The sequence below is a fragment of the Scardinius erythrophthalmus genome, assembly GCF_964197995.2.
Source record: "Scardinius erythrophthalmus genome assembly, chromosome: 16".
NCBI classification, from domain to species: domain Eukaryota; kingdom Metazoa; phylum Chordata; class Actinopteri; order Cypriniformes; family Leuciscidae; genus Scardinius; species Scardinius erythrophthalmus.
Genome location: NC_138236.1, coordinates 17,817,409 through 17,878,356, shown reverse-complemented (window position 1 = coordinate 17,878,356; position 60,948 = coordinate 17,817,409). Strand labels below are relative to the sequence as shown.

Below are 60,948 nucleotides of genomic sequence, written 5' to 3'. Positions count from 1 at the left end.
ACTCTCTCCTGCACATGCACATACTATTAAACACCACTGTTCTTTTTTTCTTAGCTCGTCTCTCATCAGGTCTTCTTTTAACGCACCGCTTTAAGAGCATCTAGTATTTCTGTTTCTCCCAACGGGTGGAGAAACCGGCTCAATGCGGCTCTCTCGCTCTCTCTCTCTCTCTCTCTCAGCTGTGTCTCACACACTGAGATAGCCTGTTTCTCATTGAGAGGCCCTTTTTTTACTTGTAACACACGAGTCTTGCTCTCTTTACGGTGCAGGTTTCCCTCCCCCTTCCCTCTTCTCTACACTTATCCGTAAAGAAAGGAAGGAAGCGGAAGAGAGTGGTGTCTGTGAGGAGGAATGATGAAAAGGCAGAGAGAGAGAGAGAGAGAGAGAGAGAGAGAGAGAGAGAGAGAGAGAGAGAGAGAAGGAAGGAGGGGGTAAACGAAGAGAGCAGGACTGAGGAGAGTGGACTGGCAGAAACGTGAAATACGAGAGGGAGAAGAGTAAAGTAGGAGAGGAACCTGTAAGAGGAGAAATGAGGGATGGCTGACCTGGAAGTGGGCAAAATCGGGGGAAAGGAAGCTACCGTTCTTTTCCAACACTTGCTGGTATTTTGCTTTTCACTTTTCACTTTTGCCTTCATTTTTCATTCTGCTTCTTCTAATTTATCTAAAATCTTCTTCTAAAATCATTTGTTTTCCCATGCTAATATGTTCCAATATCTTTCCCGGGTGTTTTGTTAGCTTATAACTGCCCTTTCTGCTTCTTTGTGTGCAAAATTAACCATGTGTTTGTTTGGAGACTTTAAGTACTTTTCCTTCCCCTTCCATCACATTTTCATCCCTGCAGCGATCATGTTCACTCTGTTTTCTCGTGCGACACGTATTAGCTTTGGTTGTGTATGTCTGTTCGAGACTTTATTGTTAGCATCATAGACTAATATCCATGACTTCTCCAAAAGGCTAAAATGAGGCCCGGTCAAGTTGATCGCATAAAAGGTTTAGTACTCACAGTTTGCATCAGTTAAATTAGTTCTGCACTGATGCACTTGTAGAGAGTGCGATCTTTATGCAAAGTCAATCCTGGCCTTCTCGGTTTGTGGCACTTTTGTTTCATCTGAATCGGTTTGAAATGTAGCGTAATCCCTTTATTGGGGAGTCCCCTCTTCTCTCTCCGTACCACGCTCCTCCCATCACCCCTCATCCCCGCTGTCTGTCTTCCTCCGTCTGCGCCCTTTGCGAGAAGGTTTACCGCTGTAATGCTTGTTTATCAAACCAATGAATACAAAAGTGAACAGTTTCTCTCTTTCTTTGTAAATCCTCTGCTTTTATAATTTTGTAACAGCGCTATCCTATCTTCTGTCTGTCCAATGTGTTTTATATCTCATGTCTGCATACCTGTCTCCACGGTGATTATCCTCTACTGCCCTTAACCTGATGGTTCCTGCTAACCCACCGACAAATAAAAGCGTAATGGCAGTTTAGCAGTCAAAAACAGCCCTAAAATGATGTTTGCTTTCAACATTTATGGAGATGAATTTAAGAGCTTTTTTCATTTTGGCACTCTTATTTTTAGTTCCCTGTCCAGTGACTTTTTTTGTTTGTTTTATGTTCTTAAAAATTGTGTATTTTTGTAAGTACTATGAGATTTTCTTTAACTTTTTACAGTGTATCATTTAATCGCAAATGTGCATTGCTTTTACTGCATTAAAGCTTTAAAATCACAGATGACAATTCGGTTTAGTGATAGAGGTAGAAAATAATGGGAAAGATGCTTAAACAGATGCTTACATTTTATTCCTCAATCTGCACCATAAATCCATGTAAGAAATGAGAGAATGTAAAAAACTTTCTGAGTGAACAAAGTCCAATTGTCTACTAGGGGTCCAGGGCCCACTAGGGGGCCTCAGCAACCTTCTAGGGGAGCCTCAAGATAAGTTATAAGGATAAATTAAAATAAGAATATACAAATAAAAAACAAGTTATTTCTTATTTTAATTCAATCTTTGTCTTTGAAGAACCAGGATTCTAATGGTTATGGAAAAGCTGAATATATGAGGAAGCCTCATTTTAAAAGTGTGATTTCTAGACCTGGAAAATGTAAAGGAATAAAATCAGCCATTTTTAAATTGAATATGCATTTTTTTTTCTATTTATGCTAAGCTCTAAAATATTTTAAAATGTCCTTATCCTTAATCCATCATGAACAACTGGAAGACAACTGGCCTTTGAAAAATGTTGAGTCAAAAATGTTGAGAACCACTGGTCAAATGTTTGTCAGTTATGTACAGCATCACAAAGGGAGTTAGTTAGGCACCAGTAAGGAGGGAAATTGACATTTAGGGGTATTTGTTCAACTGTCTGTTATAGGTTATAGTTTCATACCGAATATGGATTATATTTGACCATCCCTGATTCACTCTCATGCTCTGAGTCAAGCAAACCTCAAAGGAATGAATGTTCCAATTTGGGAATATATATATACATATGTATACTAACTCTCTTCCATTACTTAGTTACTTTTTATGGACTTATATATACTGTATATATATTTTGTATATACAAGTCCATAAAAAGTAACTAAGTAATGGGAGAGAGTTTGTTTTTTGTTTCATTTTTTTGTTTAAATTGTTAATGTACTGTAGCCTGTTTTATTTCTTTTTTATTTTGTGTTTTGAAATCTCTATTCCATCTCTGTTTTCCTTATTTTTCTTGAATGTTGGCTCTCAGTTGAAATTGCATTCTTCATTGGCCCACAACTGCATTTATACACTACATATACACTTGAGCCTCCAGTCTTGAATACCACTACCAGTACAAAACAGTATAATGGCCATTGACTCTCCATATGTTCAAGTGTCTCAGATTGCTTGAGCCTGCCCTTACTGAAGTGCTCAGGAAATCAATAGGCTGAACATCAGCGCTGCCTCCTCTCTTACAATTTCTGGCTGTGGAATAGAATGTGGAAAATTAATTTAGCTCTGAATACAAAAAAACAATACTAACAGAGACATAGTGGACCTCCACTGCTCATGTTTTCATGACTGATATATTACCATGTGCATTTGTTATTGTGAAGAAAAAACTATATTCCTCTCTGTATAAATATATCATGTCTACATAATGGAACATAAATGACAATTTGCCTCGTTCTTCTGGTATCAAATGTGTCTGCAAACACTTCTAATTGGCCTAAATTGTAGTGGTGACTAGATATTGTGTACACATTTTAGGGAACCTTATGTGACTCATATCTAAATAGCTCTTTCATCAAATCTCAACCCACTTCACCATCCAAATTAGGCTGAATTAAGACATTTGTTGGAGAGCTGATGCTTTTTTTAAATGACAGGTGGATGTGCAGTAAGTTAAATTGAGCAAAAAATGCATCTATATAACATTTCTGAAATATTATCCGGTCTAACGTTCAGTTGTTTTAAAGAGAGTCTGGCAAGCAAACATTTGTATTCTTGCTTGGAAAAAAGTATTCAATGCTTCTGCTCTCATCTAATTAATTTGATTCCTGAGATGCTGATCATAACTGCAAACCCTAATTCAGTATATATTTATTTCAGTTTAGTGTTTCAGTCACTTCATTATATCAAATGTAATCCTAAATTTTAATGGATAGGTTACCATAAAAATCAAAATTTTGTCATCTAACTATTAAATCATATAACTATTAAAAGTATGTAATAAAGGTAATTGAAATAAAGCTAATAATTGTATTATTAATGAATTCATTTGATATAATTTAGTATTGGATGAAAAACTTAACTAACTGAAATAAATCAATTTCAGTTGAAGTACTAAAATGTATTAAAAAATATAATACTAAAATGTAATAATAATAATGTAATAAAAGTGACAAAATTACTAAAACTTTACAACAATTTAAATGAAGATTGAAAAATTAATCAATACTATAATAAATAATACTCATTCCAATCTGTATGACTTCCTTTAAGAACGTTTTAGCTATTTTTGCTAATACAATGAAAGTAAATGGGGTCCAAAACAAAACATTGGACAATTTTCAAAATATCTTCTTTTGAGGATGAGTAAAAGATGACAGTTTTAGTTTTTTTGTTGTTTTTTTTTTGTTTTTTTGTGAGAACTATCCCTTTAAGAATAATATATATTTGATTTCAGAGGCAGTATTTCCTGTGGAGCTGTTTTTCATGTGATATTCTGCACCTGCATAATCAAATGTGCTGACAGTATGGGGCTAATTAACAGTTGCCTGACTGCTGTAATACTGTGTTTTTACCTGGAGTGCTGACTTACAAATTGCTGGAGAAGAAATGGTACCGTGGCTATTGTGTGTTCAGTGTGTGTGCGCTATGCTGGTTTACTCAAGGTGACATAGAAGTGTTAATATGCATGACCAAGTGACAATTATATTAAGTCTTGAGTGACTGTATAATTGCATGTGAGGTTTGCTAGTGTGTGTAAAGCGATGGCGGGTGTGTGTGCGTAGAGTGGTCGCGTGGGGGTTAATATCTGCAGTCCAGAGGAATGTGTTTCGGGTCAGCAATGAGAATTCCTCAGTTCTGCATTAGTAGGTCACAGCGCTGCTGCTTGCCTCAGCAAACTCCCTCACTGGCAGACTTCTCTCTTGTTTTCTCACCTTCTCCACTTCCCTTCTTTTCCTTTAGCTAGGTCTGATTTTCATTTTTCAACCTTCACTTTTCCGACATGAAATTGTTTCGCATCCTCTCATTCTTTCTTTGTTTCCCCTCTCTCCTGCTAAGACGACTGAGGTGTAGGGGGTTGGGTGAAAATGAGGAAAAGCTGTATGTGTGTGTTTGTGTTATATAAATCTAGCCACATGCACTATTCACTCTTGCCGTCTGGTGCTTGTGTTTGTGTAGGATTTATGTTGAAGATCTTTCTTATTACCAGATGCCCATTTCACTCAGCTCTGATAAAGTAAAGAGGGAGTACCTATACATTACCATTTGAGGTCAGTAAGATTTATTATTTTATTCAGCAAGGATGTGTCCGTAAACACAGTTATAAACTGATAAATGCTGCTCCTTAAACTTTTTATTCATCAAAGAACGCTGACAATTTTTTATCATGGTTTCAATAGCTTAAATATTAAGTGGCACAACTGTTTTCAACATTGACAATAAGAAATGTTTCTTGATCACCAAATCACATACTAAAATGATTTCTGAAGGATCATGTGACACTGAAGATTGGCATAATGATGATGAAAATTCAGCTTTGCATCACAGGAATAAATTACATTTTAAAATATATTCAGATAGAAAATAGTTATTTTAAATTGTAACAATATTTCACAATATTACTGTTTACACTGTATTTTTGATCAAATACATGCATCCTTTGTAGGCGTTGTTTCAAAAACATTAAACATCTTATCGACCCCAAATGTGCTCTGCTCATTCAAAAGTGCCTAGCACCCAAAAATGAAAAATGTACTCACTCGTCATTATGTCTTTTTAAAAACTTTATGATTGTTTTTTTTGAGTGAACTATTCTCTTAGGATTTCTTAAGTAAAATAGGAAAACATAACCCAGGCGGCAACGATATAAGCCACGCACAACATGTGCACTCATTAACGCTCACAGGTATCAACGTGCACTGATTCAAAAGCGTGCAAATATACAAACTGGGGTATTATGTACACATTCACCAGCGAAAGCAGGGCGATATTTGGTTTTAACTTTAGAAATTCAGTTGAACATATGGCCTGCAGCTTCAGGGTCGACCCGCTTTTCAATTGTACCTTTGTTCCTGTGTCCTCGGTGCTCTTTTATTTGTGTTATATTCCTGTCTTTCTTGTGGAGATACCTTTCTCTTTTCTGCCTCTCTCTCCCATCTGTGTCTGCTCCTTGTTCATGTCTGCATCCCTATCTCCTGCCTGTCTCTGCTATCTTATTCTCTAATCCTACACTGTCCAGGCTGTTATCCTGCTCTTATTCCTTGTTGTGTGTGTGTGTGTGTGTGTGTGTGTGTGTGTGTGTGTGTGTCTGTGTGTGTGTGTGTGTGTGTGTGTGTGTGCGCGCGCGTGCTCCCAGAAAATTGTATTTATGTCACACTCTGTCCCCAAAGCTCAATATGTGTCTTTATGCTCTTCTCGGAATCAGGGAAAAGAGAGGCAGAGTTTTAAAGGATTTGAATGATATTTTAGTCCATTTAGAAAAAATTAAACAAATGAGAAACTAGGTTTATTTTGACATCTGAATTAATGATAAATTGTTATATTTAGATTTGTCTTATCAACTACATTGCATTTATTGCTGCAATATGAAAATCTAGGACTGAAGATTTGAGCTTAATTACATGAGAAGACACTCTTAACAGTTTCCTTAATGATTTTAAAATGTTTGAAATTATTGAGATTTATGCTGTTTCCTTCTTGGATAACTTACAGCTTAGACAGCTAGTGCAATACATTTCATTCTTGTAAAACCAAGTTTTTTTTTTGTTTTTTTTTTTTTAATTAAGCAAACAATACAATACATATAAATACATAAAGAAAGCAACAGCAAAAAATAAGTATAGACAAATATAAATGCGGAGAAAAACAAGTGTCGGACCAATAAGCTTGTTAATGACAAACCAGAAAGAAGTGCATAATGCAAAGGAAAACAAATGATATTTTTTTGGTTTAAAACCAAGTTTTATTAGACCTTCATATTGTCATAAGTTAATTTGTAATCGCTCGTGTCTTCCATCTTGGGGTTATTAGACATTTTTGTTTGCTGTTAACATAGCAAATGGACTGCATGAGTGTTTTTTTTAAATGAGATGGAATAAATTATAAAAGAGGGTCTCAAGTATTTTTCTTATTTCACAGTACTGTTAAAAAGTTTGGGATTGGTAAAAAAAAAACAGTAAAACAATAATATTCTGAAATATTATTACTAATATTTAAAATGTAATATATTCCAGCGATGGCATAGCTGGCATAGTCTTTACTGCTCATTGTTGAACATTTTAATGCATCCTTGCTAAGTATTAAAAGTATTTCTTTACAAAAAAAAAAAAAGTTAGAAAAACCTTTGAGGGACCGTAATTGAGGGGTTTGCATTTGTCTTTTAATGGAGGAATAGATAAGGAAAATGACTATTTTTGACTGGTCCAGTGGCAAAAAAAGAGATGGTTGGTGAAAAAGCAGCTGTGGCTTTTGAGCACATGGAGTGTTGAGGAACTACACTTTAAGATGAAAGCCGTAACCATGGTTCCCCTCCTCAAGATGTTTGCTTTTAGCAAAGAGAGGTCAGGAAACAGATCAAGCGCAAACACTTGTGCATTGTTCAAGTTCAAGGAGAAGTTTAATAGAAAACATGGTAGTAAAAATTGTATAAGATGAGTAGATTTGCGCTGTAGCATGATGTATTCAGTTTCACTGTTTGGTTTAGTCACAGTGAGAGCTTGTTTGGCTCTTAAATCATTTTCAATTGCACTTCAGCTGTAGTATTTCCTAATTAATATGATGAAATTTTTGTGCATTAATGACTTGAATACTGGAAAAAGAGTTAGCTTTAGCTCTTAGCTTTTTGGCTGAACTTAGCTTTTTGGCTTTATACCAAGCTGTAGATTTCAGCCTGACCCTTTCTGCCAGTGGATTCGAATGGTTATGTAAAGTTAACCGGTTAATGTTGACATGATTGATGTTTATCAGAAAAACAGAGAACAATACATTTATTTGTGTAGCGCTTTTCATACATATTGTTTCAAAGCAGCTTTACAGAAGAATGCATGTTTCTACATTATAATTTAGAGTGATCTGTTATCAGAGGTGACTCTGTCAAAGTAATGTCCATATGTCAAAAATGTACAGATCTTAGATAATACAAATCATGCAGTTAGCTAATATATATTAATTTAGGCAGAAAAAATGATCTCATTAAAGCAATTATTACAAGTTGTGATCATCCTGATTACAATATATAGAAAATTTGGCACGGGTGCATGTTGATTCAGAGTTGGCATCATCTGAAATCCTCACAGGGGTTGCCGTCTTCACTTCACAGGTGGTGGGGCATCTGAAATCTTTGTAAGAGGCTGGATTCAAACTGGAGCTGGCGTACTCTCTAGTTACCTTGGCATCCTGAGGTAGAAACAGGAAAGCAAGTGGAAAATAATTGCTACTGTTAATAACATTTCAAGCAAAAGATTTCATCTGATATAACTGGAGTACAATGTTATGAGGAGCATTATGTTAATACTTGGCTAAAGAGATGTGTCTTTAATCTAGATTTAAACTGGTAGAGTGTGTCTGAGCCTCGAACATTATCAGGAAGTCTATTCAGGAGTTTAGGAGCCAAATGCGAAAACGCTCTTCCTCCTTTAGTGGACTTAGATATTCAGTTTCACTTTATTTTGGTGGTCTGTGTAACACATTCTATTGACTAGGGCCTATAAGTAACGTTGCACCTACTGTACATGTCTACTAACTTTCATTAGAGTGTTAGTAGAGTATTAGTAGACTGGTAGGGTTAGGGTTAGAATAAGTTGACATGTACCTGCAAAGTTACTTATAGTCAGTAGAATGTCTTTTGGAGGACCAACACAATAAAGTGTTAGCAGATATTAAGCAGACAGTCTACTAATACTTCAATGAGAGTTAGCTCACATGTAGTTGCTAAGTTACTTATAGTGAACAGAATGTACAAAAGGGACCATCAAAATAAAGTGTTACCAGATATTCTAGGTACTACCAAAAGTCCAGAGTTTTTTTACCTTGAGCATGATGGATTGTAGGGCAGTAGAAGATTGGTTAAATACACAGTAGCTAAACCATTTAGGCCTCAATCGATACAAAACTTAATAGGTAGCCAATGTAGAGATTATAAAATTGGAGTTATATGATCATATTTTCTTGACCTGGTAAGAAGTCTAGCAGCTGCATTTTGGACTAACTGTAGTTTGTTTATTGAGGGTGCATGCAGTTCAACCACCTAGAGCATTGCACTAATCCAGTCTAGAGGTCATGAATGCATGAACTGTCTTTTCTGCATCAGAAACCGATAGCATTTTCCATAGCTTTAATAGCACTGTTTTTTAGGTGGAAGAAGGCTGTTTTTGTAACATTTGAAATATGATTAATGAAAGTTGCTGTCTAATAAAATGGCGCTTCTCCATTACCAGTACCAGCTCGACTCGACTTGACTCGGCTCGCTTTTCGCTCCGTTTTCCATAGAGAGCCTAAGTCCCGCCCCTCCGCTTCCGGCTCATGGGACCTTACTTCGGAAAAAATATGTATGGAAGTCAATGGCGAGAGATAACTTATCTTTTTATTCCGTCTGAACTGTGCCCTGAATTACACATATGATGTTTGTCAATTTAAAAGGTAATTATGAAAGTCAAGAAAGTCGCAGTTTGTCATAAAACAGAAGAGTAACGTTTAGTTTTATGTGAAAATCGCTCAATGAACTACATCTCTCGTCTCGCACTATGTACGTCACAAGATCCGTTGCTCGTATGTGTGTATTCTGGCTCAAAACACTCAGGCATGACGGCGTTGCGTTACGATTATAAGGTAAGACTATAGAAAAAATGACAGACGTTAGCTTCAGTAAAGTTAGCTTCATTCATTGAGAGAAAAGGCATGACGTCGCATGCGCGCCTTCTGGGTTTGTAGTCTTTCTAATTACGTATTTTCACAGTCTTATACCTCAGCAGTTTTACATCAAGCTGCGACTTTCTTGACTTTAAAATGTATCTTTTAAATTGATAAACATCATATGTGTAAATCAGGGCACAATTCAAACGAGATCAAAATATTTGTTGTCTCTCGCCATTGACTACCATACAATATTTTTCCGAAATAAGGTCCCATGGTGGTCGACCGGAAGGGGAGGGACTTAGGCTCTCTATTGCAGATAGTACCTCCACAATAGTTCCTGGTCGTCATAGCGACGCCGCAGGAAACTGCCGTGACTTAATCTTCTACGCGAGACCTTTATTTTACTGTCCATGCGCGAGACACACCCGCTACCCACACACACAGGACATTGGAGGAAATCGAGTGTATGCTGTTTTTGGATGTTTTTGTTTTTGCTGTTTTTTTTTATTCAGGATACTCCGTCTGGCGCGTGCAATGATGACGCAGTGAATAGTGACGATTCTCTCTGACCAATCAGCAGTCTGCCGTGTTTTCAAGTCACATTTTAGTATCGCCTCAGCTCGCTTAGAACCTCGCCGGAGGTGGTACAGAAAAAAGTACCAGTACAGGTACAACTTTTACACAGTGGAAAACCAAACAAAGCCGAGTCGAGGCGAGCCGAGCCGAGGCGAGCTGGTACTGTGTAGTGGAAAAGCGCCATAACACCCAGGTCTTTAACTGTATAGAATGAAGTAACAGGACATCCTTAGATGCAAAATGTATTTTAAGAGATTCTGTGTAGAGGTTTTTGGTCCAATAAATATCTCAGTCCAAATTTAACAGAAGAAAATTACTGGTCATCCACTATTTTATATCACACTCAACTTGGATAGTTATATATTTCATCACGACTAGATGAAATCTCTAAATTGAGTATCATCGGCATAACAGTGGAAACTCATTCCATGTTTTATAATAATATTACAGAGGCAGTATGTATATTGAAAATAGCAGAGGGCCTAGAACAGACCCTTGCGGCACTCCAGAATTTACAGATTTTAACTCGGATGATTCCACGTTTGACTAAACAAAATGGTAACGTCAGATAGGTAAGATTTTTACCATCCTAATGCCTGTCCCTGAATACCGGTGTAATTTTGCAATCGATATAAGAGTATGTCATGATCCATAGTATCAATAGTGTCAAACGCATCACTAAGATCAAGTAAAACTAGTATTGAGCCAGAAGTTAGAAGTAATTCAATTGTAATTTTAACTTTTTCATAGATATCTTTTTTTTGTGCTCAGCTGTGCTCCGTCTGCCCTTTCAGACAGTGTTCAAGGTCACAGCCGGAAGGTCAGATGTCAAAGCCAGGGAAATGTGACACGTCCCTTCCCCCCAACTCTTGACCGACGACCTCCTGTGTTGTGTCTGGTAGGCTGATATGTGTCTGTATTTAACCCCTCATGGGATGCCCATTATCATGTGCTGTTAACACACAAACTCTTCATCCTGTGTGAAAAACCATTCAGACACCTTCCAAAATATCACATAAAAATTACATTATTTGTGGGGAAATTAATTATATATTTTATTTATATATTTATGGTTTTTTTTTTAAATGAACATAAAAATGATATATACACACTACCATTCACATGTTTTTTTAAAGAAGTTAATAGTTCTATTCAGCAAGGAGTCAGAGTGAAGACATTTATAATATTACAACAACAAAAAATCAAATAAATGCTCTTCCTTTTTCATTTTCAGCAAAGAATCCTGAAAAAATATAATAGTTCCACAAAAAAAAAGAAGTAATAATGCATCACAAATGTTCTCAAAATTGATAATAATAAGAAATGTTTCTTGAACAGCAAATCAGTGGTTAGTTCACTGGAGTTTGGTGGTATCTTTAGGGATCAGACGGCAGATCGCAGTTGCACTGTCAAAATAAACCACTGAGACGAGATGGTCTGTAATCACGTTTCCTGCCTTTTGATTGGTGGAATATTATTCTGTTTTTCTCTATTAAAACTTTACCAAAACTGAAATCTACTAAAAATTACAACTACCTTCTAAAACTAGAAATAGTATCCACTGATCAATGCTTTACTCATCTGCCACAATAATTCAATGTCTTTAAATTATCTTCATTTGCAGGCTTTTCTCAACAAATACTGATATGCACTTAAAAATAATTAATAATTCAGCATATATAATGTTTATATTATTTTTAAAATAGACTATCATTTGAAAGTCTTACTTTAATTCAGAAAGGATGCATTGATTTGATCAAAAGTGACTGTTAAGACATTATTTATAATATTACAAAATATTTTACAAATATTTATATTTCCAATAATAAATGCTTTTGAACTTTCAATTCATCAAAAATTCTTGGAATTTCTTTTTATCAATGTGTCCACAAATATTAAGCAGCACAACTGTTTTCAATATTGATAATAATAAAATAAAAAAAAATCTTGAGCAGCACATCAGCATATTAAAATGATTTCTGAAGGATCATGTGATCATATTATTGGAATAAATTACATATTATAATATAAAAGTTATTTTAAATTGTAATAATATTTCCCAATATTACTGTACAAAATCTTACCGACCCTAAACTTTTGATGGTAGTTTGTGTGTATATACTGTATATTATTTACTATATGTATGCATATTTTTTTCTGAGGGTATCCTTAAAGGTTTCATCAGATTTCGCACACTGCAAACAAATTTGTACTTAAAGTATTGGAAAGTAAACACACACACAAACACACACACACACACACACACACACACACACACACGCATTCACATAAATTCGGTTCTGACTCACCCCTTTAACAGAAAGTCAATAACAGCACAGGAATGATTAATCAGTGGCTCCATTGTCCAATTCCACCAATTCCCCCTCCTCTCTCACACACTCATGGGCCCCTCTCATGGCATAGTATTGATCTGAATGCATTTGCCTTCCATTTATCCACTGAACACAAAGAACTGTGAACTCACCCGGTACTGTGCCCAAATCCATCTAGGGAGGGATCACTTGCTTGCCATAGACATGCATAAATAGGTTTAGGGTAAGCGTTAGTCAATGGAAATGTACTCCGCAACAGCTTTAGCCTGTTTTTCTTTCTTCCTGCTTTTTTCCCCCGAATTAATTGACAACATCTCGCATCCTGTTGGTCACGTGTTGTGAGGTCACATTATTTGGCAGCATGATACAAAATTACAAATTGCTGCACACCAGCAGAGAAACATAAATTAGATCATAAAAGTCAATATTCAAGCATAAGATATTAACATTCAGGAAATGGGAAATCTGTATATCATGCAGTGGTGAGTGTGAGAGAGAAAAAATTAATTAAATGATGCAATTGGCTGTGTGAGTTAAAGGAGCCACATGCACAATATTTGATGATGGAAAAATGGTATTCCAAACAAACATATACTGAAAATCTGACCGTTTTGCACTTTCTTTACATAAAGTGAAATGAGCTGATATTATTTTCAGAAATCTGTGCATTGTGACTAACTTTTATACTTTCGATGTATGATGGTTGTATGATTTTTAAATATTATATTTACTATATTTATTTTGTTTATTTAGAGTCTTCATTCTCTTTACTCTTAATGCTTTAAAAAATGCTTGTCAATCATCACACTTTACTGTTTGTGTGTGGCTGTTTGTCTGTGTGTTCCTATCTGAAAACCAGCAGAGGGATTTGAGAATAATTTGACGGACAGCCTGTTCAAAGCCCTCCCTGCCTACCCTATCATTCTGGTTGCCGAGAGTCAGGTTGCCATGACACCAGACTGTTTTGTCTGCCCTTTGACCCCTCTAAGAGGTGCTTTGGTCAATCAGGCATTACCCGTGAGGGGCCAACCGAGGGGGGAAAGATAGAGCGACATTTCCTCTCTAAAAATGAGGTACAAAAGGTTCTATACATCCGTTGTATGCTGGGGTACCGGCACAGTTATGGGAAGGCACAGGCGCACACACACAAACAAAAGGCACAGATGAATGTATCCGTGGCACAGTTCTGCCTTGGAAAAAAAATGAAAGGATCTATGAGGTCCCTTGTGTATACGGGGCTTGTGCTCGTGATAAGAGCAGCTACCAGCAGATTTTCAGATGAATGCTTAGTGGAAAGAATAGAACTGCACAATTTGATTATAAGAATAGTCGCTTAAAAATGGGCTTTTTGAGAAAATTAAAGCACTTTATTTTACTTGGCTTTAAATTAATGATGCTAATTGATTCAAATGTAATTGGATAAAAAATTTTTTTATTTTATTTAATAAAAAAATCATTTAAAAAAATACCATTGAAAAAATTCTATTTTAATGTATTTTAAAATGTAATTTACTCCTGTGATCAAAGCTGAATTTTAAGCATCATTTCTCCAGTCTTCAGTGTCACATGATCCTTCAGAAATCATTCTAATGCTGATTTGCTGCTCAAGAAACATTTATTATCAATGTTGAAAACATTTGTGCTGCTTAATATTTTCGTTGATGCATTGATACATTTTTTTTCATTTGAAAGTTCAAAAGAAAAGCATTTATTATTGGAAATATAAGTCTTTTGTAATATTATAAATGTCTTTGCTGTCACTTTTGATCAATTTAATGCATCCTTTTTGAATTAAAGTATAAAAACTTTAATGACAGTCTATAAGAATATAAACATTTTTAAGTGCATATCAGTATTTGTTGAGAAAAGCCTGCAAATGAAGACAATTTAAAGACATTGAATTATTGTGGCAGATGAGTAAAGCATTGATCAATGGATACTATTTCTAGTTTTAGAAGGTAGTTTTCAGTTTTGTTAAAGTTTTAATAATAGAGAAAAACAGAATAATATTCCACCAATCAAAAGGCAGGAAAAGTGATTACAGACCATCTCGTCTCAGTGGTTTATTTTGACAGTGCAACTGCGATCTGCCGTCTGATCCCTAAAGATACCACCGAATATTTTAACATAATCATATAAATATGTGTATAGAAGGACCACTTTGGCAATCATGGTTAGTAAAAGGACTATCAAGCATAACATAAGTCCTATTTTCACTTGACTCCAGTGAACTAAGGCCTGACAAGCCTTTGAAATTAATCCTTTCTAGCCAGAACTGCAGCATGATTCCTCCTCTCCTCGGAGAATTGTTGTGACTCGCTGTGAGTCCTCGTCAGGACTGATAAGATTAGCGTGGGTTCTGTTCTCACCCTAGGACACACAGTATGTGGAACAGAATAACAGCTCATGGGAATTTATGTTGCTCTGTTTAATGGCGTTAGATACGTTATGCTTCAGACTATGAAATTGGCCTGGAACAGAGAATTTGTTTGGTTTTCTCTCCCTGATAGCCGCATAAATGAAGATAATGGGTGATGAAAACGAACTTACTTTGGTTTCTGACGGCTCCTTTCATTTCAGTTTATTTCCGTCGTGAGCATTGACCTGTATGTGACCTGTTTAATATGCTGTGTGCAGATAAGATTATTGCCAGGCGGAAGGGTTCATTTTTTTTCTCATGCAGATGAACACTGAAGCCTGTCAAAACAGACATAAAATATGAATTACATACCAGAGATCTGGGGCTGGAGTTTGTCTATATTTAAACACTTATGTGCATTCTTGGCATGATGTCACAATTATCTGGGTAAGATGATGCGTCAGGGGAAAACCCTGGGTGTCTGGATAAAAATGAAAAATGAGAACACATGCGTGCAAGCAAAAGAGCAGAAAATAATTTCAAGCTGATTTTGTTGCATAAGAATTATTTATTTAATCATTCAAATTTACTGTGGTTCCAAAATTAATTTGGATGGACAGACCACATGTAAAAAATATATATATATATGAATGCCTTTGAATTATAAAACAAAGGTGGATTGTTTTTAAAGAAAGACAAAACTTTCCACAAAAAAAAATTACATGTGATTTTACTTTATAACTTATTTATGTGATGCAAAGCTGAATTTTCAGCATCATTACTCCAGTCTTCAATGTCACATGGTCCTTCAGAAATCATTCTAATATGCTGATTTGCTGCTCAAGAAACATTTCTTTTCAACTTCAACATTTCTTCAACTTTTTGTCTAAACCGAGACTTTTTTTCAGGATTTTTTGGTGAATGGATCAAGTTCAAAGGAACAGCATTTATTTTATATAGAAATCTTTTGTAACCTTATAAATGTACTTTTGACCAATTTATTGCTTCCTTACTGAATAAAAGTATTAATTTCTTTCTTTTTTTATTCTCTCTATTAACTAACTGTTAACTATGACTTTTGCCTCAATAAACTCCTAATTACTGATTATTAATAGTATATTGGATATAATTGGATATAGTTGGGTAGGATTAAGGGATGTAGAATATGGTCATGCAGAATGAGGCATTAATATGTGCTTTATAAGTACTAATAAACAACCAATATCCTGGCAATATACATACTAATAAGCAACTAGTTAATAGTGAGAGTTGGACCCTAAACTGAAGTGTTACCAAAATTTGAGTGACCCCTAGCTTCTGAATGGTTGTGTAGTTCTGAGAAAAAAGTTATGAAAATGAACAGTTGGTTTGTTGTTTTGAAATCGAATGCAACATTTTTGAGTTTTATCCAAAAGTGTTCAAACAGTTTCTGTGGCCACTGTATGTACAATGCTATTAATTTGTGTATTTGTTATATCTTTTGAACCTTCGCTCAATTGTCTTTTCAGAAGCAGGGAGGCATCACCTGAGATCCGCTCTGGTCCTCCTCAGGGACTTCAGGTGTTCACTCCTCATGCGACATATACAGCTCAAAGCAGACCAGCTGGTCAGAGATCAGGTAACCACACTTTTCTCTCCGCCCTTGTCATCTAAACCTACAGTGCTGTTCTCAGCCTTTTGTGTGGCGGCTCCAAATAGTTCTTTTTGTTATTGTTTATTATCAGTTCCTTTATGACTATTGCATGTTCCTCTGCATATCTCTCATATTTCTGCCATGGATTGTAGGTCTCTTTATGAGACAGCTTTTATCATAGAAATATTTTTTGAACCACCTCACATTCGTCTTTTGCTTCTCGCTCGTTTCTTACATTGTCGGGCGAAGCAGCTTCATTTGACTTCAAGTTGCTCTGAATATTTCTGATTGTTCCTGAATGTCATTGGCATTCCATTGTGCACTTACAATGCCAGCTGACCTTCAATATTTTGCAGCTGACCAAAGCTGCGTGTGTATATCTCTCTGTTTTCTCAGTCCCACCAACATGCCTGGCATACACACTAACCCCTCTGACGTGATTGACAACTCTGCCCTAGCAACCGTTGCCGGGCTGCCCAGGGTTGCCAGGGAATGTGTTCCCATAGCAACACGTTTAACCACTTTATTTGCCACCTTGAAATGTAGCGAAGGTTTTGCTAAGAGGCAGAAAGGGATTACTGCTGAAATTTGCCGTGGAAGAAAATGTGTGGAAAGGTGATATGATTTTTGAGAATTGTATTTAATTTTTATATTTGTTTTTAAAGTTTTTGTGGAGCTGCGCTGCTAGTGCCAAAGAATTTGTTGTTGTTGTTTTTGTAAGACTAAGTAGATTTAACTAAATCTAATTTTGCCTTTATGGTGGAGAAAGAGCCCATTACTGGCTTACATTTAGTCGAACAGTGCATACAAGAGTATAAAAAACTGATTTAAAATCAGAGATCAATATTAAACTCCCAGCTTTAATATCCCTGTTAATTTCATGGTTTATCATTTAGTTTATCAAGTTCAAATTCATACATATGCGTTTGAGTCGCACAGTTACACATTAACACTCAGAGACTTCAGAGAACACAAATGTGTTCAGGTTTACTGCATCCAGTTTTATATGGAAAGTGTCCGTAAGGGTTCTGGAAAGCATGAAGTGAGAGTGCAGGGAAAGAAGGAAGGAAGGAAAAGATGGATGGGGAGAGATGATTTTAAAAAATACAAACTGGAAGAGGGGATGTTATTAAAGCAGGAACGCATCTTGAGAGGAGGATGCTGAATTTTTGACGTTTTGATTTGAAAGAGAACAAGGGGGTGCAGAGGTCAACAGAGGAAGGGAAAATAAAGCGATTGGATGAATGAAGAAAGGCAGGGTGTTAAGAATGAGAACCGGATAGGTGGTCTGAAAGTAGTGGGACAGAAAGAGGGACATTCGGCTAGGGGAGGAAATAGGGAGAGAACTTGATGACATTCATGGTGGTGTGAGAGGAAAGTTAAAAAGGGCAGGAGTCTGGAGACGAAAAGGACAGGACCAAATAATCTACCTGGCAACACGCTAAAGGAGGCCCAGGTATTGCCATGGTAACTTGTCACAGGTTTTTGACGTGCCGCTCATCTTTTTCTATTCTGTGCAAAAATACATAATCGCAAGAGGTACATGCAGGTGTTGACAAATTATGGATTTTTTTATGTGGAGCTTGTGTAGTTGTACCTGCTCTCTGTGAAACACACACACAAAAAGATATTTTAAAGAATGTTGGACAAAATATGGACAAAATATTCGGAATATATTATTTTATGTTCCATGAAAGACAGAGTCATAGAGGTTTTGTGACGACATGAGGATGATAACAGAATTTTTATGTTTGAGTGAACTATCCCTTTAAATTACTTCCTCCTAAACCTCCTTAATATGCAGAGCAACCAGCTGATTATTATCCAATGGCAGACAGGGAGATTATTCAGGGATATTGGTTTGAAACCGCCACAGAAGCTTTCACACCAATATATAACACAGTTGACAGCAGATTAATCACAGGTTTTTGTTGTTGTTGTTTTTTTTAATTACTATGAACATGTTCCACAAATATAAAACAACCAGAAAATATATACATATGTAGTTTTATAATTTAAAACCTAACAAAATTATTTTTGCAAAATTTAGCTGGAAATGTTTTGCTTTCTTTAAAAACAATCGCACCTGGGTTATTATTGTTAACTAAAACTAAAACCATTAAAAACAACATTTTCATTACTTGAAATAAAATAAACATTAACTGAAAAAAATTATGTATAAACATTTTTTATTGTTTATTGTTATTTTTATAGCTAGCTGAAGTACAAAAATAAATAAACTAAAAACTAAAACACATTTAAAAAAAGAAAAATTAATATAAAAAAATAAGAATAAAGAACAAAATTAATTAAATTTTAACAAAATGTAAAAAGAAAACAAAATATAAAAATAAAATCTATCGCAAAATATTAACAAAACTAAAATAGTATATCAATGGTACCCGTTTTGTAACGCTAGTGGTGCAGAAATGACACATTTCAGCTTTAAACCACACAAACTAACACATTCACATATAACACAGAGAGAGACCCACACATACATTTTCTAAAATAAAATCATTTCTTGCTTCTAATGAAAGAGCAAAGAAATCGTGCTAGGCCTGGTTTTTCAACCGGAATTCATATCTGTAACCACACAGAAAGTCGTAAAATCATTAGCAGAACCTATACACTCATTAAGCTAAAACCTCTTGGATGAATTCACACCACTGTAAACAAATGTGGAGAACAAACACAAAGAAGCCAGGCTGTAGACAGAGCAGCTTATGCTAGTGTAGATAAACACATTTGCATTCCTTTGCATGTATGCCATCTGTGAGACGTCGGCATGCAAAGTGATACGGCTTTAACCTATGGCTCTCGTAGTCCTTTGGTGTCTGTGTGTGAAAATGAGAGGTCTCAGAGGAGCGCTACACCACTGCTTTCCTGCTGAATAAGCACTAGCTTCTCTGTTAGCAGACAGACTCCTGCCTCTATATTGCCAGGACTGCAGAATCAGTCTAGACTGATGGAATACGAGCGTGATTTACCCAGCACTCTTCACACATACACACACACACACACACACACACACACACACACACACATCACTAATTTAGTGATTTTGTAGCATTTCATTGTCATTAAATAAAAATTAAATAAAATTAATAAGTAGATTTTTCTTGAACAGTGTGTGTGTGTGTGTGTGTGTGTGTGTGTGTGTGTGTGTGTGTGTGTGTGTGTGCGCACGAGAGAAATTAGTTTATGAGGGGTTGATGATGATAAAAGAAAACATATTATCAGGGCAGCATAAATATTTTAGTAGTTGCAGAGAGTGGGTGGTTTCACCAAGGAGGTCAGACTATGTGCGTGTGTGCGTGTGTGCGTGTGTGCGTGTGTGTGTGTGTGTGTGTGTGTGTGTGTGTGTGTGTGTGTGTGTGTGTGTGTGTGTGTGTGTGTGTGTGTGTGTGTGTGTGTGTGTGTGTGTGTGTGTGTGTGTGTTTGCTGCGTGAGTTCGTGTGTATTATATGTGAAGCCACTAATGAGCAGAGACAATGCAGGAGGCAGGGCTGAGTCGGTTCAGTGCGCAATATCACCAGCAGAGGGCAACAATGCCACAACAATGATTGGCAAAGTGCTTTAGATGAGGGTTTCCTGCTTATAGAGTTTGCTAAATATGCTAGAGAGTTGATGTTGATGGTGCTTTTGGTGTTTGTGTTATCTGCCTGTATGTATTGTGTACCCAAACATTATTATTAAATAGAGAATTTTAGGTTAGGTGTAAAGTGTGACCATTATAGTGGTTTTGAATAGAATAGTGAACATATATTAGGAGAAAACTAGAAAATTCCAATGAATTCAAGAGGTTTTACGAAAAAACCCTATACTAAATCGAGCCTCTTTTGTTTTTGTTCAAAATTGTAAAAAAAATCATGTCAATGCGTCATAATAAATCCCTTTTCCAAAACGTGTTTTTGTCTTAGCCTGATTCATTATGTAAGCCTATTATAAGCGTTTATATTTTAGACCTGACGGGATGGTTTTTGCGTGAAATCACATATACGTCACTCAACCGTGTGTCTCGTTATATCTGTAAATGGGGAAAAGTTTGACGCGTGTATTTGTGGGAGTGAAATAGAGTGGTGCAGTTATGAAGTCCCTGTGTGGGCCAACCGGCAGTTAGCATCACACTGGTTCCCTCGACAAAAACCCAATAGGATTTTCCTATAGGCTTTTGGATTATCGCAAAAAACAAGCTCTGAGATTAACAAAAGGTTATGATACTTTTACGCTTTGTCCATCAAGATCATTTTCACAGATGAACACTACTTTTATGAATTTTGAAGACTAAATGCAGTCACCAGAAGTAAAAAGTTAACGGTAGGCTTTACTACTACACCACGGTCCCGCGATTTTAACATCGATTTTAAGCTTCCGACAACTTTCAGTTTTTATCTAAAGACTCTTTCCCAGAACATTCGAATTAGAATAGTATATAAGAGCACAATTGTAAGCATAACGATGCTGTAAACGCAGACTGAGTTTACCTGTTCGGCGCGATGACGTTTAATCTCCTCGACAGCCTCTGTGGTCCCATTTAGCCACTTGTTAGCAACCGCCTTTTTCAAGACAAGTAACAGTTTTAAAAAAATCACGAGTGGGGCAATACCGATGTATTTTATGTTGTAGAATAAATCGTGAAAGTGTCTTAAGCTTGCTCGGCACCGACCTTATTTCAAAATCCCTTCGGGACAAGGGAACCGGAAGTGCTAAAATGCTAACTCGTTTCTGCGTTTTGGCCTACAAAGTGATGTCATATCTGCACCACTCTATAGGTTAGCAGTCACAACAAGCGAGAAAGGTTGACATGGAGCACGCTAAATCTCAAACCTCCAGGGAATCACCAGTTTTAAAGGGGTCATATAATGGTACATGCACTTTTACAAGTTGATTGTACTGAAATGTGTGTTGGCAGTGCCTGTACACAACCATCATAAAATGATAAAAATCCATCCAGTGTTTTTTTTTTTAATCTTCTTATATGTTTCCTCCTGTCTCAAATCAAGCTGTTCGATTTTGTGACGTCACAATATCGACGCCCCTCCCACGATGGTTGATTGACAGCAGCGTTTCAACACAGACCCGCCCTCGCGCCCTCGTGAGCGAGCTGTCAATCATAGCACGCGCCGACGCGCGTTCATTGTTGATAGCTGGAGTGCTGAGTAGAATGGCGTCTAAGAGATTGTGGTGTTCTGTTCTTGGGTGTAATATCGAACACAGCAGTCATGTTGATGATGTTTCTAAAACCGCTGAAGACGCAGTGGCTGAGTTTGTTTTCGAAGGGAATATTCCCCACGATCAACGTCAATGCTGTCATGTTTGCGTGAATCATTTCACACACCAGACTGCTTTACAAACGAGGGTCAGTATAAAGCTGGATTTGCTAAGAAGCTGCTCCTGAAAAAAGGATCAGTACCAACTATTTGTGTTCCTGCTGAACCTCCAGAAGAACAAGTGAGTGTAACGTTTTATTGACCTTTATATTAATCTTTAATCTTTGCAAATAGCTTGCACGCTTCACGATGAATGTGGCTATTTTTACACTCAGGGTACATTATGGCATGTTTTCTATGTACGACGTTTTCAATATAATTCATAATCCCACGTTTATAATGAACGAAGCGTTATTGTGTTACAAACGGTGTACGCACAGAACAGAGGGGCGGGGTGAGCAAAGCTCATTATCATTTAAAGACACATGCACTGAAACGGCGTGCTGAAAACAGAGCTGTTTTTGACCAGGTAAAATGAGTGTTTTCTTACAATACTAATGAGAATTTTTAATTAAAGTATATTACAAACTTTTAATTTAGACCCTAAAGAATCATATTAGCTTGTACAAAAATGACATTATATGACCCCTTTAAAACGCTGAACAGAGGAGTGTCAGCTGACAAAAAGAGATTGCGACAGAGCTCGTAATAAAACCAGAATCAACATTGGATTTGCTTTTTGGGAAATGGAATGAACTGAAGTATTTGAATGAGGTGAGTAGGCTATTTTACTGAACCGATAAATTGCCATATGTAACCGAGTTGATTGCAAAGCATTATTGTCTATTGTGAAGGATCAAATTCATCCACACAGTCATGCAAAGCCTATAAGAACAACCACAACAATGTTTGCGGAAGAATTTTTTATACTAGTGTACCTTTAAAATCTGATTTTTTTATTTTTAGTCTTTTTATCTTTAACCGCTTGAATACCTTTTGAATTTTTATTTATTTATAAGTTTTACCTCTCATGTTTCCAATTAGCACCACTGGTCATACATACTGCATACTCTGGCAGAACCCATTTTGAGGATTGTTATGCATATAAATGCCTTGGAAACATCGAAATTGAAGAGATGACTGTGGGGGGGAAAATTGGTAATTGTAAAGATGGTAACAGAAAAAGATGCTCCAGTTTATCTGGCAACGGAGTAATAAGGTCCTCTGCAATCTCTACTGGGCTTTTCGTGGAGAAGTATGTGGCCCTGCATGTGCGTTGCGGTGTGAGGTAGTTGGTTGTATGGTTTCGCATAATAAACAGCCCGGAGATAACTGTACAACCTTCTAGCTTTCCCTGCGGCTGCACGCTTACGGCTATCTGAACCCACTATGACGGCAGAAGCAGCATGGGATGAGCTCATGTGGACAGCCAGGAGCAATGCTTCAGTTAGGCTTATGTAGTGGATATGTGACTTGTTGAAGACCTGCTGGGAGTCCCAGATTGAGCATCAGGGATTCAAACTCTCATTTAAAATATCTGGAAGTAAACAAGTTGTAGGATTTTGAAAAATTGAATACAACAAAACAATGTGATCTAGAATGAATCAGAAACTTTAAAGAATCTGCACTATTTTTAGGTCACAAATATGAACTCTTTTGTACAGCCAGTCAGATGTTGTTCTGTTGAAGCTCAAGATGGTCTTTGGATCATTGTCAAATCATGCACGAGAACATGGTCATCAGGTTTTACTTGTGGAATGTTCATTTTACATTTCAAATTGGAAATGGTCTCCAACTCCTGGATCCCACTGTACATCATGCATCATATGACTCACAAATCTCTAGAACTGCACTACCAAAGACAGAAGCTTTTTTATCATATGTTGGAAACTTCAGCAGCAGGTACTTTAAGGTAGTATCAATGCATGTTGTGAAGTCAAAGTCATTGTTTTGTCTGGTGGTGGCTGAGGAATGTAAACGACACAAAACCAGCAGCCCTTCTGTATCATATTTAGATGATAAAAAGCAACACATTCATAAAAAATATTTTTTCTCAGACCAATGGTATGCGGCGTTGCGTATGTATCAGCTCTATAGAAATGCTGGAGACATTTTAGTTCTGATTTATTGCCACTGGCATCCAATTAGATAAAATATGTCTGATACCCAAGCCTTCCAGATCGTGCTTTTTTTAATCTTTTATAATTAAACGTTTATTAGATTACATATTTTATATCAGACGGATGATTTATTTTCTCTAATGTGTTTTCTAAATTAACCAAGTAATTTCTAACTGAAGAATACTGATATGAAATTATGAGTGAACTTTTTTTTTTTCGCACGCAGAAACATTTAACAAAGCAGAAAGCTTTTGCTGCTTGTTTGCGTGTTTATTTGTTTGTGCCTCCTATCTCTGCATCACCATCCAAGTCACCCCCATCCTCCTCCTCCTCCTCCCCATCTCCCCCTGTGTGTCTGGCTGGTGGCTCAGACAGCCAGCATCCGCATTGCGTTGTAGCTCTCTTTTACTCCCCCTCTGTCTCTCTCTCTTTCTTTTTATTCTCTTTCTCCCTCTTTCACCTCTGTAGGGTGGGAAAAAGGGCATGCATCAGCATTTCTCCTTCTGGAGGTGTGCTGAGAGGTTGTTCTGTGGTCAGATGTCGATAGTTTCTGTTGTATATTGAGGATTCAGTGTTCAGTTCACACACCATAATGGTATGTGTTAAAATGATATGTTTCAGTTGTCTGTTCTCCATTGCTGTGCGCCTGCGACACAGACTGGACCAGTTCTGCCTTCATCTTCTGCTTTAATTTTCCTATCCTTCACCCACTTTCACTGCTCTATTACTGCTGCTCAGATCAGCTGCACTCGTAAAATGATTGGTATGGGCCAGGGGAAACCAGAGCAAGTTTTCACACCAGGAAGTTAAGTCTCAATGGATATATCTTTAACTATAGTGTTTGAGTCCAAAATCCAGTTTCTGAAATGTGTTTTTCCAGCAGTGGTTTTTGTATGTTTGTTTCAAACTTGTTGGTCTTAAATTATTTTTATTTTATAATTTGTATGCATTTAATTTATCATTTTAAGGTAGATTTGAACTGTTTTCAGCACACACGTTTTATTGGAGCTGGTTGTCTCATATTGTAAATGTTCTAATTTTAAACCCAATTTATTAATTCATTTTTGTTTTAGTCAATATTCAAATAATTGCTGATGTTTTTAAATGGTGCATTTAACATTTTATTTCTAGGCTATATATTCATCACTTTTTTTTATGCACTACCTTTCAAAAGTTTGGGTTGAGTTATTATAAAAAGTACTTTTATTCAGCAAGGACATCAAAAGTGAAAATCAAACATTTATAATGTTACAAAAGATTTTTATTTCAAATGTTGAACTTTCTATCTATCAAAGAATCCTGAAAAATCTATTCCACAGTTTCCACAAAAAATATTTTTTCAACATTGATAATAAGAAATGTTTCTTGTGCAGCAAATCAGAATGATTTCTGCATGATCATTCAAATGGACACTGAAGACTGGAGTAATGATGCTTTGCCATCACAGGAATAAATTACATTTTTAAATGTGTTAAAAATATATATTGTTATATTTTTTATAAATTGTTATAATATTTGACAATATTACGCTTTTTACTGTTGTCTTTATCAATTAAATTTAACCTTGGTGAGCATAAGAGACTTCTTCAAAAATATAAAAAAAATCTTACCGACCATAAACGTATAAACTTGCTAGTGTGTGTGTATATATAATAAACCTATTAATTTATGAACCTACCTTGAAAATGTTAATGAAAATGTTGAAAATGTTAATGTTACCTAGAGTCCTAACTATAGCCCCATTCTTTCCTATACTATAGCACAATCATCCTCCTTCAACTTAAACCTGAGTGGAAATTTTCCTGACATTTGTCTGGTGACTCGAGGAAGCAGATGTCTTGCCACGTGATGAGCGGTTCAGTTGAGAGAGAGTGACTTTAAAGTGTGGCCATCCGGGCCCTGAAATGGGGAGACCTGCGCCGAGCACGGTGACGTCATTCCTCCAGCAAGAACCTCAGCGCTTTGTCTCATTGTGCTCCCTTACTGCAGTACACTGGACAGCATTGGAGCATCCGTGCACACTCAAACAGAAAGCAGTCCAAAGTAAAAGAAGAGACGTAAAACAATACAATAGAAGCACGGGGAAAACGTTTGAAAATATAAAGGCGAAAGGAGACGGAGGGGTAAGAAAATAAAGAGGAGAGGAGATATGCATAGAAATGAACAAGAAAGAAAACCAGATAAAGCACAAGCTTTTGCAAATATCTCCTAGACTGCCTGCAGTCAGCAACACTAATAACAGCTGTTGCCATCCCTCTGTGTGGTGGAAATGGAGGTTATTAAGCATTCCCTTTGAATAAGCTGCTGTAAAGCTAATGTACAGCCGATCCATACTAGTGGGCCCTTTCATGTTCCAGGGCATCAATGTCTGAACGTCTTTATCCCACACTGTACTAATAATGATGTCTTCAGCAGACATTTTGGCTCCAGAACAAGGGGCTTTCGTACTCGCTGGTTGCGATGGCACGAGAAAGGGGTTATTCCCTCTTAGCTATTTGCGCCTATCTTTGTCTTTGTTACTGTTCGCTCTCAAAGCAAAATGAGTAGCCACCCCCACTCACTGTACCAGCATGTCATAAATCATATTTAAACGCTACACCTCCACTGAGGCTGTGGGACTGGAGTGTGGCTGGCTAAAGAGGCCATGAGAGGACAATGCAGCATTTAGTCGTAGAAATGAGTGTTTTAATCAGATCAAATTGCTTCTAACTTGATTTTTTACAGCTAACTCTTGATGTGGTATGATTTTGCCATCATGCACGAGAAAAAATTGAAACGCATATACACTGTGACACATGAAAAGAATATACAGTAGTATTATTTTGCAAAGGATACCAATCTTACATATTGCATGCCACATTAAGTGTAGGATAATACAGTTTTAGGCACAAAATCCCTGCAAATATTCTTCTGTTTGTTTTTTAAAAGGATAGTTTACCCCAAAATTTTAATTCACCCTCATGTTCCAAACCTTTTTGACTTCTGCGAACACGCAAAAAACATGTTATGCATTGTATATGCATTGAAAGTCAGTGGGGTTCAGTGTTGTTGGACCCTACAACATTGGACCCCATTGACTTTCAATAAATGAGCAAAAGGCATTTTTCTTTTCTTCAGGTATCTTCTCTTTTGTGTTCCGCAGAAGAAAGAAAGTCTAAAGGTTTGGAAATGAGGACAGAATTATAATTTTTTGCAAGAACTGTCCTTTTAACCTGCTACGAGTGGATTCAAACGCAAGAAATGTGATGCTTTGGGTGCTGAAAAATAAATGTAGTACTGTGTGAACACATCAGTGCACAAGTAGCCGACTTGCTGATGTAGCCGTGCGGCACGTCAGGGAGACGGAGCGTAATCTGATGAGGCGTACCCGCAGATTGATTAACACAAGATTGCGGCAAACGCGGGGAGTAATATTTTCCAACGCTTTATCATTTTGCTAGCCTGATGCTCTGTGGCTTTTCACCCTGTTTGAGATTCTGACCCTCCCCCTTCGTTTCCCATTCCTTCCTACTCTCGACTCTCTTCTCCTCTCCCCTTTGCCCCCTCCCTGCTCCCTCTGTCTCTCACACACATTTCCTCTCTCAGACGCATGCATACACGAGCGCACAGACTGCGAAAGAAGGGGGGGCAGGGGTAGTAACGGAGACACGATGCCTGAAAAAACGTGAGCGAGGGAAAGCGCGAGAGAGAGAGAGAGAGAGAGAGAGAAAGAGAATAGGGATGTTGTAGGCTAGAGAGGGATTGAGAGGAAAAAAGCGAGAGTTTGAGATTGGGGACAAGGGATGTGAGTGCTTGAGATGCTGAGAAGAGAGACAGAGTGATGGAAGACTCAAAGGCAGAAAGTGTGTGTGTGTGTGTGTGTGAGAGAGAGTGTCTGTCTGACAGGGAGGACACAGTCTGAGGGGCTCATGGTGCTGTAGACTATAGGATTGCTGTAGGGGAGGTAGGTTGTGTGCTACCTATGGGATCGGTGTGATTGTCTTTGCTCTACCTGCCTGTGAGCTCATTGTCTGTGTGTCTGACTGGCTGCCTGACTGTTTTTTCTCTTTCCAGAGAAAGAGGGAGAGATGACCAGACACTTAGATTGGACCTATAGAGAGTGGAAAGGATGGACGTTTTCTCGTTTTCTTTCACTTTGTCTTTGTCTCATCAGGTTTAACTTTTCCGAGTCAGACACATTTCCGCATCCTTCCTGCTGCACGTAAGCTGGTTTTTCGTCTTATTTGCTTAGTTTTCGACAGACTTTTTTGTCGCCGCAAAGGTTGACATTGTCAAAGTCTGCGTGTTCCAGATGCCGCGATAAGGTAGTATATCTCCTTTTGGATTTTTACCATTCGCCCTGCTACATCATCATGCGTTTCTTTTTGACACAGCAGAGGCTTGTATTTGTCGTATTGTAGCCCTTGTGATTGACACACCTGTGCACATGCATTTATGCAAGACAGATGATGTTTCTCTAACGGCGAGATGGAGTGATGCTTTGAAGTACGCCTGTTTGGTTTATTAAAAGCGTGTTTTAAAAAGACTGTGGGTCTAACTACTGCTGCAGTCGTTTTCATAATTCATGACACTGATGTTTGAGAAATATTTTATCGTCATAGTATTTTCGAGTCTGTGCACAGTCTGTAGTATTGCATGTCTACAACCGTCTAGTCTCAATCAGCTTGTCAACTCGCACAAGAATCATTTTTATTATTGATAATCTTTCCCCATTTGGTGGTAGTCAGGATGAAGAATCTGAAGAACAGTTTGGTGTCTACTCACTCAGTCACTGTGTCAGTTGTTCCAGCTGTCTGCCTAGAAGGGGCACTATTGCACCATTTTACCTTCTTCGGTCCCCGTTTGTAGTTTGTGCACTGTGTAACATGAATACATCTAATATTAAGTTAAGCACTTGTTTAGCCTCCTAAAATGATTACATTGTATATATTCATATTTGTATTATTTTTATCTTAACAGGTTTCATCCAAACACCTGGACATTTGGGGGAAATTGGATTACCTCCCCATACTGTTGCTGAAGGTATTCCATTTAGCCCTGTCCTCAGGTTACCTGGTGACTTCAGCTGAAGGTCCCGTTCAAGTATTAACATGGTTCTGGCTGTTTTTGTTGATGATTTATGGCTTTTCGTTTAATGATTTACTAAGAATTACTTTACACTGTAAGTTCATTTTATTTGATCATGGTTTTTCTCCTGGTTGTTATGTAATATTGCGGAGAAATCCCCTGTCTTTGTCTCAGGAGTCGGCGAATGTACCTTTTTGGGGTTTTTTTCAAGGGAAAAGCTCCTCAAGCAGATGAGGTTTTACTAACGCTCCTGGTAGAATCGTGCAGAGGATGATGCCACTGCTTACAGCCTCTGCGGTGAAACATATTGCAGTAAAAGTACCCATCAACAACACCCCATGGTTTTATTATGACTGACACAACACAGTTTGGTGCAAACATTATGTGTTTACTGCTCTCTGTGTGCCCTCACTGTCTGAACAAAGTGAGGATGAAAATCTGAACAGCGCAATGCAGTCGGAGACCCTTTTTCCAGGTGCTTCAAATGTTTGAGGTTTTGAAGACATCAGTAAAAAGAAAGCGTCTTTGAAAGCGACGTAATTGTTCATTAATTCCAGCAACGTGGTCCTGTTTTTTCACTGTATGTCTCTTTGTCCCTGAGACCCTTAACCTGTGAGGTCAAACTAGGTCACAGGTGAGGTCCTCAGGAACAGGGCTGCATGCGCCGTCATCCCAAAAAGTCAAACAAAGGAGAAACATTCGGCTTTTTATTGTCTTTAAATCAGTCTTAGTTGTATTTACAGATCCCGTTTAAACACATGATGAAAAAGAGCAGTTTTGTGTTTAGATTTAGAGTTTGTATACTGTATATTATTAGATTGTACTCCAGTTGAGGTCGTTACTATTGGGGACACACCTTATTGGCTGGCTTTGTGTTCTACACAAAGAAATGATCCAATGAGAAGACAGCCAAGGGTGGTGACCCCATAATATTATCAACACTCATGCTATCATTCAGTACAAGACAAGACAGATATATTTATGGACATACTGTACAGAGTTGTTGATTCATATGTCAATACGCATCTCTTCTCCCCTATGTCTGATTCTCTCATAGTACCTTGTTTCTAAATATCGGTGAGTTTTCTTGTGTGCATAATTTGTTGATACTTATCAATGGAGCTATTAAAAACTAAATCCATTAATTAAAGAGAAATGTAATATTCCACAAAGTATCGCTGGAGAATGTTTTGTTGTTTGGTGCAATTATTGCATGTTTACTGACAGCTTGAATGAAGTGAGCATGAAAATTGAACTGAATCTGAGCAGCGCAATGCAGTCCAACCTCCTTTTTTTCAGGTATAATTTCTAATATTTATCAGTGGTCCTCTTTTAAATTGATGCAGAAGAAATTTGCGGGGATTTCAGATGATGCCAACTTTGAATCAACATATAAAATGTCAAATATAATCCTCATAATGTAATCATTCCAAGCACAAGTTGTAATTGCTGCTTAACATGTTTGTTGTGTCTGCTTAAACGAATACATGGCTGAATTCATGTATTATATTATAGCTGTATACTACTGTCATATGGACATTTCTTTGGCAAACTCATTTTTATATTGAAACAAGCATTTTCTGCAAAGCTGCTGTAAAACAATATGTATAAAACGTGAATGGAATCCAAATTAAACCCCACAAATCGTCATCAGAACACGTTAAACGCAAATGTTTCTATCGTGGCTGTCAATAAATCCAAAACATTTCAAATTTTAGAAAAATGTCACTGTCCCACATGTAATGCACATTCGAAATCACAAATGAAAAATGAACCCTGGAAAAAAAGACACCGGCACTCCATGATATGTTAATTTTTCAGCACACCCTCTGTGACTTGCTGGCCTCCTGTTGGAGGGCCAGCTGTAGAAAAAGCATCTCAGGACAGTGCGGCGCAATGCTACCTGTCTTCTGATCATTGCTTATAGCCCGACTGACTGACTACAACGTTTTTTTTCTGGCAGGCCTGCGGTGGGGCTCCTGCTCACTATTGATTGCCTTGTCTTTGCAGAGACAGATGAATGCATTAGTACCCAAGTCGCTCCTGCCACTGGAAATATATTAACTTCATGTATTAGGCACCCTGTCTCGTTACCATGGCGACACTTTGGAAAAGACGGGGTGGAGGGAGGAGAGGGTGTTTGGGGGTGATGGAATGGGGGGGAGGGGTGTGGGATATGGAATGCAATGAGCTTGTGGGCTTGATTGGTAGTCTCTCTATTTCTCAGACACACACACACATTGACTATGTTGGGAGTCCTTCCCCATCCTACCATATTGTTTTGTTTTTATTTTTTATATGTGTATGTTTCAACCTTTATATTGATCTATTTTAAATGGCAATTATGTCTCATGTATATGTCTCATTATTGTAATTTTATGTTTTGTCTTTTTCCTTTCTTTCGTCTGCTGCTCTTTTCCTGTTGTTCTGGTCAATTTGGATCATTTGCAATATCACGGCACCCCACCACTATCATCAACAGGCACACAGGCATCACCCTCTCCCTCCCTTTTTCCTTCTCTCTCTCCCTCTCTCTTTCACACTCTTCACTTTGCAGCAAAATGGTGCATAATGGGAGCAGGAAGAGGGTTGAAAAGACAATGGAGACAATTAGGAAGAAGAATTAGAGGGGAAACACTACACAAGACCACCACGAACCTCACATGCACATATTGCTTTTGTCTGGGGACATTGCATGATCAAGAAAAACTAGCCTCACCTATGTTAAAGGGATAGTTCACCCAAAAATGAAAATTCTGCCATTATTTGCTCACTCTCATGTCTTTCATATCATTAATGACTTTCTTTTTTTATGTGGAACACAAAAGGAGATTATTTTTAAGAATGTTGGTAACCAAACAGTTTCAGTTTCCATACATTTGAATGCCGCACAAGTTTGGAAGGTAGGCCTAGTAGTGAGTATGATGACAGAATTTTCCATTTTGGGTGGACTAGCCTATCCCTCTAAGAAAGCTACAGAAGCCTATAATCAAGGGTTTTGCTTTTTATTTCTATTTATTTATGTATTTTTATTATTTTGAGCTATTTTTTAATTGTAACAAATAATCACCATAATATCTGTATTGCTGAGCTAACGCAGAGCCGTTGAAAACCGTTTTTCAACGGCTCTGGCTATTTCATCATGATGATGTAATCATTCAACTGAATTTTCTAACGATGTTTAGTTTCATATTATCTCCTCAAGCAGGTTGAGAAATAACACAATAACAGTTCTAGTAGCCTAATTACAGAAATGTTTGTGTTGATTGTGAAGCTATTGTTTTTCAGCTCGATTATTAGCACAGCTTTGAATTGTTATCAGTGCTTTATCGATGTCGATGACAGTCTTCGTATGTGTTGGGGCCATATTCTTACACAATACAATGTAAGGAATACAGACTCTTGTTTCAAAACACTGGATCGCATATTCAACAATGAACCGAGGGTAATTGATGCAGGGAAAGTAGGTAAGAATTAAAAAATCACATATTAGTATTATGCTACTAAGCATTGCCAAACCGTACGAGGTGTTGTGCTATTACGTTAGTGTAAGTTAGTCACAAAGCTAACGTTACTAGGCTATGTGGGTAACTTACCGACCATAGACTAAAAAAATATCGTAGCGTGATGTGATCGCTTTTTGCTTTTTATAAAAACGGTTATTTTTATAATGAAAATATTAACAACCGAATTATTATTATTAAATGTTGTTTTATTAAGATGTTTTACTAAGTAAATAAATAAATGATATCCTTCCACTGGTTTACGTATGCTAGGCCTAAGTAACGTTAGTTCCTAACGTAAAACAAGCTACCGGAGCTGCATGCGCAATGATATTTCTTACTGGAGTTCGCGTTATTGAAATCCAGGACTGGGTTTATCTGTTGTTGTTGTTTTATATATATATATATATATATATATATATATATATATATATATATATATATATATATATATATATATATATATATATATATATATATATATATCTTATAATATAAAAATGTCATAGATGTGCATCGTTTGGATCGATGAAGTGGTCACATTCACGTTTTCCACTATGTAGCCTACATTGTTTTCTTCATAAGATTAAAATGGGCCCTATTTAACTTAACTGTTATGTCATTTTTACTCTGTTTTATGAATTTTAGCTAGAGGTTTTCTTAATCAGTTGCCAAATTAAATTCAACATGGGGGTAAAAAAACAAAGTGCAAAAGTAACTTTGGTCCACTTTGATTTTACTTAAAAATTAGGGCAGCAATTAAACTTAGCTTGTTCCTTTATGAATTGTATTTTATTTGTAATCTTTAATAATAATCTTTTATAATAATCTTTTCTTTTTTTTTTTACAGTTCATGTTCATGTACAGATATTGTTTTGTATTTGGTTCTCAGGGAGAGGCTATGACGTGATGCTGAATAATATCTTGATGGCTGAAATTATGCCTATAGTGGAGGAATTTGACGAGCAGACAAATGATGGTAACAGATTAATTCATCTAAATATATCCAGCAAAGTGATAACTGTTTGTTTGAGCCCAGACCTGTGACAATTAATTAGGCTATCACCAACAACCTGTAGATTTACTTGGTAACAACAGGGTAAATATTTACTTTCAGACATGATTCATTTGAAATGGCAAATGTGTGTACTCTTATCAGTGGACTCCAACAGTAACTAGATTACAGAGGATAAACAGGCGAGTCTCAGTTTCTTACATAACGTATTCTGAAAACTGAGGTGTACAAATGTGAAGTGATTGCTTGCACTTTCCGCACCCAGAAACGCAGTGCATTTTATGAGAATTTGAATGTTGTAAAGCTGTAAACCTGTCAGTTCCATTGGTTTGATTACAAATTTTACCTAATACAAGGACAAAATAGAGAGAAAATACAGATTTTCACCTAAATTTTTTGCTTTAGGTGATTTCTAATTGTTCAATAATTAAGTTGTTGATGCAGCATCAGATAGCCCATCTTTCTTTCACACAGCAGAAAGGAGAAAAGGCAGACAGAGACTGACATGAAATATCAGTGAGAGAGCCTGATAGAACAGACATATAATCATTGACATGCTTGTTCAAGTGAAATTGAGATAAATGGTTCTGTCCTTCTCCCCTCTCCTCCCTTTTTTCAGATACAGTGTATGAGTTCAGGTTACAGGCAGCAGCAAACAATTTCATTGAAGCAGCCTCAAGGCTGCCCAGAGGTGAGACTTACATTATCACTTCATTTCTTTTGCTTGCTAAACCATGAAAAACTGGACCTAAACCATGAAAAACTGGGCCTGAGCCTTCATCTTCAAACCTGCAGCTCTTACTTTTCGCTATAAGTTTCATCACAATTTCCTCTTATTTCTCTCTTATCTTAATTATTTCTCCAGCCTTAAAACTTGATTCACCCAGCCATCTCAGTATTAATAACTATTAAACTGTACATTCCTTGCACATGGATATTGCAGTATCTAAACATATATATATTTTTTTTTTTTTTTCATTTCTCGCAGCCTCTGGATGTTTTCCCCCTTGTGGTGAGTTACATCTATGTGATGATCCTCCTGATGAAAACATTTCTTGTGATGTATTTTTTGGACTCTCGGGCTACGTCTACGTTAATCCGGATAGATTTGAAAACTGAGTTTTCGTTTCAAAACGCTCTCCATCCACACGTCCAAAAGTTTCTCATCATCCACACTGAAACGTCACCCTACAGTGCACGCGTAAATCCTCATAAAAGCTCACTGAGATGATACAGACAGAACAAGACAAGAAGTTATCACGCAATTCTTCTGGCAGGATCATTTTATTTAGCAAAATATCTCACCATTCACTGATGCATGGTCGCATGGTCACTCACCGTTTTGTCTAAAATGCAACTGCTCTCATTTTTTTGCCGCAGGACAGCAAATGCGAGTGAATTTTCTGTCATCTTTGCAGGACTGTGATATCAAGATTGTGCAAAGTAACATATACCGGTACAATACCGGTATAAACATTCATATCTATGGGTTCAATATGTGTCACATGACCATACTTGCGTCATTGGTTTCAAATACCTCCGTTTTCACAGTCCACACTACAACACGAAAATGCCGTTTTCAAATGTATCCACTTTAGAGAGCGTTTTCAAAAAGCTTTGTTTTCGTTGCTAAAAATGCCGGCTCTGTGGACGGAAGGCCAAAATGTGAAAGAAAAGAAAAGATGCTTTTCAAACAAAAACGTATTAGTATGGACAAGGCCTCAGACTGTCAGGAACCTTTGGAGAATCTTTAGGCATTTAAGGTGGCATGGCACCAAAGGGTTCCACCACTGTGGTGATCTTTTCATTGATAGCAATGTTCAGGCTCTACCATACACTTCTTCTCCTAACATACATGCCTTTTGATTTTCAAATATAGTTTAAAAAAGAAATTATTATAATATAATTATATATAGATAGTATAATTATATATAAATGGGATAAAATGTGTTGTTTAGGTTTCCAGGCGCAAGGTGCTGTTTATAACTGCGTGACCTGTCAGTACGACTCCTGTGAGTTCCCGCTGGATTGCCCCGGTGAGTTGACAGGCTCCTTTACATCTGCACAGTTTTCTGTTCAATCGACGATGATATGTAATTCTAGGCAGCCCCCCACCCACCCACTCTCTCCACACTTGACATGATGGATATGTTATAACTCAACCTGACAGAACCACCTCTGTAATTATGTAATGGCATTTACACAGAGCAGACATCTATAGCTTTTATCTCTACTTAAGTGCACAGCGAAGTTGTTAAACGAAACCTTGGGCCTTGACACATTTTCACACATGTGGGTCACCTAAGATGGCAGGCCTTCTCCCACACACCGTGGTATTCATTTCCACTCAGTACAGCTACAATTACTGCTCAACGTATCTTTTCCTTAGCTGCTCTCACCAGAGGCTCTGTTTAAATATTATAATTAGGTGAATGGTGGGCAGACTGTGCTGCCTCTGTCCTTCTGTTGACAAAAGGCATTCAGTTGCAAGGTGAAGTGATACAGATCTGTGTCCAATGTGTTTCTTTGTGTGTGTGCATGCTTTTACAGTGAAGGAAATCACTGTACAGGAGAACAACAGCACTCAGATGTGGTGTAAGGTCCCTTTCCCGCTGCCCACAGGGGCTGAGATTATCTGGAGATATGCAATGGTGAGGAGTTGATAACCATGTTTAAATTGACCAATGAGCAAAACGAATATTAATTCATGCATTCATTCATTCCCCTTGTTTGTTTGGGTTTTTTTTTTTTTTTATCCAGACAAAATTATTGTAAGTTTCTTGCTGGCTGGCTATCCATCCATTCCATTTATTTTTTTTAATATTCAAATGCAGACAAAAGTGTAGTATGTTTGCTGTTGAATTTACCTAAATTTGATCGTAATGTATCAATAATATAAAAAAAATGTATGCAGACAAAATTACAATATGTCATAAATTAATGAATTCATCTTGGGTTTTTCTTTTTTTTTATTCAAATGCAGACAAAATATGTTTCCTGCAGAATTAACCAATATATATAAATAATATAGCCCCCTCTAATTTTGGTAAATTCTGCAGGAAACATACTGTAATTATAATTTTATATTTTTTGATATAGTCCCACTTGCTAAATGTTACAGTACTTTAAGGATCAGAATTTTTAAACCTTTCCTTCTTATTCTTTTTTGTACTTACAAACGCTGAACTTGACCTTCAGGAGATTACGATGTTGATGGATCGATTTGATGAGGTCACGGTTGGAGTGGATCCACTTTACTTTATCTCCTCTGCCCGGCCAGAGCACTCAGGCACCTACCAGTGTGAAATATTCTCTCAGGAGCACTCTCTCGTCCGGATCTACTACTACCTCACAGGTAACCAAGCACGTATGAAAAAAAGAATGACATTACTGTACTGTTGCTCTTGCTGATCTCACTTTCCTATATGTCTGTGGTTTCCACCTCAGTGGTCCCTCTGGCACAGTTAGGCCATGCAGAACTACAGGATGTATTTGAACAGGCTCTCCTCCCAGGAGGCCAGTTCCCTCCCCTGTTCCCTAAGGATCCATTCACCTTGTGGGTGCCCAGTCCCGCCCTTCTCACCACCTGTCTGACTGCAATGTTTCTGCTGGTCTTCCTTATGCTAGGGTAATAATTTTGACAATAATTATTCAGTGTAATTCCTATAATTATTATTTATTATTATTTTTTTTATATACATTTCATTTGATTAAAAAGTAAAGTAAAACATTAGAGCATTCTTACAGCAGGGATTCCCAAACTTATTTTTTGTCAGCTGAACCCCTAAAATATTTCCTTGAAGTATACCCTGTAAGTTAATATTTCAAATATTATAACACATTCGCTTGATCACTGTTCTCATATATCGATTAGTTATGGGGAAAGTTACTTTTAAAATCAATGTGTTCAAATATTACATTACAATATTATATTACAAAAATGTAGCTAATTGCATTACTTGATTACTTTTTACGGAAAGTAATGTGTTAGGTTGCTTTTGCATTACTTTTCTCACCTGGGCTGGATTTGCATGTTTGTTTTTTAATAACAAAACTCACAAAAAGTTACATTTTTGGCAAATGTAAAGGCCCTTCACACCAAAAATGAAATGAACTAGATGTACCGCATCGCGGTACAAAATATGACCGCCGCTCAGGCCTGCACTGGCTTTCCACAAAAATAAATGACGTGGAGTAATTTGGCTGTATTGCGTGTTTATGTATATACCTAAAAAAAGTAGTAGTATGTGCATGTCTGTCTGTCTGTGTGTGTGTGTGTGTGTGTGTGTGTGTGTGTGTGTGTGTGTGTGTGTGTGTGTGTGTGTGTGTGTGTGTGTGTGTGTGTGTGTGTGTGTGTTTTTGTGTATGTGTGTGTCTGTGTGTCTGTGTGTGTGTGTGTGTGTGTGTGTGTGTGTGTGTGTGTGTGTGTGTGTGTGTGTGTGTGTGTGTGTCTGTGCGTGTATGTATGTGTGCGTACAGGTGTGCGCGTGTGTGTTTGTGTGTGTGTGTCTGTGTCTGTACATGTGGATTTGTATGTGTGTGTATGGGTGTGTGTCTGTGCGTGTGGATGTCAGTGTGTGTGCATGCTTGCGTTTGTTTGTATTCCTGCATGTGTGTGTGCGTCGTGCGACAGTATCATCCTAAACCAGCAACCCTTCGCTCAACAGCACCATCTACAGGCCGATGAGTGTACAGTCACTAAATGTGCACATAAATGAATTTATTTTATACCCCCCCATGGATGAAATTCTATGAAACTTAGCAGAGGATACCCCCAGAGGATGTCAAGTTAATCATACACATGAAATATGGTGCAGTTCTGAACATCTCCACTGAAGATAGGGGCGATTAAAGCAGAATAATATTGCATTTTCATTTTTTATGGAAGGGGCGGAAATCACAAATGAGTGATTATGGGCTAGGTTGATGTGGGCCCTTAAGAGCAACATACCATAAAAATTTCTTCATCCTCGGTGCCACGGTTCAGGTAGTTATTTAGGAAAAACTGCTTTTTTTTGGGTTTGGGGGGGCCCAGCGCGGGGGGGGGGGGAGTGGCCCCCGGGGACCAAACGAAATTTTTCCGTAGAAGTCTAGTGGGGCTACATGCCCACCAAATTTCATGTTCCCCGGTGTTTCGGTGTCCCTGGTATCGTTGACGGAAAATTTACGGGGGCCCCAGTGCAGGGGGGGGAAGTGGCCCCCGGGGACCAAACAAAATTTTTCCGTAAAAGTCTAGTAGACCAACATACCATAAAAACGTCTTCATCCTCGGTGCCACGGTTCAGGTAGTTATTTAGGAAAAACTACATTTTTTGGGGTTTGGGGGGGGCCCAGCGCAGGGGGGGTGTGGCCCCCGGGGACCAAACGAAATTTTTCCGTAGAAGTGTAGTGGGGCTACATGCCCACCAAATTTCTTGTTCCCCGGTGCTTCGGTGTCCCTGGTATCGTTGACGAAAAATTTACGGGGGCCCGAGCGCGGGGGGGGAGTGGCCCCCGGGGACCAAACGGAATTTTTCCGTAAAAGTCTAGTAGACCAACATACCATAAAAATTTCTTCATCCTCTGTGCCACGGTTCAGGTAGTTATTTAGGAAAAACTGCATTTTTTGGGTTTGGGGGGGCCCAGTGCGGGGGGGGAGTGGCCCCCGGGGACCAAACGAAATTTTTCCGTAAAAGTCTAGTAGACCAACATACCATAAAAATTTCTTCATCCTCGGTGCCACGGTTCAGGTGGTTATTTAGGAAAAAAATGCATTTTTTGGGTTTGGGGGGGCCCAGTGCGGGGGGGGGAGTGGCCCCCGGGGACCAAACGAAATTTTTCCTTAGAAGTCTAGTGGGGCTACATGCCCACCAAATTTCATGTTCCCCGGTGCTTCGGTGTCCCTGGTATCGTTGACGAAAAATTCAGTAAGGTGACAAAAAAACTTTGACAATCCCTATATGACCGCTTTCGCTAGCTACGCTAGCGGCGGTCATAATAATCCTCAGACTGAAGGAAACGCAAATTCACACTTGTGCAGTAGAGGGCGCAAGTCAAATAAACCTTTCAGTTGTGCTGCCATTCTGGAATCTGGATTGCAGAAGAATAGGAAGATCAAAAAATAAAACTCAAATGTGATGTTTGGTTATGGGAAGTCACTTTTGCTTATTGGTATGGTTGAATTGGATTGTCGAATGTCAGAAGCAAAGTGAGATTAATTAGTTATTTAACATTTAATTGCAGGTTTGCATAATATTTTTTGATTAATTTTGAGGAATACTGAATGCTCGCATTAATTCTAGAACTAAAAAAAATCTTTCTTTTTAGTAAACTCTGTGTACACAAACAATGTTCTCAATGCTCGAGTTCATGTGTAGAGCAACTGGTGATACTTCGAGCAAAGTTTCATGTTGTGTCGAGCCTTCTCAGTGTTTTAAAAATATAGATTTTTGATGCTATCATAAAAGTGCCCCATTCACAAGGCATTTTAACCTAAAACAAAAATATGGTCAAACTTAAAAGTGGCGTTTCAATTGTAATTATGCTTTTAAACGAAAGTTTGCCTCGGGTAGATTAAAGCTACACTGTGTGATTTTTACCCCCATCTAGCGGTGAAATTGTATATGACTACCCAATGAATTTTAGTTTCTGTTCCTCTCAATTCCGAGGGCGTTTTAACTCCTACGGTGGCCGTATTATTCCAAGATTAACATGGCTTCCAGTTATCGACTTCGTCCATGACAATAATAAACAATACGTCTAAAATGAATAAAACTACAGGACAGATGTCAGGAGGTAAACGTCACTCTTGGAATCGGCTATCCCAGCATAATCAGATTAGGCTAACGTTACAATGTGTTCAAAGTAAAAGCTATTAAAAATAACTAAAACGTTCAGTATCCTTTTTTATATATAGCTTAAAAAATTGCGCCTTTAAAACTATTCATCACCTGTGATCCGTCGCAGCACAGATTTATGTTACAAGGTAAACAATACTTTTTCACCATTGATGTGAGGATGAAGTGATACTAGAGGTCGTTCTGGCGTTATGCACAACCATGCTATGGTTAGACAAGCAACTATAAAACTTTGAATTTACACAAATGAATTACAACAGGCTACCTGTCGAGAAGAAAGCAGGCAACCTCGGCGTCCGTTTTAAAATCTTTTCTCCTCATGAGCTCTTTCCATCTGGGAAAAGTTACTCCAATATTGACGATGGTCTTGCTGATTTGTCTGTCGCGTTGACGTTTTAATTCTCTCTTTCAAATGTGAGTACGCACGCACACACACACACCGCACTATCTTTCAAATCCGCCGGCACTCGCGAGCTCGCGAGTAATCTCCCCCTCGCATTCGTCACGGTGTCACTGAGTGAAAAACGCAAAAGGCGAAGCTTGAATTTACAGGCATGTCCCTCTTTGGCTAATGTAGTTTCAAGATGGAGGGGCAACATGGCGACCGGCATTCGAACCCCTTACCCGTATGTACTTTCAATGGCAGATTATAAACTTACGAGAATACTTTATTACTTGAAAGAAGTAAATATACATTAATGAGCACGTATATTTTTGAAAGAACTAAGTGTTTTTTGCTAAGAATCAACTAAAAAAGTTACACAGTGTAGCTTTAACAAAAAGAGCCTAGTTTGCATTTTGGTGAGAGTTACCCTTTAAAAACTACCTGTTTCCCTTCATCATCGTGTTTGTGTGTGTTCTACTACTGTTGTTTTTATTTTAAAAAAGTATTTTAATTTGACTTTTTATTCTTTAATCAGTTATTAGCTTTTCTCCAACTCAGGAACCCCCTGCAGTTCAATCACAAACCTCAGTTTGGGAAACCCTGCATTACAGTAATGAAAATGTGCCTGTGATATTGTCATGAAATGTATTAGACATCAATTAGACATTAGACATCTAAAGATCTTTATGCACAATGTGATTCATTTATGTTTAATCAAATTTTTCACTTCTTGTTTTATTCTATCTCTCCTTGTCCATAGGGTGCTGTATTGGTTATCCAATCAGATTGGGAACAATCATTCTGATCCAGCCCAAGAAACAAAATCCACAGAAAAGAAGAAATATTTGATTCACTGTTAAACGTGAGAAAAACAATAAATAAGGCAATTCCCAGATGATTTAGGACCAAATTATTTGAGAACAACATACTTTATACTTTATAATATTATAAAGAAGTGAGTTTTTGAAAATGGCTGGGAGAACATAGGCGAGGCAGTAAATCTGAGCATATGAGTGAGGCTGTACCACTACGTCATGTTATAAAGTCTACTTTATGCTACTAAATATAGCCAGACGTGACTCAAGGCGTTACTCCTTTTACAGTCTTTACTCTGTGTTTTGCTTCTGTTGTCCCAACAACCAATTAAGTCCAAACTGGGGAATACTTCTTTGTACAGCACTACAATTTTCCATAATGTTTGTTAGGACAGTGTATTTTAGAGCTGCAAATTTTATTACAATGTCTGGATTTTATTGCAGTTCTTCAGATTTTTCATAAATTACAAATATATTTAAATAAAAGTCATCCCTAAAAGCCTGCTTGTTGATTATCATCATTACCACTGGTCATATTTCTGCTTCTCATCTCCTTTGGCACTTCCTAATCTTTTCTGAGATAAGATGTCCGCCAACTCAATGCTGAGGTCATGACAGAGAAACCACCCAAAATGGAAGACTACATAGTGTAAACGTAAAGTGGAAAATAGTTTATTTTATTTCAAAGAATGCAATCTGTAATCAACATCCACTGGAGGCAAGCTTTGAGAACCAAAGTGCAGCTTTATTCAAAATATGATCAAACATAAGACATGGAACTCGGAACATGAAATGCTTCTCTATTCACTGGCTGTTTAGCTTTTATTATCTTGCCCTAGATGGAACCGTTACAAAGTTATGAATGTGCTAAATAAATAAATATGTCCGATTTGGAATTACTCTCTCACAAAGAGTTTCCCTGAAAGAACTAACTATTACTATCAGATGTGATAACTATCAGATATCAGATGGGACTTTAAAACTTGTTTTTGAAACTTGACTAACATGTCTTCAAGATGTTGCTGATATCAGTTCTTTCCAAAGTTTTTTTTTTTTTTTTTTTTTTTTTTTTTTATCTAACACTGTTGGAGTCCAGCAGAATGTGTCTGTAATTGGATGTCAATTGAAGAAAAAATTTAATCTATATAAACTGCCAATCCTCTGAAAACAAACTATCTGCCAACTGTAGGCAGCAATATCAAGAGCATATTGATAAAAATGGACAAACATAGGATTTAAACAATTATTTGGCATTAAGTAACAAGATAATATAAACACTTGACACCACCTAAGAAGTTTTTGATCTTGCTTTGCTAGTTTGCGTATATGTATCCCATATTCTGATCATATTTTCTGAGCATATTTCATTTTTTACAATGGTGTTTGAAAAGTAATGTGAATGCCTTGTAAAAAGGGGTTTAAATGGCCATACATGCAAGTAATTGTTGATCATCACACCACCTCAGTATTTAGAAATAATATATAAATATTTTCCTCCATGTTTAATTTAACAATGTATTTATTACATTCAGGACAAAATTATTATATACTCTAAACTGTAGACTAAAAAGACTTATTTAGGGAGATTTGTTTAAGGTTGTCTATTGTAAACTGATAAAAAGAAAGAATTCAAAACTCATCAATCCCTTCATATTGTTCCAAACTTGTATAGCTTACTTTGTGAAATAAAAAAGAAGATATTTTGAACAATGTTTCAGCTGTTTTGTCCATACAATGAAAGTCAATTGGCCAAAACATTGGACCCCACATATGGACAAAAAACAATTAGGTATTTGGCTAAATGTCTTCTTTATGGAAGAAAAAGGTAATTCAGGCTTGGAACAACGTGAGGATGAGTAAATGATCATTTTTCATTTTTGTGTGTATTATAACTTTAAAATTTGAATTAAGCAAAAGCCAAACAACCAACTGCAAAACCTAAATACAAGATCACACATTATCAGTTATCGAATCGGGTGAGTTATTTGGGTTTCACTTTATTTTGATGGTCCCTTTAACATATTTAACATATTCTGTTGTCTATAAGTTACATTGCACCTGCATGTCCAATGTTACTAGAGTATTAGTAGACTGGTATGGGTTAGGGTTAGAATAAGTTTGCATGTACTTGCAAAGTTACTTATAGGTAGAATGTCTGTTGGAGGACCAACACAATAAAGAGTTAGCAGATATTAAGCAGTCTACTAAAACTGAGAGTTAGTTGACATGTAGTGGCAAAGTTACTTATCCTCAACAGAATGTACAAAGGGGACCTTCAAAATAAAGTGTTATAGTAGTTGTAGCATATGAATATCAGTACTGTGAATGGTGGCCGTTACAGGCATTTATTTTTTTATCAATGAAGCTGATTCATTTGTGGTTGCTGTTGTGGTGTAGCTTTGTTGTTGCGAGTGTAGTGTGTGAGAATAAAACAGAAATGACAGGGGCATGAACATGTTGTTTGAGGCCTACATAGCTACTCTTACTCAGAGAACTCTGTTTCCTCTTTTAATCATTCCCATATGTGCAGTCTGGGTCTGTAGACCCTCTGACGCAAGGAGGGAAGAAGAGACAGGGTGGGCAGGGTCGAAATAATTGCAAACATTTGTTGAGGGTGAAGCATCACTTTTACCATGGCTTGACTGCCAGTAACAGACCGAGGTTTCTTCATTTTTCTCAAGCGTAATCACGATGAGTGTTGCGTGTTTAGGTCAATCCATCTTTATATCAGCTTCAATCTGTATATCTGGCCAAATAAAACATGACTAAACATAACGGAAACCACTGGTTGGAAAAACGCTGGTTGATGTCAGTATAACCGCTTTATCGACCTCTTGATAAAGTTGAATGAGTAAGAATGATACAGGGCAGGGCTATTACAGGAATTTCACTATTTAAACAAAGAATACCGGAAGAACGTCATTGCATTACTGAAAAGTGCAAGTTCATCTGAGTCACTCCACATATGTGTTTTAAATGCCTAAAGATGCGGTCACATATAACGTTGAACCATTTATACGTATGCGAATGTGGGAGACAGGAAGCTCAAGCGAAGAAGTTTCGCAGTTTCAAAGTTCAAATTCACACCTGTGAATTGGTATCACAAGAAGGGATGCGACCAATAGAAGATTTATATCCCACAGCGTGACCTCTTTGCTGAATTAAAAGAATGCAAACTTTAAATTTGCTGGATTTGTAGCTGTGATGATCAACCTGGGGGTTATCATCACATGAACATCAGTTCACAGTGTTATTGTATACATTGATTTATTGTTTAATATGTTATGAGTATGTTTTCATGTTGTTTGATTAATGATATTATTTGTGATCATGTTATCAGTTCAAATGCATTTGTAATAGCACTGACATTGAACTAAATGTGTTTCCGTTGTCATGGGAGTTAATCGACCCCTACAGATGGTATGATCCGCTAGTGTTTGGCGGGAAGAGAGAAGGGCCAGAGTTTGTACAGTCAAATGCTGTAAGATGTGAATCTTCATTGTCAGAAGCTTGTTCCTCGAGGCTATCTGATGTCGTGTTTTGCTGCTCTCTGCTGCTCCGCGTCTATTTTGAGTATTTTTGATGATTTAAAAAAATAAAAAAATTTAACGTAGCCTATGTTTTTAAAAAATAGGCCATTTTACATCCTCAGAATCTAGTTTGAACAGCTTATTCAGTGGGATTGGGAGTTCCGTGTGAGAGCAAAAAAGTTCCCCACTCAGATTATTTGCTTTTGCTTCAGATTTTGCTTAAGGATGAAACATTTCCCCATGCACAGTTCACACTTGGTTCAAGTTTTTCACAGGAATTTGGAGCACTGACCAAAAAAATGCTGCTTAGTTTGAAAGTGACTCCTGTGCTTCATGTATCACTACACTATTGACAGTGAACAATGGACATTTTTTGCAAGCAAGGAGTTCTTGCTTTAGTGAAGTTGGATGTTTAAAATGTAGATACTCAGTCAAGACCATTTGTTTCCACATGTTATGTCCTTTAATCTATTTTTATAGGGTGTTTGAAAAATACAATACCTTGCATGTTTAAACATATTTGACCTAAAATACATACGTGATCAACTAGTATATTTTCAGGTAATTTTCTTACAATGATAAGTCAAGTCAAGTCAAGTCAAGTTTATTTATATAGCGCTTTTCACAACATAGGTTGTATCAAAGCAGCTTCACAGAAATAAATTAAAACAATACATCAATGTTTGTTTCTAGTGGAACGTCCACGTTTGGTAATGCTGATCAATGGTATCGTTGATTGATTAATTCAATTAAATATCCCCAAATATCCCCAACTGAGCAAGCCAAAGGCAACAGTGGCAAGGAACCTAAAAACTCCATCAGGTGACCTAATGGAGAAAAAAAAAAACCTTGGGAGAACCCGGGCTCAGTCGGGGGCCAGTTCTCCTCTGGCGTTTATGAACTATAGACCGGATTTAACTGTAAGATTAAAAGTATTATATAAATGCCTGGCTGAAGAGATGCGTCTTTAATCTAGTTTTAAACTGGGAGAGCGAGTCTGAGCAACGAACAGTATCCGGAAGACTATTCCAGAGTTTTGGAGCTAAATGTGAAAATGCTCTCCCTCCTTTGGTGGATCTGGATATCCTAGGTATGACCAAAAGCCTCGAATTTAGTGATCTTAAAGAGTGCGATGGATTATAGGGCGATAGAAGATCGGTTAAATAGACTGGAGCTAAGCCGTTTAGGGCTTTATAAGTCAGTAAAAAGTAATTAATACGTGACTTTATAGGTAACCAATGTAGTGATGATAAAATTGGTGTTATATGATCATATTTTCTTGATCTAGTTAGAACTCTAGCGGCGGCATTTTGAACTAACTGTAGCTTGTTTATTGAGGATGCAGGACAACCAGCTAATAAAGCATTACAGTAATCTAGTCTCGAGGTCATGAATGCATGAACTAACTTTTCTGCATCAGAAACAGATAGCATATTACGTAGCTTAGCAATGTTTCTAAGGTGGAAAAAGGCCGTTTTTGTAACATATGAAATATGATTTTCAAAAGACAGGTTGCAGTCTAGTATAACACCCAGGTCTTTTACTGTAGAGGATGAAGTAACAGGACATCCTACTATGTTAAAGTTGTATTGTGAGAGGTTTTGTGGGTGGTTTTTTGAACCGATAAGTATTACCTCTGTCTTGTCTGGATTCAATAAAAGGAAATTGCGCGTCATCCAATCTTTTATATCTTTAACACACTCTGTCAATTTGGATAATTTAGCGTTTTCATCCGGCCGTGATGAAATATATATTTGAGTGTCATCAGCATAACAATGGAAACTAATTCCATGTTTCCTTATAATATTTCCAAGTGGCAGCATATATATTGAGAATAATAGAGGGCCTAAGACAGATCCCTGCGGCACTCCATAATTTACTGGAGTTATGATCGATTTTTCTCCATTTAAATAAACAAAATGGTAGTGGTCAGATAAATACGATCTAAACCAGCTTAATGCTTGTCCTTGAACACCAGTATAATTTTGTAGTCGATCTAAGAGTATTGTATGATCTATAGTATCGAACGAAGCACTAAGATCAAGTAAAACTAGTATTGAAATACAGCCTTGGTCAGAAGCTAAGAGTAAATCATTTGTGATTTTAACGAGCGCAGTTTCAGTGCTATGATGCGGCCTGAACCCAGACTGAAACTTTTCATAGATTTCATTTTCTTGCAAGAAAGAGCCCAGTTGAGAGGACACAACTTTTTCTAGTATTTTAGACATAAAAGGTAGATTTGAAATGGGTCTATAATTTGCTAGATTATGTGGATCTAATTGTGGTTTCTTAATGAGAGGTTTTATAACTGCCAGTTTAAATGTTCTTGGAACATAACCTAATGATAAAGATGAGTTAATAATATTGAGGAGAGGCTCTTCCACTACAGGTAACACTTCTTTCAATAGTTTAGTTGGTATAGGATCTAATAAACATGTTGTTGTTTTAGATGAAATGATAAGTTTATTTAACTCTTTTTGTTCTATAGTTGTAAAGCACTGTAATTGTTCTTGCGGGGTGATCATTGAGGACGAATTATAAGGCGCGATTGAGGATTGAACGTTTACAATTGTGGTTCTGATGTTTTCTATTTTCTCAGTGAAGAACTTCATGAAATCATTACTACTAAACTGTAACAGAATATTTTGTTCAGGAGACATATGTTTATTTGTTAGTCTAGCCACGGTGTTAAATAAGAACCTAGGATTGTTATGGTTGTTTTCTATTAGATTGCGGAGATGCTCAACCCTGGCCTTTTTTAGGGCCTTTTTATAACGTGACATACTGTCTTTCCATGCGATTCTAAAGACCTCTAAGTTAGTTTTTTTCCATTTACGCTCTAAATTACGGGTTTCTCTCTTTAGAACATGCGTAGTAGTAGTAAATGGTTTATTAATTGACTTCAATAATTATTTACCAAACCCTCCCATGATAATTACGACATTAGGGGGTCATCACTCTTTCATGCATTGTGACATGTCTGAGTAGCTCCACCCATTTTAAAGCAAAATGCTGATGTCATCAGTGGAGTGTAAGTGTCGTTTGTTTTCAAGTCATGAACATAACAGCAATGAAAATTGCATTGTAATCATTTTTGACACCCTGTTACTGTAAATGTAACGTTCTTATCTTCAAAGTTTTGGAAGTAATTTATGTTTTTTGTTTATGGTTGTATTTAAAACAAATTCAAAAATTGAACCTTCTATTATTGTGATCCACCTTGGTTGCCTTTGGTAACAGTCTAAACATGCTATAACACTCAAATGTTCTTCATAAAATGTTTTCCATGAAACAATTACCCCCAAATGGCACCCACCCTACTCTGATTCACCCTGTGTTCTTGTGTGACTAGATGCCTTTAATCACACAAAAGTGTAAATCATTTGCTTTGAATTGATCATGCATATCATGTTATCCTACAGTGTTATTGATTTTGCTGTAAATGACACTCAAACTGATTTATGTCTGCTCTGGTCTGGATGTACAAATGTCAGGGAATCCTCCCTTATATTGTATTTTGTTCAGATATATTACAAACTGTATTTAGAGGTGCACCACAGTCCACATCCTACATTGCTGGAAATGTTGTGTTTAAAAATGTAGTCAAATTCCAATCAGTTTTGTTTAATTAGGAATTCAAGCACATAGCGCTGAAACCCTATTGTAATTGTTAGAATTTCCAAGGATCAGCATTCTCCCCCAAAAGTGATAGGGCAGACCAAACCGTAAGTCGTAGAGACTTGAAACTTTGAGGGATGGTAGTACCCACCCGTCTACAACGTCAACAGAGCTCGCCCCAATCGGCTTGATGGTGGCGCTACAGCGATCAAAAGTACTTAATGGCTCATAACCTAAACTGTTCGTCGCAGACTCAAGTGTCTTATATTAGAATCATTGGCTCAAGACAAACAAAATGCATGTTTCGGATTTGACAAAATTTTCGGGTATTTTGGATTTTTCGAAAAACCTACTTTTGCAAACTAGTCCTAGGGTTTTCGCCTGATCAGAACCAAACCAGTGCAGAAAGATTATCTAGAGTCTGATTGTCAATAATTATTACAAAAAAAGTAAAAATTTTGATTCACGTCAACGACAGCATGCCAAAACTTTCGAAGTGAGCTTGGCCACTTTTACTAAAACGGATATCCCTCTTGAAAGGAATGAGATAATTTCACCAAACTCGGTATAGTATGGCCTCGGTCTGTGGGATTGGGGTTACAATTGTAACCCAGACATTCACTTTCAGTCAGTTACATTCAACATTACATCAGAACGACTGACAAATTGGGTTCCCTCCCAAAGCGGCGCGATTGCTGCCCCTTCCAGCGCTCCACTTAAGCCACCTAATCCGCCCCGCACTGGGGCGGAAGATGGGATAGGGTCTTACTCAGAGAAGGTCAATCACTGCTGTTCCTTCTGACCCACTCAGTGAGACTATTGGATAACACTGGGGAAGCGTACCTATGGAAAGGGACGCTACGGAGACCACATCCTGTCAGTAGGGAGTTATCATGTGGGGATTACACTTATGGACTGGCCAACAGGGCAGTAGTACATATGGAAGGTCTCTGGGGTAGCTCCAGCCTAGTTAGGGGGGAGTCAATATCGGGAGAGATGGCAGAGTGGGCTCTGCCAAGGAAAGACACGGGGTTCGCCGACAGAGAAGCCATACTGTGAAAGAATACACATATGGGATCGCCGTAGGAATCACAACATATGGGCACCCAGCCTAGCACAGGGGCTAACCAACTGGGCATACTCACGAGTGCTAGGCCTAGCATTGGATGTCTCCGCTACGTCTGACTGCCGAGGGTGCTGGAGGAACTCCATATGGGTTCACTAGTTGGGGAACTCACCTATGGAGCAAATAAGTGCACGAATTGTAAAACCTCACGAATGTATTGGGTGTTGCCCAGCTTGCAGCTCTACAAATATCTGCTAGCGAGGCACCGAGTGGAATAAGCACTCACCCCCAGGGGGCATGGCTGATCTTGGGCTTGGAATGCCAAGACTACGGCGACCACTATCCAGAGCACCAGCCTCTGCTTGGAGAAAGCCTTTCCATTCTGCTGTCTGTCTCAGCTGTTCTGAGGTCCTGAAGCTCTGTGTTTGGTCCGCATATAAGCGCAAAGCACGAAGGGGACAGAGCAAAGCTATGGATCTGTAAGCCTTGGCAGTAAGCACGGACGAGAACTATCAGGCCTTGGATGGGAGACACGGATTACCCCACCAGACGGCAGCCTGCAAATGCATCGCAACCGCATGCTCCACCAGGGGGGATCTCTACCCTTTGGCTACCCCACCATCAAGGGTTGTGAGGGTGGAAGAAGTACCTGCTCGGTTTCGGGCAGAAAAAGGTGCCTTCCATGATCTGGTAATCTCTTCAGGCACTTCTAGGAAGAAGGGCGCTGGGGTGGGACGCTGTTGATCAGCGTGAACCACCCCGAGATATCAGTCGCCCAGCCTTGAACGTTCGGGGCACTGTGAAAGCCTACACTTGAGCCTGACGCTATCAGCGGCCTGGGAAAGCATAGCTGTCAGCTCTGGGTCAGCGTGCTTTAAGCCCGACAAGTGAAGACAGAGTCAAGAAATGACTGCATCCAGAAACACATGGGTGGAATAACATCTTTAAAAGACACAGTCTCATACCCGTGCTTGCTCTTTTAGGGAAATAACTCTTTTATTGTGCTGGTCATAGCACGAGTGCACAGGAACTATTTTAATTCAACTGCAATAAGCATTCAAAAAGAAAATGCTCTTTGAGAGTGCAATGTCCCTTTAAATGGCGACCACCGCTGACGTGAAAGCTTGAATATGCGATTGCACGTGCTCATTGTGCATATATATACCTTTTTGTGGGGCGGGGTGCACGATGCAAATCTCGCATGCCAATGTGCATTGGCTCGTTTAGTTTATAGTCGCGATTGGGCTCTCAGACGAGATCCCAATTCGTCAGTTGTTCCGACTTAACTTTGAACATGACTGACTGAAAGGGAACTCCTCTTTCTGAGCAACTTTGCCCATAGGACCACTGCTGTCAATCAAATTAAATATTGGAGATTATTTAAAAAAACTACTTTCACAAACTAGTAAAAGGTTTTTGGCTCAACCTCGATAACAATTAAAAGGCTTTAAAACATATCTTTCCTTGGTAAATTGCCTGTTTTGGCTATAAATGGTATTTTTCTTCTATGATCTAGGTGGTTACAGGCTTGCTAAATAAAACATACCTTTTTATGTAGATGCTTAAAGACATTAAAGCACTTGAACTCCATTAATTGCTGCTTGCAGCTATACTTTTATATTTTTTGTCCATCAAAGTATAACAAAACATTTTTTCAACAAATGTCAAAGCAATGGTTGAAATAAGTTCAGCACGGTTTCCTTTAAAAAATAATTTATTCTCTTGTGTTATTAAATAACAACCATTTTTGAGTTCACATTTACAGAATATTGCTGGCAATAAATATACTGACTCAACATACTCTCTTCAAGAGCTAAAAGACAACAAAATGCCCTGTCACATTACATCAGAAAGAATTACAAGCATTGTAAATCAGCACATATGCTTCTCATGAAATATTTGTGTTAATAATTAATACATTTATTGATAAATAATTATATCATATTTGTGTAAGTAGTCATTCTGATAATAACAAATGCTAATACATCTTCAGCAGCACATGGTCAGTGCTGTTCACTGTGTCAGGTATGTATCTTTTTATCAGCATTCTTTAAATAAAGTGTTGTTGTAACAGCATGTCTTATTGTTTCCTCAGTTATCTCAACAATCAATCAATATCACTTCAGTAAGCTCAATGGTGTAAAGTGCTATGTTACAATTCCCTCAATAAAAATAACATCTGTAATATTGAGGTTTACTTTTAGGCTATATTTGTTTAATTTAAAACCTTACAGCATCAAATGTTGACTACTGCTTTCTGCACATTTAATACAGTCATTGTATTTCATAAAGGCAAGTAGTTTCCACATCATTTCTGATTTCTAAATTCATGGTATTAATGGACACCATATCATGTGCAATACTAATATATACATAAAAAAATCACAAATAAAATTGCAAGTTAAAAAACAATCTATAAATAAAATTGCATGAAGACCATAAAAAAGTTCAAGTTTTCTTAAATAAATAAAAATGTGCCCAAATAATTGTCTTATACATTCACAGTGTAACTCTGTGAGCGTTTTCGTAATAATCTCCGAAACCATATCCAATAAAGGCAGATCATTACAAGCCAGTAGCACACATAAGCTGTAGATCCAAATATCAAAAACTTGATCTCTTCTTTTTTTTCATCTGTTGTCCACTTCTCATTGCATTCCCTGTAGATCGTGTACCCCAGGCCTGCCAACAAGACGGCTGCCCACACTGAAAGGGGTGCTAGGGGAATATAGTTCCCCACCATCTTACGACGGCCCGATGTCCCCCAGCTGCTTTTATTCATGGTGATAATGGCAAAGTATTTGGCAGGCAGGAGGCTGGTCATGTAGAGGGCAGAGTATAAGGACATGAAGAGCATCACTGCATTTTGTCGTAGGATGCAGGCATAGGCTGCTTTTATCAGACCAATCAACTGGATGCAGCACAAAACCCACAAAATGTCCCATAGAGTGGCTGTCCAGAAGAGCTTGATAATGGTGGCAGTGACAAAAAAAGGAAAGATGCCTGAGACAATGGATTCGTAGGTCATCCACAGGTTATGCTTGTGCCACCACATAGCATTATAGAGCCATTCACGAAAGTAGGATTTGGTCCAACGCGTCTGCTGATTGAGCCAGCGCAGAAACTGAGCGGGAGTCTCGGTATAGCACTTAGAACGGGCAGTATACCTTATAGGAACAGAAACTCACAGTTAAAACATGTCTGTTTGAAATTAAATACAGTTTAGAAGTATTTGACAGGAGAAGAATGTTATAGAGGACGATCACTTAGCAATTTTACTTCTAAATCATCAATGGTGAATCATATTTGGCCATACAGTAACCACTTACTTTGTAGCATAGCCCATGCTTAGCATTCGATTGGTGAGATGGCGGTCATCCCCAAAAGTGCAGTGGGTACCAAGAAACTTCTGGTTGAACCAGGATTCCAAAAACTGCTGGAGGACGTCATTCCTATAAAGACCTGAAGCGAAGATAATCAAATGCATTTATTCATACAGACAAAATATTAAAACTTAGATCAGAGTAACAAAAATATGCCTACTTGGTTAGATCAGATTAGAACTGAGTAATCAGTGCTCTGAGTGGACCAAAGATAGTTTAAATACTTATTTAAAAAATATATTTTATTCATGCTACACTCTTAAAAATAAAGGTTCCAAAAGGAGGTTTTCGCAGAGATGCCATATAAGAACCATTTTTGGTTCCCCAAAGAACCTGTCACGTCTGTCAGTGAACAGTTTTTAAAATAACCACTTTTTTTCTTATAATGTCATGAAGACAAATTATGAAGACAAACTTTTTTATTTGAAATAAGCTGCACTGATGACTCATTCAGTATAAGACCAAGAACATGCATTTATATGGCATAGGGTAAATTTTGTTTCATATACAATTTTGGTTTAAAAAGGTTTTGTATTACATACCTAAGGGGCCACTGATACAGGATACACAGTCAAAGAAGGACTGGCAGGACCTCTCAATGTTAAACGCCATCCAGTAGCGCAGGCTGCTCATGAAGCTGATATAGGAGTCTTTAAGGTTAAGGATCATCACGTCACCTCCCACGGCACCGTATTTCTGGTTACTCTCCAGCACCTTGCAGAGCTCCACTGTGGCCAGAGGGTCTAATTTTGTGTCCGAGTCACATACCTGATTACAAAAAGCAGAATATGAAGAAAATGGAAGAGTGATGGAGTATTTCTTACATATTTGTTACCCTAAAATTCAATGCTTAATTTGTTCTTAGTATAAGTGCTTGTTAATATCACTAACCTGTATATAATCCACAGAGGATCCTAGTGCCTTGAATGCTGTATACATCACTTCCCTCTTTCCTCCCCATTTTTGCATGATGCAAACACACTTCTTGGTCCTAATGAGTTCTTCAACCTCCAAGCGCTGGGGGTCTTCAAACATCACCCCATCATTTTCTTCTGTAACTTGGCCTGTGGGGTTCCAAGAGTGGTAGTTGTTTTGCCATATATAACAGCCAGGATCCTGGTCTGCAAAGACCTCCCGGAACATCTCCATCATGTAGCGGTCATCTTCAGAGTTTCCGTCCACCACCATGACAATGCGTAGGAGCTCAGTTGGGTACTGCAGAGCCCGTACTGACAGAAGGCACTCACGGAGATAGGCAGGGTCCTCCTGAAAGGCTGATATAGTAAAGCCAATGGATTTTGTGTAAGAGCAAGGTTTGCGTCTTGCATGCATGCGCCGATGCTCCACAAAGGCAAAAAGGCTCTGAATCAGGACATGGAAGCATAGCAGCAGTCCATAGAAACCAAAAGAGATAATGTTAAATGGAGATGTAGCTATCTCAAAACCATGAATGTATGCCCATAACATCACCCCAAGCACCAGGAGAGCAAAAAGAAATGTAAGAATGGCTCGGATCAGAGAGCCAAAACTCCTTAATACTGGCTTGATGTCCATTTTATTATCAAATTGCTAGAAATAACGAAAAAAGAAAAGTATGAAAAAAGATTTAGTTTTGAAGGATAAACACTATTTTATTAATCATCATCAAAAATTGGTACTGAAAAAACATCAGGTAAAGTTACTTGAATATATATATTTTTTAAATTACACATAATATAATTTGTAAAATTACACATATAATAAATAGTATAGAATTAAACTAAATAAGCTGTTTTTAACATACCTATTCGGACAAATCTTTACCCAGGTTTATTCACCCTTTCCTTAACCTGCTCTCCTCCAGATCTAACTGTTCATTCAGGACCTCAAACTTATAGGCTGTCTCTGAGCTCAGGAAACACCCTTTCTGCTGCAGATGTGTAATGAGCTGCAAATGCGCCTTAGCTCAGAGCACGCCTCACTCACAGGACTTCCATCCATGACTCACACAAAATATACGTCACAACTCGGTTCTCTTCTTATTACATTTAGCCTACTGTTGGGTATGGGGCGTAGAATTTAGTAGGGACGCTAGGGACGTGTCCCTACCAATATCCAGTGACACTGATATGTCCCTATCAATAATTTCGATGAAAAATTAAAATATATTTATATATAAACACTGTTGTCCGGTTGTCTCTTGTGGTTTTTATGTATTATGCTTATTTTATTTAATCAGGAAACATATTATTTAGATTAAAATCTCTTACAGGAGCGTTCTGAGAAAAATGCTCAATTCACGGTACACAAACGGTTAATATAGCCTATCTGAGTGCCGCCTGCTTAACACATCGTGTGTTAACATATAATATACCATACAGTATAAAATCATTATGTCTGTAAAAAGTCCCCATAAAACATAAAAACACAACATTGCTTGTTCTTGCTGAAATGAGAGTAATGTTTGATGAAGTTGAAACCCTTGTCGTCCCAGTCTCATCAGCTGAGGCTGAAAGAAGTTTCAGTGCTCTTAGGACAATGAAAACATGGCTCAGAACAATGGCACAAGTGACACTTAACAGTATTGCTGTGTGTCATGTCCAGCAGGACAAACTGGACATTATTGATGTGAAACAAATATGCCAACAGTTAATTTCTGTAAGTTCACTTTTAAATGAAAATTCTTTTCATCATTCCAGTCATCATTTACTCTCCCTCAAGTTGTTTCAAACCTGTATGCATTTCTTTCTTCTGCTGAACACAAAGGTATTTTGAAGAATGTCGGAACTATTCTTACATGTGTTCAGAAGAAGAAAGAAATGGAAACAGGTTTAAAACAACTTGAGGGAGAGTACATGATTTTGGGTGAACTGTACCCTTTAATGACAGATGCAGCTCAGCTTCAGGGGATGTCCCCGTCCCCACCAATTTCAAAATCAAACCTAAGCCCTTGTGAGGCTTACCGAAGATGGACGATCGTCATCAATTTAAGGTTTTAATATCTTGGTTAAGGTTCAAAGTATCTTAGGGAATAGTCATGGTTCACAAGGTGTGCATATGCTGCTGATAATTTATCATGCTATTCTTTGCACTATATTCCCTTTTAGGTTTATATTTATATAGGGGATAGAATATAAAGAAAAAAAATCATTATGGAAAGTCCCCATAAAACATGAAAGCCCAGTGTGTGTGTGTGTGTGTGTGTGTGTGTGTGTGTGTGTAGGCCTATGTGTTTGTGTGTGTATGTGGTTAAGGTAAACCCTACATTATGGGGACAAAATGTCCCAACAAAAATGGCAATATATGTAATCGTTGTGCGGACATTTTTTGGTCCCGTGAGGAAAATAGCTTATAAATCATACTAAATTATGTTTTTTGAAAATCTAAAAATGCAGAAAGATTTCTATGATGGGTAGGGATTTATACTTCTGCGTCGGACCTACGCCGGAGCCTCAACGCTGTAGGCAACGTGTTGAAGCGCAATTACACTTGCAGAATGAGCGTGTGAACCCCGAGGGAGCGGTCCTATAGCAGACCAATCACAGCGCTTGCGTCCGTGTAGAGTTGACATGTTTTTACATTTTTGGAGAGGTGCACGTCAGGGTACGCCGAAGGGTACGGGCGTGAGTTCGATGCAGAAGTACAAATAGGCCTTTTGGGTTAGGAATATATAGGGGAGACCGGGGACAGTGGCAACACTTTTTGCATTTCCCTCAGTTACTCAGAGACTATTTGGACTACTAGACCAACCAAATTTGTATATATTAAACTCGCATCTGTCTGCTAATTACCCATACCATTTAAAGATGATTATAATATGACATATCATCATTTGAATGGAAGAAGTCAGATGTTGCAACTGACCTCGACCCAGGGGACGGTTGCAACATGTTAAAAATGAAATCTTAAATTTCATTAATTAACTTACGCTTTATGTCTCAATGAGCATAGAATTCTGAAAAGAATTAGAATTAGTCATATTTATCAAATAACAGTTATTGAGTTTTGTTTGTTTATGTGTAGAACGGCCTACATAGATTCAGTGTGCAGGTGTTACAGATGCTATTCAATCCCTCCATATTTCAGTGTCAGACAGGAATAATTAAACAATTTGCAATGTAACAAACTTTTATTAAACATGCAATTTAAAACTTGTTGCAACCGTCCCCAGCCCTATCAGCCATGACAGAACATCATGTGCCTGCTAGACACACTGACTTTGACACATGCTAACCATGTCACTTAGAAGTCAATAAAACAATAATAATGATTATATAATAATAATAATTCATACAAAATGTCAGGACAGTATGACAAAAAATATATCTCATGAAAAAATGGACTGTACCTCCAAAACAAGTTTTGTTCAAAAAATGCAGCAGCCGAGGTTGAATATGTCTTCTGTCTTCTTGGTGGGGGGAGGGTCTAGCATGTTCAGTATGAGTGTCATCACTCTAGCTTGTTTCTGATTGGAGAAAAATGGCATGTTTCAACCATCCCCATGTTGCAACTGTCCCCGGTCTCCCCTACGTTTAGGCAAATGCTTCGAGTCTGTGAGATCATTATTGCAGCATGTTTCCAGCATGTTTTATGTTTGACAATAGTTCTTCCATAATTGATGAAATGTGTAGCTTTTCATTTCTTAAACAACTATGTAGGAAGACACATCATGACCATATTCCAGGATGAAAAAGCCAAGATTTATCAGACTCAAATTCTGAAAGAATGGCTGGGAGGGAGCATAAAGAATCATTTTCAAACATGAATTGGCACATCTGAGTCCAGACCTTAAAAGTCTTTGGGATGTTTTGGAGTAGACTTTACAGAGTGCTCGACTCTTACATTGTCAATAAAAGATCTTGACCAAAAATAACATTACAACATTTATTGGTACACTCTAAAAAGAGATGTGTTAAAAATGACACATGTTGTGTCAGTTTAAACAAATGTAGTGAGTGTGCTCAGGGACAACACATGTGTCAAATTTAACACAATTTGTGTGTTAAAATGACTTACACATTTATTGTGTCAGGTAATAAGAAACTCAGATGTAATTTTAAAAATAAATAAATAAATAAATATGAATCATTTTATCAGTAGTCGAGTACAAAATGCATGTGCACATAAAGTACAAGGCCATGCAGAATGACTGGACAGACTCACTGTACTGTACATTATTCAGTTATTCATGCTTCAACCCCTAATTGATAATGCTGCTTTTGATAAAAGTTCATGAAGAGATAACAGTTAACCGAGTTTGCACTTTGAATTAAATTACAGTAAAATGTAGCAACTGACAAAATATTGTATATAAATAACTTTTAATTATACAGGCCTGTTTGTTTGAGAACATTGCAAACACTGCATTGCACGTTGATGGTGAGTGTCGACGCACTCTTATAAAATTATGTGTTGAAAACAACACAACCTGTAAAAAGACATGCTGTGTAGATTTTAACACGTGTAGTGTGTGTGCTCAGGGACAACACATGTTGTGTAGATTTTAACACATCTCTTTTTAGAGTGTAGATACATTTTTGGTCAAGATCTTGTTTTGACAATGCAAGAGTATATGTTTCTATATAAGTCTGTGTGTGTGTGTGTGTGTGTGTGTGTGTGTGTGTGTGTGTGTGTGTGTGTGTGTGTGTGTGTGTGTGTGTGTGTGTGTGTGTTCAATATACAGTAGGCTAGGCCTATGTTCAAGTTGATGCTTTCAACATAGATGTCTTTATCTGAATCATTGGAGTTATGCAAACAAGACTTGTGTGAACTGTTTTCCCTAACATATTTCAAAGTTTCTCTTTTCTTCTTCTCTGGACCTGTCAGTGATGTAATTGTTCAGTGTTGTGGTATCTTATCAAGGGAACAAGAGGGTGTAGGCTAAAATAAGAAAGAAAAGCTACCCCTTCTCCTCATTAGATAAGTTTTTCCATAGAAACATCAACAGGGTAGAACGGGGCACAACCTAACACTTTTTGTCTTTCTCGGTGTGTGTAAACCTGCTTAGGGTTCAGACAGAGTATTTATTTTCCCCGCATTAATTTCACACGTCTACATCTTAAGAAAAATGGTTCTAAACAGTACCAAATAGGGGTTATTCGGCTTGTAACAATAGCAGAACCCTTTTTTATAACGTTCCATAAAGAACCATGCTTTTAAAGTAGAACCTTAATGGTGTTATAAATAACCTTTTCAACGATATTTATTTTCATAAATATCAGTATATTCATATTATTATTAGGCTACTATTCTTTTTGTATCAGTTATTTATGAAATTAGGTTTTTTTTAACCCTCTGCCTGCTCTTATATTTTGTTGCCTCTATTTGGGTTTTAAAAACTGCATGTTGTGTCAATTAAGTAGCCTACTTTTATTTTTTATTGACATGGCAGATTGTAGCAAAACTGACAGTGTTCTAACAACAGAGGTTAGCTAAATACATTAATACCTAATAAATAACAATTGACATTGAACACGATATATATGTAATGAAGACCAAGTTCCAGTGAAATATCTTCACAATCCTCTATGATGTCTTTACATCCTTCATTTTGTGTGTATTCTGAGTGGCAGTTTCTCACTGCAGATGATGAGTTTATGGGACGTGACAGCATCTGAAATACACAATTGAGTTTAGAGTTACATTGTGTCTCTTCCATTTGATTATGTAAAAACAATTGTTGATGAAGGCCAGAATTAGCAAAAATGGGAAGAAAAAGTGAGCTTAAAAGGAAAAAGTGATATTAAGTCATGGTATAGCTTTAATGTTTTTTTGTGAATGGGCATGTTTAGGCATAAGATCATAATTTAAAAAAAAAAATCAAACAATATGCATCATAAATTCCATATCTCTGTTACTTTGTGGAAAAAAGAAGATGAGTAGCCTATCCTTAACTGGACAGAGCTGTTCACTTACATGTTCTATAAACTAAACAGAGAAAAAGACATGACTGGTAGGAAATGATTGTTACAATTTTTAAGTTATTTAATTTATATTATATAATTTATAGACATTTTAAGAAAGAAATCACTACCTGTTGAGAATATGTTGACAGTCTGTGTAGTAACTGTATATGAGCTCCAGAAAATCAGTAATGAGGAGGCTTTGACAGTTACAGATTTGAAAAACAAAAAGGCGGGAATAAAGAACCCTAAACTAACAGGAAGAACCATTTTCAGCTAATAAAGGATCCTTCAGGACGATACTACGTGTAAAGAACCTTTAAATAACCATCTTTTTTTAGAGTGTAGAACAATTATGTGGTTTTGTTTCATTAATACAGAGTAGGCTATGCTTTTGTTCTTGATTTAGGCCTACCCCGGAAGAATGGAAGTCAAGTGTGACAACATGCCCCATGGTTAGCCTACATTGCAACATGTGAGGGGTACATTGTAACATGACCATAAGACAGATTAATGTTATCTGATCTAATACAAAAAATATACAAGACAAACTAAAATGTTTTCTCTATTTTTCATATAAAATAATGGCATTTTTTAATAATTCAAGTTACAACGTTCCTTATCGTTTTTATCATCACCATATTATACCAGCAGAGGGCAGCACCACATCATCTTGTTTTCTCGTTGACTCCTTCGCCCCCTATCGTTCTATTTCCGATTGCTTTTCTATTCGTGTAAATGAACAAATAGACTATAAAGAAAATGAAACATTGCAGTCTTGTTCCTCAACTTAAGGTATTATAGAAAGTGCTTATAGCCTACCATAGGATCTAAAAAGCTCCCAGACCAAGATGTGGTTTTTGATCAGGAGTGATCATGCGCAGATTGTAAAAACCATTTCAAAACATGCTGTTCTATTCCAAGGAATATGCAAGATATGTTATTTTAAAATAAAAGCCACTCATTAATATAATATTTTGCAATGTTTGTGCTTGTGTTGTGTAAGATATTGGGGGTTAATAAGTATGAATAGTTGTGCATACAAATAATATTAATAGTTAAGGCTGACTTAAA

General features: G+C 37.5%; 2 protein-coding genes across 4 annotated transcripts; one reads left to right on the top strand and one right to left on the bottom strand.

The window, feature by feature from the left end:
* The first annotated feature begins 222 nt into the window (after positions 1-222).
* Positions 223-41,891, top strand: spaca6 (sperm acrosome associated 6). Of its 3 annotated transcripts, XM_081389820.1 has the most exons (11): positions 223-602; positions 10,912-11,015; positions 16,318-16,427; positions 33,238-33,324; positions 33,980-34,051; positions 34,349-34,372; positions 35,319-35,396; positions 35,911-36,011; positions 36,559-36,715; positions 36,808-36,988; positions 41,342-41,891. In XM_081389820.1, the coding sequence occupies exons 4-11, from the start codon at positions 33,255-33,257 to the stop codon at positions 41,439-41,441; spliced, it is 783 nt and encodes a 260-aa protein (XP_081245946.1). In that variant the 5' UTR covers positions 223-602; positions 10,912-11,015; positions 16,318-16,427; positions 33,238-33,254; the 3' UTR covers positions 41,442-41,891. The 3 variants fall into 3 exon arrangements, with proteins under 3 accessions (XP_081245946.1, XP_081245947.1, XP_081245945.1); XM_081389821.1 differs by lacking the exon at positions 10,912-11,015 and having other exon boundaries at positions 447-602; XM_081389819.1 differs by lacking the exons at positions 223-602; positions 10,912-11,015; positions 16,318-16,427 and adding an exon at positions 28,766-28,797.
* A 10,210-nt stretch (positions 41,892-52,101) lies between these two features.
* Positions 52,102-54,808, bottom strand: has1 (hyaluronan synthase 1; the record flags this gene model as incomplete). Its single annotated transcript, XM_081388320.1, has 5 exons — positions 54,777-54,808; positions 53,885-54,562; positions 53,536-53,761; positions 52,940-53,072; positions 52,102-52,777 (listed from the first exon to the last, which is right to left on the bottom strand). Exons 2-5 carry the CDS (start codon positions 54,545-54,547, stop codon positions 52,102-52,104), a joined length of 1,698 nt encoding a protein of 565 aa, XP_081244446.1. The 5' UTR covers positions 54,548-54,562; positions 54,777-54,808.
* Positions 54,809-60,948: the final 6,140 nt, after the last annotated feature.

Coding starts and splice junctions, on each gene's coding strand:
- spaca6 (XM_081389820.1), top strand. CDS start 33,255: ATGCTGAATAATATCTTGATGGCTGAAATTATGCCTATAGTGGAGGAA. Junction 34,373..35,318: donor TGGATGTTTTCCCCCTTGTG/GTGAGTTACATC, acceptor TGTGTTGTTTAG/GTTTCCAGGCGCAAGGTGCT. Junction 36,716..36,807: donor GATCTACTACTACCTCACAG/GTAACCAAGCAC, acceptor TTTCCACCTCAG/TGGTCCCTCTGGCACAGTTA.